The sequence below is a fragment of the Sorex araneus genome, chromosome 4, assembly GCF_027595985.1.
Source record: "Sorex araneus isolate mSorAra2 chromosome 4, mSorAra2.pri, whole genome shotgun sequence".
Taxonomy (NCBI): Eukaryota; Metazoa; Chordata; class Mammalia; order Eulipotyphla; family Soricidae; genus Sorex; species Sorex araneus.
The window spans coordinates 218422807-218493546 of NC_073305.1; the positions used below are offsets into that span (position 1 = coordinate 218422807).

The 70740-nt window shown below is 55.0% G+C and overlaps 1 protein-coding gene across 1 annotated transcript; it reads right to left on the minus strand.

Moving 5' to 3' along the window:
• Nucleotides 1–25780: 25780 nt before the first annotated feature.
• On the minus strand, nt 25781–54551 carry HAPSTR1 (HUWE1 associated protein modifying stress responses). Its single transcript, XM_055134064.1, has 4 exons — nt 54255–54551; nt 53595–53675; nt 40858–41133; nt 25781–28093 (listed from the first exon to the last, which is right to left on the minus strand). The coding sequence occupies exons 1-4, from the start codon at nt 54478–54480 to the stop codon at nt 27849–27851; spliced, it is 828 nt and encodes a 275-aa protein (XP_054990039.1). The 5' UTR covers nt 54481–54551; the 3' UTR covers nt 25781–27848.
• Between the last annotated feature and the right edge of the window lie 16189 nt (nt 54552–70740).

Below are 70740 nucleotides of genomic sequence, written 5' to 3' on the forward strand. Positions count from 1 at the left end.
GGCGACGATGCTCCCGCCTGCGACCCTTTGATGCAGCGCAATTGGACCACTTGAAAGGACGCAGGTCGCAGGCTGCTGGAGAGGCGCCCTTTCATCTTCCCCCGCCCGCTCCCTCCCGGCTGCCCCGCTCCAGGCAGAGTGTCACCGCGCAATTCTGGCTTGTTTCTCTACGCGGCCTTAATGATGCCAGGGATGCAGTGTGCTTGTTTTATGTGCAAACAAGTAAAAAAATAAAATAAAATAAAATAAAACCTTTCCAAGCTTGAAGGGTTTCGACGATACTGGGTGCCAGGGAGAAGGCAGCACTGTGCAGTGTGGATACGGGCTGCACGGGGGCCGGAGGGACAGCACAGCGGGGACGGCGTTTGCCTTGCACGCGGCTGACTTGGGTTCGATTCCCAGCATCCCATAGGGTCCCCCCCACCCCGAGCATCACCAAGCATGATCTCTGTGTCAGAGACAGGAGAGAAGTCTGAGCACCGCAGGGTGTGGTGGAAGGAAGGAGGAAGGAAGGAAGGAAGGAAGGAAGGAAGGAAGGAAGGAAGGAAGGAAGGAAGGAAGGAAGGAAGGAAGGAAGGAAGGAAGGAAGGAAGGAAGGAAGGAAGGAAGGAAGGAGGGAAGGAGGGAGGGAGGGAGGGAGGGAGGGAGGGAGGGAGGAGGAAGGAAGGAAGGAAGGAAGGAAGGAAGGAAGGAGGGAGGGAGGGAGGGAGGGAGGGAGGGAGGGGAGGGAGGGAGGGAGGAAGGAAGGGAGGGAGGAGGGAGGGAGGGAGGGAGGAAGTAGGGAGGGTGGGAGGAAGTAGGGAGGGAGGGAAGAAGTAGGGAGGGAGGGAGGAGGGAGGGAGTCGAGAGGGAGGGAAGGAAGGAAGGAAGGAAGGAAGGAAGGAAGGAAGGAAGGAAGGAAGGAAGGAAGGAAGAAGGAAGGAAGGAAGGAAGGAAGGAAGGAAGGAAGGGAGGGAGGAAGGGAGGGATGAAGGGAAGGAGGGAGGGAGGGAGGGAGGGAGGATAGCATGGCTGAGCACTCTCTCACCAGCCCTTTCCACACTTCTTGCAACCTCTCAATGGCCCATTTTGCAGATGCAGAAGCTGAGGCTGCGGAGGGACGGCTCCTGTCCAGGCTGTGAGTCGGGGGAGCCCAGGCAGTCGCTCTGCAGGTGGCTGGGCAGACCCAGGGCCCGGTCAGCTGGTCACAGCAGCTGGTCACCGCGCTGGCCGGTGCTACGGTGCAGATTCTGCTTCTCTGCGCCCTCCCTGGGTCGTGGCCCGGGACGCACAATGACGCGAGCCTCCGTGGGTCTCTGCAGCGACTGCGCGGCCCCGGCCGTCCCCCCCACCCCCGCCCGCTGCCCCTCACACCGGCCCTTCCTCCAGCCCTTCCCGCCGCCCACGCGCCTTCCCGCGGTCACCGCAAAGGCAAACACTGCACGCCCCGGCCCCGCAGTGCCCCTTCCCGGTGCTCGCGTCTCGGCTGAGGGAAATGTTTTGACGTCTCTCCTAACGCTGCGACACTCTCCGGAATGTGAAAATGAGACACGAGCCGTGGGCCTGCCGGGCGGAGGGACGGCGGGGGGCGGCTCAGCCCGCGCCCGGACCACCCCTCGGCCCGTCTCCGCGGCCTGACCTCCCACGAGCGACTTCGCCCCTTGTGCCTCCGTTTCCCCAGCGGACACCAGGGCCAGGCGGGGATCGGGTCCCGGTGAGGATTCTCGGGCGGGAGCGGGCGGGGCCCAGTCCATTGGCGTCACCGACGGGCCCTGGCGTGTGGGGGCTGCGATTTGCTGTGCCTCGACGAGCTGGGTGACTTTTTTTTTCTTTTTTTTTTTCCTTTTTTGGGTCCCACCCAGCGATGTACAGGTTCCTCCTGGCTCTGCACTCAGGAACCACTCCTGGCAGTGCTCAGGGGACCCTATGGGATGCTGGGAATCGAACCCAGGTTGGCTGCGTGCAAGGCAAACACCCTCCCCGCTGTGCTCTCGCTCCAGCCCCGAGCTGTGTGACTTGAGGCAAGTTATGTCCCTCTCTGATCCCGAGCTCACTCCTGGGGAAGCTGGTACCTAGCGTCAAACCTACTTCCCGAGGAGAAGCAGAGGCCCACGGGCGACAGTCGGCCAGGCCCTGACCGCTCACAGGCGCTGTTCCTTTCCCAACATCCCCCGGCGCCAGCCCGGCTGGGCCCGGGGCCCGGGGCCACCCCCCTTGCCCGTCCCCTCTCTGGGGAGACTCTGCCTCCCCACCTCCCCAGAGGCACCTTGAACACGGGGGCGCACCAGGTGCCGGAGACCCCAGCGCCCGCGGTGTCCGAGAGAAGGAAGACAAGGAGCACTGCGGCTGGAGCCGCTCCCCCGTGCCCCGAGCGGAGAAACAGCGTCTCTCCCTGGGCCCAGGCGGGTCACTGGCCAGGGGGCTGCCGACATGCTGGGGACATCACCCACCTAGTCAGCCCAACTGGCACAGGGTTGCTCTAGGCGGCTGGAGAGCCGAGAGGGAGGAGGGAGGGGAGGAGGGAGAGGAGGAAAGGGGGAAAGTAAGAATCACACACACACACACACACACACACACACACACAGATGTTGCGAAGAGACCGGGGCCAGCGTACCAGCTCCCCCAAGCCAAGGAGGGGGGTGATTCCCTCTTCCTCTCCTTTACCCGTTTCTCCTGCTGATCCCTGATTCCTGCAGTGTGGAACTCCCACAAAAGTGCTCAGTGAGGGGCTGGAGTGATAGCAAGCGGGTAGGGCGTTTGCCTTGCACATGGCCGACCAGGGTTCGATTCCCAGCATCCCATATGGTACCAGCTTCCCCAAGGCCTTGGCGTGGAGACACTTGGCCACCTGCTCTCCCATCCAGTGACGCGGTTGGTTGGGTTTCCGGCCTCCGTCCCTCTCGCCTTCACTGCCTCAGAGCACCGTGAGTGCGGCCTGATCTGAACTCTCTGTCCTAGGGCTGGAGCGACAGCACAGCGGGGAGGGCGTTTGCCTTGCACACGGCCAACCCGGGTTCGATTCCCAGCATCCCATAGGGTCCCCTGAGCACCGCCAGGAGTCATTCCTGAGTGCAGAGCCAGGAGGAACCCCTGAGCATTGCCGGGTGTGACCCAAAAACCAAAAAGAAAAAAAGTGCTCAGTGGGTCCCCGGGGGGCAGCGTGCCAGGTCCCAGAGCACAGAGTGACGGGCACTCCGCCAGCCGCGCCCCCACCTTCCCGAGGCAGCCGAGCCCTCATGCGTCACCCCAATGCCAGGAGATTTCTGCGGCTAATTTCCATTAGGACTAATGGAAGCCAAAAGAACCATTTTTCTTATCATTAGCAGGGAACCCAACCCTCGCGGGTGGCGAGGCTGATCCGCTACTTGTGTAACAGAGAGAGGTGCGGGGGTGGTCACGAGGGTGGCCGCCGGACAGGTCCAGCTCTGAGACCCTCATGGTCAGTCAGCGCCCGTCCTCAGCCACCTGCTCCCCCCACCACCCCACCCCCCGCAGCCCTCCCGAGGACTCAGCCCCAGGGTCCCGAGAGGCCACGGGCCCTGCTGACCTTCCAAAATGCACCCCCAGGCTTATTCCAGAGGCTTCAGTAGGGTCCATGCCCCCCCCCCCACTCAGCACCCTGGATCAGACCGAGTCTCGGATTAGGTCCCAACCCCGTGGCACCTTATACAGTCCCTTAAGCACCGTCAGGAATAAGCTCTGAACACGGAGACGGAAATTAGCCCTGAGCACCTCTGGCTGGGGCCCCCCAAAAAATTAGCATACAAGGACTGAAGAGACAGCATAGCTAGGAGGGGGCGTGACTTGCACGTGATCAAACCGGGTTTGATCCCCCGGCACCCCAAACGGCCCCCCTGAGCACCACCAGGAGTGATCCCTGAGCACAGAGCTGGGAGCCAGCCCTGACACTGCCAGGTGTGGGCAAGACAAGACCCAACATGAGTTAGCATGCTCAGTTGTTAGGAGAGATGGAGTCATGGAATTTGCTTATCAATGGATGGACACGAGCAGTATCACGCGCAGTGAAGTGAGTCAGAAAGAGAGGGACAGGGGGCCGGAGCGATAGCACAGCGGGGAGGGTGTTTGCCTTGCATGCGGCCGACCCAGGTTAGATCCCCGGCATCCCATAGGGTCCCCCCAAGCACCACCAGGAGTAATTCCTGAGTGCAAAGCCAGGAGTAACCCCTGAGCATCGCTGGGTGTGACCCAAAAAGCAAAAAAAAAAAAAAACAGAAAGAAAGAAAGAAAGAGAGGGACAGACAGAGAAGGACTGCACTCTTTTGTGGAGTATAAAATAACATACTGTGAGATGGACACCCAAGGACAGTAGAAACAGGGCCAGGAAGATTGCCCCATAGTTGGCAGCCTGTCTTGTGAGCTGGGGGAGAAGGCAGCTGGGATGGAGAAGGGGCATCACTAAAGTCAATGATGGTTGGAGGGATCGTTCAGGATGGGAGGTGTGTGCTGAAAGCAGATCAAGGACCAAACGTGATGGCCTCTCAGTGTCTGTATTGCAAACCATAATGCCCCAAAGTAGAGAGAGTCTGGGGGAGACTGTCTGCCATGGGGGGCAGGGGGAGGGCTGGAAAGGGGGGCAGATACTGGGGACATTGGTGGTAGAGAATGTGCACTGGTGGAGGGATGGGTGTTTGATCATACGCCAAAACCAGTAACAACAAGTCTCACAATGAACACGTTACTGGTGCCCACTCGAGCAAACCGATGAGCAACAGGATGACAGTGACAGTGATATAGTAATGACTGAAACTCAAACATGAACAGCTTGTGACTGTATCTCACGGTGATTCAGTTAAAGTAATAATAATAATTAAAAAAAGGGGGGCTGGAGTAATAGCACAGCAGGTAAGGATTCACTTGGCAGGCGCCTGGCCCAGGCTCGGTCCCCTGCACCCCATACTGCCCCCCCAAGTAGCACAGAGCCAGGAGTAACCCCTGCGCACAGAGGGTGTGCCCCCACAGAGAAACAAAATCAAAAAGGAAAAAGAATAAATAGGGGAACTGGAGCAATAGCACAGCGGGGAGGGCATTTGCCTTGCATGAGGCCCGACCTGGGTTTGATTCCCAGCATCCCATATGGTCCCCTGAGCACCGACAGGAGCAATTCCTGAGTGCAGAGCCAGGAATAACCCCTGAGCATTGCTGGGTGTGACCCAAAAAGAAGCAAATAAATAAATAAGTAAATAAATAAATGGGTTTTCTATGCCAAAGCTTATACCATTGATTTTTAATTTAGTATATTCATAGGTCAGCTTCACTTTCAAATGAATTATCTTTACATGAATAAAAATCATAACAGGGGCCGGAGCCATAGCACAGCGGGGAGGGCGTTTGCCTTGCACGCGGAGGGCCCGGGTTCGATCCCCAGCATCCCATAGGGTCCCCCGAGCACCGCCAGGAGTAATTCCTGAGTGCAGAGCCAGAAGTCACCCCTGAGCATCGCCGGGTGTGACCCAAAAAGCAAAAGAAAAAAGAAAAAAGAAAGATCATGACAGGCCAAGAGCGGGTGTCTGCGAGCCCCAGCCGAGTTGGGGTTCTTCGATTCCGCTCACGCTGGGCTTGCTGAGTCTGGGCTCGGGGCCGGGGGCCGGGGGGCGCGAGGCGCAGCTGGCGCACGTGACCGGGCGGTGGGGGCCCGGGGGCGCGTGCCTGCGGCGCCTGCGCGGTGGAGCGGGCAGCGTTTCAAGGGGGCGGTTTCCGAGCGGCGGTTTGAATTGAGACCCTTTTAATGTCTTTTTTGTTTTCCACCGACCGTCAGAGAAATTGCCACAAGTGATGTGTTAATTCTGCTCCCTAGCGGGTCTCCGAGATGGCGAAGGATGAATTCTAAATTGTTTGATCAGAATTAGCAACATTAGTCACTGCAAATAGCCTTTTAATTTCCACGGAGCTGCCAAGGGGAGCGAAAAATAGAATTGGCGCGGAAGGTTCCAGTCTCGGAGGTGTGGGGGGAGCAGGGGGCCACGTGACGGAGGCGGGCGGGGGTCCCCACACGCGGCCTCCTCCCCCTCCTCCCGCTCTGCCGTCTTCCACCAGGTGACCCCCATGGCTCCCCCTACTGCCACATCCCCCCCTAGAAATCTCCAAATACGTCTTGTTTTTATTTTTATTTTTCCCCGGCTTGGGGGGGACACACCCAGCAGTGCTCACGGCTTACTCCTGGCTCTGTGCTCAGGGGTCCCGCCTGGCGGTGTTTGAAGGACCCTCGGCAGTGCTGAGGATCAAAGCAGGGTCGACACAGCGAGACCACCCACCGCTTGTCATCCATTCTCAAAACACAAACACATGAGGGGCCAGAGCGCTGGCACAGCGGGGAGGGTGTTTGCCTGGCACGTGGCCGACCTGGGTTCAATCCCCGGCATCCCAGAGGGTCCCCTGAGCACCACCAGGAGTCATTCCTGAGTGCAGAGCCAGGAGGAACCCCTGAGCATCACTGGGTGTGATGCAAAAAAAAATAAATAAAAAAGATTCAACGTGCACCCAGGCACATCCCGCCTTTAGTACAACAGCCAAAAACCAACTCAAGGGCCCCGCTACGATGAATCAATGAAGAAGTTGTGGTATAGTTACACATGCGGGGGGGGGGTTGGGGAGGTGGGGGAGATGGGGGGAGGTATACCGTGATTCTTGGTGGTGGAATACATGCACTGGTGAAGGGATGGGTGTTTGAGCATTGTATAACTGAGACTTAAACCTGAAAGCTTTGTAACTTTCCACATGGTGATTCAATAAAAGAATAAGAAAAAAAAGTCATCAAAAATAAAAAAACTAAAAAAAAAAAGAAAGAAGTTGTGGTATGTATGTCACAAATGCACAGACACAGTGGCATACCGCATCTCTCTGAGAAAGAACAAAATGAACTCCAGTTTTTTTCCTTAAGTAAATGTCTCCTGGTTGTGACAATGAAGAATTTTAGTCCCCCCAGACTCCCCAAGATGGGGGAAAACAAGGTCTTGGGGAGAGAAGCCCACCCAAACAAGACTCTAGTGATCTGCGTCTGTGGCACCCCGCCGAGCTGCACCCCCAAACCAGGAACCCTGACCTCACTGTTTCAGCCAGGGGCCGACCCAGGGGAGGGACACGGCCATTAGGACGAGCAAGCAGGCCCCCGAGAGACACCTGAGTCCCCTTCTGGCCACCTGCCGGACCCTCTGACAAAGCCACTGATCTGTTCCGCCGAGGAAGAGAAAGGCAAGATCACCCAGATGTTTGGAAACGAGACATCAACCCGAGGCAAGGGGCGATGCCTTGGAAAGGTTCGGGGCGTCCCCACATTGGACCGTATCCCACAGGGAGCTGGGGACTCACATTCCAAACTCACCCTTTCGCCAATCAGCCACCTCTGGCAAAACAAAATTACCTTGTGGGGTCGAATTTACCTTTTTACACATCAGATTCACGCTTTTCCAGATCAAATGTTTCTACCAAAAGTATTTTGCCTCGGGACTGGAGCAATAGCACAGCAGCACAGCAGGGAGGGCATTTGCTTGCACACTGCGACCCGGGTTCGATCCTCAGCATCCCATATGGTCCCCCAAGCACCGCTAGGAGTAATTCCTGAGTGCAGAGCCAGAGGAACCCCTGAGCATAGCTGGGTGTGGCCCAAAAAACAAACAAACAAAAGATAGTATTTCTCGTATCAGAGCCAGGGAGATAGTCCGTAGGGCTATGCAACCAACGTGGGTTTGATCCCCAGAGCCCCATGGTATCCCCTGAGCCCCACCAGGAGTGATTCCTGAAATGCAGGTCCAGGAATAAGCCCTGAGCATCACCGGGCATGGCAAAAAAAAAAAAAAAGGTTTTTTGAGGTTTTTTGCCCATCAAGCACTAGACAGTACAAATCACATAGCACTGTAGCACTGTCGTCCCGTTGTTCATCGATTTGCTCAAGCGGGCACCAGTAACATCTTCATTGAGACTTCTTGTTACTGTTTTTGGCATATTGATTATGCCACGGTAGCTTGCCAGGCTCTGCCGTGCGGGCGGGATACTCTCGGTAGCTTGCCGGGCTCTCCAAGAGGGACGGAAGAATCAAACCCAGATCGGCCGCGTGCAAGGCAAGCGCCCTACCTGCTGTGTTATTGCTCCAGTCCGCAAATCACATAAGTAACCATGAAATAAAATCACATTATTGAGTTATTTCACTCTCTTGTTCCCCAAGGTAAATTTTATTTGCAAACGGGTGGATTTTATTTGCATATAGATAAATTTGATTTGGAAAAGGGTGAATTTTAGGGCCTGAGCGATCGTTACAGCGGTGAGGGCGTTTACCTTGCATGTGGCACACCCGTCCGACCCCTGGCATCTTATGTGGTCCCCTGAGCCCTGCCAGGAGTGACCTCTGAGCACAGAGACACGAGTCAGCCCTGAGCACAGCCAGATGCACCCCCCACCCACCAACAGAAGGAAAAAGGGTGAATTTGGGGTGCAAAACTGTCACTGATACACCGGCACTCAAGGTTGCCAGACGTTCCTGTCCCCTGGAGTGAGAGACGTCTTTAGTTTGGCGTCGACTGCTTTGTACCCACAGGGACTCCACCCACGGGAGCTCACGGCCGCCCGCGGGGGCTGCAAGCAAGGAGTCCGGGGCCTGAGCCACAGCACAGCGGGAGGGCGTTTGCCTTGCACACTGCGACCCGGGTTCGATCCCCGGCATCCCATAGCTGCCTGCTCGCAGTCCCACAGCCAGCAAGGAGAGCCCCAGCCGTTCTCGAGACCCAAGAGCCCAGGTGCCCTCCCCCCACACCCCTGCCCCTGCCCTCCCCCCACGCCCCTGCCCCTGCCCTCCCCCCACACCCCTTCCCCTGCCCTCCCCCAACCCCTCCAAATGCCCTCCCCTCCCCCCGACCCTGCCCTCCCCCATGCCCCTGCCCCTGCCCTCCCCCAACCCCTCCACCTGCCCTCCCCTCCCCCCGACCCTGCCCTCCCCCCACGCCCCTGCCCTCCCCCCACGCCCCTGCCCCTGCCCTCCCCCCACACCCCTTCCCCTGCCCTCCCCCAACCCCTCCAAATGCCCTCCCCTCCCCCCGACCCTGCCCTCCCCCCACGCCCCTGCCCCTGCCCTCCCCCCACGCCCCTGCCCCTGCCCTCCCCCCACACCCCTTCCCCTGCCCTCCCCCAACCCCTCCAAATGCCCTCCCCTCCCCCGACCCTGCCCTCCCCCCACGCCCCTGCCCCTGCCCTCCCCAACCCCTCCATCTGCCCTCCCCTCCCCCGACCCTGCCCTCCCCCCACGCCCCTGCCCCTGCCCTCCCCCCACACCCCTTCCCCTGCCCTCCCCCAACCCCTCCACCTGCCCTCCCCTCCCACCTCTGCCCCTGCCCTCCCCCAACGCCCCTGCCCCTGCCCTCCCCCATGCCCCTGCCCCTGCCCTCCCCCCACACCCCTTCCCCTGCCCTCCCCCACCCATCCACCTGCCTTCTCCTCCCACCCCTGCCCCTGCCCTCCCCACCTGCCCCTGCCCTCCCCCCACGCCCCTGCCCTGCCTTCCCCCCATGCCCCTGCCCCTGCCCTCCCCCCACGCCCCTGCCCCTGCCCTCCCCCAACCCCTCCACCTGCCCTCCCCTCCCCCCGACCCTGCCCTCCCCCCACGACCCTGCCCCTGCCCTCCCCCCATGCCCCTGCCCCTGCCCTCCCCCCACACCCCTTCCCCTGCCCTCCCCCAACCCCTCCACCTGCCCTCCCCTCCCACCTCTGCCCCTGCCCTCCCCCCCACCCTGCCCTCCCCCCACGCCCCTGCCCCTGCCCTCCCCCCACGCCCCTGCCCCTGCCCTCCCCCCACGCCCCTGCCCCTGCCCACCCCCCACACCCCTTCCCCTGCCCTCCCCCCACACCCCTTCCCCTGCCCTCCCCCCACCCATCCACCTGCCTTCTCCTCCCACCCCTGCCCCTGCCCTCTCCCCACGCCCTGCGGCTGCCCCAGATGTGCCAGGGCGCGCTCCTGCAAAGGGGGCCCCCCGCGGAGAGGCCACGCAGGCCTCAGCGTAGCTGAAAGATTAAGGGTGAGAATCCTGCCGAGAACCAGAGCCTCGGCCATCACAAGGTCCTGGGGACAGATGAGCTACCTAACGGCGGAAGCTGGCTCCTCGCGGCCCCTCCGACATTTCACTGAAGGTGGCCGTGACGTCTCCATGGGGTCCCAGGCCGGCTGGGAAGGCCATTAGGCTCATCAGAAGCCGGGGACAGCTCACATCTGCTCGGAATCAACAAATTAACACCCGCTGCTGACTCAGCAAAATGGTGCCAGGCGGTGACCCCTGGGGGCGGGCGGCTGCTGTGCCTCCCTCCTGCCCCCCCCCCCCCCCGCAATCCTGGCGCCCACCAGGGCTTCCCGGAGGAGGATGGACGCAGGTGCCGGGGCGGGAGGGGGACTGTCCCCGGACAGCGCTGTCGCCACTGAAATGATAGCAGGTGGCGCTAAACTTGTTTATCTGCTGCCTCAGGGCCCGAGGGGACCCCGTCCTCAGCGCACAGACACGAGACCGTCTAGGAAGCTCGGGAAACGCCACCACCGCTCGCTGGCACAACGCCAAAGTGTGCAGGAACCCCACAACCAGCAAGTGACCCCGAGTCACTGCAGCACCCCAATGTAGGGAGGCAGGGGGAATGGACGAAAGAAGAAATGAATGAATGAAAATATACGAAGGGCTGAATAGAGGAATGAGCAGATGAACCTGTGAATAAACACATGAATGACAGGATGGAAATAATGAATGAACATGAAAACCTGAATGAATCAGTGAATGAACGAGCTTCCCCTCTCCCATCCCGCCAGGCAACCAATGAGAACGCCCTTACCCATGTGCACAGCTGCACATGTACACGTACACACACATGCGCACACACACACATGTGCACGCATGCACACACACGCATACACACACACACACACACACACACACCACTGGAATCTCTTGTTCCTCAAAAGGAAAAAGTAAATCAGATTCCAAGTATGAACCAGCAATTATTTTTTGTTGCTATTTGGGGTCACACTCAGCCATGCTCAGGGCTCACTCCTGGCCCTGCACTCGAGGTGGGGCGTGAGGGGGCCCCTAAGGGATGCCGGGGAACAAACCCAGGCCAGTTTGCAAGGCAGCCACCCTGCCCGCTCCGGCCCCTTCCCTGATTCTTTTTAATGGCGAGTGGCGTTTCCAGACAGGACCAGGGACCGTAGCTTGGTTTACGCTGTCATTCACCCCTGGGGAACGTCCTACTTCCACTTTGCACCAGGGCAAACCACACACGCACTGACAAATATCTCTGCACCTGCCCATCTAAGCCGCCTTCAGGGCTGGTCAGAGGGGCCGAGGAAGGTGACCCTCTGAGCTCCCACCCCCCCCCCCCCCCCCCCCGCAAGACTCGGCCGCCCTCTCCCCTGCTCCGTCCCAGGGGGAAGTGCTTCCCGCGCCGATTAGTCCCGGCTCTGCAGAGACTAGATGCCGGGTCCCCTGGGGGAAGAGGGAGGGAGGGGGAAGGAGACCCACCGCAGGGTCATCCCCGCAGGGCGCCTGATCTGTTCTGGGCCCTTCCCGGGCAGGGAGCTCCCGTGCTCCTTCCCTCTCATCAGTAACCGGCCCTGCAGGGAAAGGAGAGGACACCTGGACTGGACGGAGGAGGACGATGGCTGGGAGGCAGGGGTCAGAGCCGACAGTGAGAAGGCCGGGAACGCTCGGAGACGGAGACGCTCCAGCCCTGATCTGAGGGCGCCTGGGAGCGCCCGGAGAAAAGCTAAGAGGAGCCAGGAAGAGCAGAGCAGGTCAAACTCCTGCCCGCATGCAGCCAACCCTGACTCCATCCCCGCAGCCCCTGGGGGCCTGAGCACAGAGCCAGGAGTAAGCCCCGAGCACAGCCCGGTGTGACCTTGGGGTTGAGAGAACATGCGGGGCTGGAGCGACGGCACAGCGGGGAGGGCGTTTGCCTTGCACTCGCCCAACCCAGGTTCGAATCTCAGCATCCCATAGGGTCCCCTGAGCAAGGCCAAGGGTCATTCCTGAGTGCAGAGCCAGGAGTAACCCCTGTGCATTGCTGGGTGTGACCCAAAAAGAAAAAGAGAGAGAGAGGGAGAGAGAGAGAGAGAGAGAGAGAGAGAGAGAGAGAGAGAGAGAGAGAGAGAGAGAGAGAACATGCTGGTCTAGATCACAGTGACGTGGGGAGCCGTGGAAGCACGCAGGTGCCCGTATCCCGCCTGGAGAACCTAATAGAATGGGGCGAGAGTCGACCACACACTCACAACACACACACACACACACTCACAGACACATTCACAGACACACACACATTCATACACACACACATAGATATACACAGATACAGACACATACACATGCACACGCACACTCACACAGACACACCCATTCATACACACACATAGATACACACACAGACACACGCGCACACACACTCACATATGCACTCACACACACACTCACAGACACAAACTCTCAGACACATTCACAGACACACACAGACACACACACATTCATACACACACAGATACACCAGATACACAGACACATACACATGCACACGCACACTCACACACAGACACACCCATTCATACACACACATAGATACACACACAGACACACAGACACACGCACACATACACTCACATATGCACTCACACACACTCACATACACAAACTCACAGACACATTCACAGACACACAGACACACACACATTCATACACACACATAGATACACACAGATACACAGACACATACACATGCACACACACAGACACACCCATTCATACACACACAGATACACAGACACATAGACACACACGCACACATATACTCACATATGCACTCACACACACTCACACACACACACACACACACACACACACCAAGGTTTACAAACTCCTGGTGAGGCTCAGTGGGGGGCACCCGGGTTCCAGCACTGTGAGAATCTGGTAAAACCCCCAGGTGGGGGCTGGAGAGATGAGGCGTCAGGGGAGGAGCTTGCCTTGCACGCGTCCAACCCAGGTTGGATCCCCAGTACCCCGTAGGGTCCCCCAAGCCCCGCCAGGAGCGAAGGGATCCCTGAACGCAGAGCCAGGAGTCAGCCCCGAGCACAGACAGCCATGGCCGCCGTCATCAGCACCAGCACAGCAGCAGCGAAAAGCAAAGAAAAACAGGAGAGGGCTGGAGCCATAGCACAGCGTTTGCCTTGCATGTGGCCAACCCGGGTTCGATTCCCAGCATCCCGTAGGGTCCCCTGAGCACCGCCAGGGGTGAGTCCTGAGTGCAGAGCCAGGAGTAACCCCTGAGCATCGCCAGGTGTGACTCAAAAAGAAACAAATAGGGCCGGAGTGATAGCACAGCGGGGAGGGCATTTGCCTTGCACGCGGCCGGCCCAGGTTCGATCCCCGGCATCCCATAGGGTCCCCTGAGCATTTCCAGGGGTGATTCCTGAGTGCAAAGCCAGGAGGAACCCCTGTGCATCGCTGGGTGTGACCCAAAATGCAAAAAAAAAAGAAACAAATAAAAATAAAAAATAAAAAGCAGATGATTCCTAGATACTGACACAGCTGTAGACCCCCAAGGTCTGGGAAGCTTGTTGGGGACCAGCAGTGCCCCCCCCGCCCCGTGGCTGCCTGTCGGGGTCTAGAGTTGTGGCCCTAGCATGGTCATTTCCAGACATCCCTCCGAAGCGGATGCCGCGGTGTGGGGTGATGCGTTGGCAGCCTGGCACCAGGGACCCGTCTGTGGTCTTCTCTGCCCATTTTATTTTTTTTTTATAATTTTTTTTATTTTTCAAGTGAGTCACCGTGAGAACAGTTACAGGGCTTTTAGGATCGAGTCTCAGTCATACTATGCTCAAACCCCCATCCCTTCACCAGTGCACATGCTCCACCACCAAGAACCCCAGCCCATCCCCTTCCCACTCCCCCTCTGCCTGCGTGGCAGATGATTTTCACTTTACTCTTTCCTTACTTTGATGACATTCAATTTTCGACAGGAAACTCACTACCATTATTTGGAGTTTTTCCCCAACAGTCAGACCTGTCGGAATGGCATCATTAGATTGTATGTTTTCTATTGTTGGTAACAAAGAGCATATGATGTTGCAGGTCTCAAAAGCGGCCGCCCGGATTTGGAATTCTGGTATTAGGTCCAGAGGTATTTCTGCCAGCAGCCAATGCATTCCGAGATTGGTTTCTGTGGCGCTGGGATCATGGCTGTTCAGGAGCAGAGGAGCTGTCCATGGGCGACCGCTCGGGGTCTCATTTGGGCAGGAGGCAGGGCCAGTTCTGCCTCCCCCATCGCGAGATTCCCCATGCATCCCGTCCCATCACTGCAAACTCCTACCTCTCTGTCCAACTGGTTCTGAACGGTGGTGGTCGCCCTGCTGTCCAGGGGGGAAAAGACCAAGGGACAGAAACCCTTCCCCTCCCGGGGCTGCACGGGGCCATAGCCTAGTTCAGAGTCCAGGATTGTATCCGCCAGCAGCCGCTGCGTTTCTGACATTGGTTTCTGTGCCTCTGGATAATGGACACTCAGGGGTGGCAGAGCCATTCCTGAGCATATTTTTTGTATATTAGGAAATACAAATTAGGCCGCATAAGCGGCCGTGCAGTTGGAGATGTCCCAGTCCCGCATACCGGAGCCGTGTTAGTAGAAGCTCAGTGTCGCCGGGGCTCCATCTGGAGAAGGCGTGCCGGCTGTACCTTCTCCGTCTGGCACCCCGATGTTGCTGGCCCAGTCTGGGGTCCGGAGCGATCTCCAGCCTGCGGTGCTGCCGGAGCATTCTCTGCCCATTTTAGAGGTGGGGACCAGAATCAACAGGTAGGCAGGTCAAGCACCAGTGCAGTGACAGGGGACACTTTTTATTCAATGTTTTAAAGATCCAAACAATGGCGATTGTGGGTCCGAGGTGCTCAGCCCCATCTCGCCACTCTCTCTGACTCAGATGAAAGCAAGGCCTGGCTCCCTCCCCCTTACCAGTTCCTCCACCTTCCCACACAGGCATCCCAAGGATTGGGGGGGAAAAGCGGGAGGGAGGGCAGGGGGGAGGCTGGGAACTGCCAGGATGTCAATGGGGACGACCAGAGCCATAGAACAGCAGACAGGGCTTGCAGTGGCGACCCGAGTTTGATCCCTGGCACCACACGTGGTCTCCTGAGCATCAGGAGATGCAGAGTGAGTAGTAAGCCTGAGCACTGCCGGGTGTGGACCAAAAAAAAGCAAAACAAAAATTAAAAAAGAGAAACAACAGAATGCAACCACTAGCAGTGTGGGCTGCTTTTCCATGTCCCCCATCTCCAGGCAGCTCGCCCCCCCCCAACCTTCCTCTGTCAATCTGAGCCAAGACCCCCTGCCGGGACCCCCTCTCTCTCCCCTCTGCTGCGGGAGGAGCCTGACGCGCACAGCTCGGGAAAAGACGGTCTCTCGGCGCCCCCTGCTGGCGACGTGGGGAACTGCTGAGGCGCCTGTGCCAAGGAAATTGTAGAAACGTGTCAAGTCCCTCTCTGGTCCGCTCCTCCCTCTCTCCCTGCCTCCTTGTCCAAGACACGAGCCCCTAGGAAGGGGACGAGTCTATCTCAAACGGTCTCGAGTCCCTGCACTATGCCCAGCCTCGACTTGGCGCTGCCAGGACGGGCTCCTGACCCCACACCCCACGCTCACCTGCAATAAACCAGTTGAAAATGAATGAAAAATGGGCCGCAGCGACAGTACAGCGCGCAGGGCGCTTGTCTTGCACCGCGCCCGGCCCGGGCTTGGTCCCCGGGAATCCCAGACGGTCCCCTGAGCACCTCCAGGAGTGGTCCCTGAGGCCAGGACCAGGGGAGCCCTGGGCCCCGCAGGTGTGGCCCAAAGCACCACTGGGTACAGCCCCAGAAAAGGAAGAAATCAACGCGGTCTGTTATTTATTAGAAGCAGGGTTCAATTTCTACTAAGAGAGGTCTGCTTTTCTGAGCATGGGGGGAAATGAAAGGAAAAGTGACCCAAGCTGGTACAGCAAATCTCTGGGTATCAAACAACTTTTATTTTTTTCTTTTTGGGTCACACCCGGCAATGCACAGGGCTTACTCCTGGCTCTGCACTCAGGAATCACTCCTGGCGGTTCTCACGGGACCCTATGGGATGCTGGGACTCGAACCCGAGCAAGGCAAACGCCCTCCCCGCTGTGCTATCGCCCCAGCCCACAGCTTGTCATCTGTTGCCCCATTTATCAAGCTCTCCTTTCTCCTCTCCTGCAATGACTGCAGGTTCCGGGTGGCTGCTCCAGCCCCAGCCATCACACCTGCAATCCCACCTCCACAAACGCCGCAGGAGGGCTGAAGGGAAGCACGCCCCCAGGATTACCCCGCCTGCTCCTGCCTTCACCTCATTGGCCAGGACGTGATCAGATGACGACACTTAGTTGCAAGGGAGGCTGGGAAATGTAGTCACCGTGCGTGGTCCATGACCGCTAACATGCAGCGTCTCGTGGGCACGAAGCATGGGCTGTCATTCAGTTCACATCCCCTGGCCCTGACGTTTTTGGAACCTCGTCGACCAACGTCACTGAAAGTGCAGAAGTGAAGTCTGGCCGAGGAGGCTCTACCGTCTATTCTCTCTACAGGATGAGCACTTCAAGTTGGGCCCAAATGATCTCCGGGCTATTCTAAGGAGGAGGGGGGTGAAAATCAGGCGAAAATCACATAAATGGGTCCGCAGGAAGGAGACAAGGTCGAAGGGAGCCACAGTCAAGAAGAGAAACATTGGGGCTGGAGCGATGGCACAGTGGGTAGGGCGTTTGCTTTGCAACCCGGGTTCGAATCCCAACATCCTATATGGTCCCCCCCGAGCACTACCAGGAGTAATTCCTGAGTGCAGTAATAACCCCTGTGCATCTCCGGGTGTGACCCAAAAAGCAGAAGAAGAAGAAGAGGAGGAAGAGGAGGAGGAGGAGGAGGAGGAGGAAGAAGAGGAAGGAGAAGGAGGAGGAGGAGGAGGAGAAGGAGAAGAAGAAGGAAGAAGAGGAGGAGGAGAAGAAAGAGAAGAAGGAGGAGGAGGAGGAGGAAGAGGAGGAGGAGGAAGAGGAAAAGGAGAAGAAGAAGGTGAAGGAGAAGAAGGAGGAGGAGGAGGAGAAGAAGGTGAAGGAGGAGAAGGAGGAGAAGGAGGAAGAAGAGGAGGAGGAGAAAGAGGAGAAGGAGAAGAAGGAGGAGGAGGAGGAAGAGGAGAGGAGGAGGGGAAAAGGAGAAGGAGGAGGAGGAGGAGGAGAAAGAAGAGGAGGAGGAGGAGGAGGAGGAGGAGGAGGAGGAGGAGGAGGAGGAGAAGAGGAGGAGGAGGAGGAGAGGAGGAGGAGGAGAGGAGGAGGAGGAGGAGGAGGAGGAGGAGGAGGAGGAGGAGGAGAGAAACATTGTCTCCAGTCTGCTTTATGTGGGCCTGTGCATAGAGCAGGATCCTTGTGCATGACCGACCCTGGCTGGCTCCTTGGTACTGAGGAGAGTCAGGGACTATAGATCCTGAGCATCACTAAGGGTGACTCAAAGAGAAAAAAAAGTTTATGGCTGTTGGAGGCTGGAAGGATAGGACAGTGGGTGGGGAGCTCTCCTGGCTCCCGTGGGACCAGGTTCCACCCGTAGCACCACACACAGGCCCCAGAGCCCTGAGCAGTGCTCCCTGAGCATGAGGGAGTAACCCCTGAGCACAGCCAGGTGTGACCCAAATATTAGAGATAGCCGGCAGGTGAGGTGAGAGCTTATGAATTTCTGCCTTATGAAACCGACATGGTGAGTCAGCCTCCTGCCGTCTCTGTCTTCTACTCCAAATACTCTCTCATCCCTCCCCTCCTGGCTAGCATGTGAGACGTGTGCATGTGGTGGCACTCTAACCATGTTCCCCCCGACAGGAAGTTTTCCTGACACTCCATGTTGACTAGTTCACCCCTTCCCTGTCGTTTTGTGCTCTTTCCTGATGGAATATCAAGCCTGCACATAAACCAGGGTATTTTCTGGAGTACCTCTCCTGTTTCACTGTTTGGACTAGTACCTAATTCTAATTGGTTTTTTTTTTTGTTTGTTTTCTTTTCTTTTCTTTTCTTTTCTTTTTGGGTCACACCCGGCTATGCTCAGGGGTTACTCCTGGCTTTTGCACTCAGGAATTACTCCTGGCGGTGCTCAGGGGACCATATGGGATGCTGGGAATCGAACCCGGGTCAGCCGCGTGCAAGACAAACGCCCTACCCGCTGTGCTATCACTCCAGCCCCCCTAACTTGTTACTATCTTACAAGTCATCATTATTTCTAAATGTCCTTAGCTGTTCTCTGATGTGACTTTTTCCAGAACTTTAATATTTCTGACCTCTTCCAAAAATCCCTTCGAGGGCCAGAGAGAAAGTACAGTGGAGTGGGTAGTGCTCCTGCCTTCCAGGAGTAAGCACACAGAGCTGAAAGTAAGAACCTGAGCAATGCTGGGTGTGGCGCAAAAACAATTAAAATCCTTTTGGGATATTATTATTAGAATGACAAATTCACAAATAAATTAATTTGGAAGGAATCTACACTCAGTTGGGGGGGGCAGTTGTTGGGGGTAGTATAAGTTGACCTTTGAGGAAAAGATAGACTCTATAAAACTTTTACAGAGCAGGAGAGATAGTTCAGTGGGTAAGGTGCTTCCCTTGCACGTGGTCGACCCCATTTCGGCTCCAGGCACCCTATACGGCCCCCCAAGTCCTGCCAGGAGTGATCCCTGAGCACACCTGGGTATGGCCAATAATAATAATAATTTTTTTAATCAAAGCACACTTTAAGGGGCTGGAGTGATAGCACAGCAGCGGGGAGGGCATTTGCTTTGCACATGGCCGACCTGGGTTCAATCCCGGCATCCCATTGGGTCCCCTGAGCACTGACAGGAGTAATTACTGAGTGCTGAGTGGAGAGAAACCCCTGAGCACTGCAGGGTGTGACCCAAAATGGAAGGAAGGAAGGAAGGAAGGAAGGAAGGAAGGAAGGAAGGAAGGAAGGAAGGAAAAGAAAGAAAGAAAGAAAGAAAGAAAGAAAGAAAGAAAGAAAGAAAGAAAGAAAGAAAGAAAGAAAGAAAGAAAGAAAGAAAGAAAGAGGGAAAAAGGGAAAGAGGGAAAAAGGGAACGAGAGAAAGAAAGAAAGAAAGAAAGAAAGAAAGAAAGAAAGAAAGAAAGAAAGAAAGAAAGAAAGAAAGAAAGAAAGAAAGAAAGAAAGAAAGAAAGAAAGAAAGAAAGAAAGAAGTTAGGGAAAAAGGAGGGCGGTACAGATAGTAAGGAAGTAAGGGCTGAGACTTGCAGGATCTCTTCGTCTGCCTTAGTCCCCGAGCCCCAGGAGTCACTCCTGAGCACGGGGGCTGGAGAGAACCAGGTGGGGTTACCGGGCAGCAGTTCGGAGTCTGTCCCGAAGAGGATCCTCCCAAAGCGTGTTTACTCCGTCCTGTTGCATAAACCCGGCCCGGCGCGTCCGAACCGCCCCTAAAGCTGCGACGGGAGGCCTGCAGGGGGCGCGCTCGCACCCCCGCTCCAGCCCTTGTCGGTCAGCGCCCACAGGAAGGAGCGTCACGAGTGACGCCGGGCAAACAGACCACCTGGCACCGAAACAGGAAGTGCAAGGACTTCCCCTCGCCACCCGAAGGAAGAAACCTCAGTTGCCTAGCAACAAGCTCGACCAATAGGAAACGTTGACGCTTGGCCAATGGGAAGCCGTGCTCCTACTTTCCTCCAACCGGGACTCCCCGGTCCCCTCGTCCCCCGCCTTGAGGCGTTTCTGGTGCAAAGAGTGCCCGCCTCACTGGTCCCGGGCCCCCCAGCTGGGGGCCCTGCAGCGCGGCCGTCAGGGGCACGCGAGTGTGCGATCTCCCTGCGGCTGGGCCCCGAACCGGGATTAGCCCCTAAGCGGCTTTGGATAGGACCAACCCTCAGCTGTTACTCCTAGGAGCTGGGGAGAGGGCAGCGGGGAGGGCGCTGGCCCTGCACGCAGCATCCCCTGGGGCCCTCTGCCCGCCAGGAGTGGCTCCTGAGTGCAGAGCCAGGGGTAGCCCCTGAGCATCGCCAGGTGTGCCCCCCACCCCGCGACTTCCAGAAAAAAGCAGAAAGCCATCTCTGCACAGGAGTAAAAGCATGCCGCAGGGGCTGGGAACGGAGGGGGTTTTTCTGCTGCACACACACACACACACACACACACACCACCTCACAACCAGCTCCATTGTTTACATTTATTTTTATTTATTTGTGCATTTATTTTTTTTATTTTAATTGTTTGCGAGGGTTACAGTGTAAGGCTGGGCCCGGAGCAACAGTCCGGGAGGGGCAAGGAACTTGCCTCGCACAGGGCAGGCGCGGGTTCAGTGCCCGGCTCGGCTACGGTTCTCCGAGCCCCGCCAGGAGTAAATTGCCGAGTGCAGGGTCAGAAGTAAGCCCTGGGCACCGCCGGCTGTGACCCCAAACCATAAAATAATTTAAAACTAAATAATTAAGGGACTGGAGCGATAGCACAGGGGGTAGGGCGTTTGCCTTGCACGCGCCCAATCCGGGTTCGATTCCCAGCATCTCATATGCTCCCCTGAGCACCGCCAGGGGTAATTCCTGAGTGCAGAGCCAGGAGTGACCCCTGGCATCGCCGGTTGTGAGACCCCAAAAGCAAATTTAAAAAATAAATAAAATAAAAATAAATAATTAAATTAAAAATACAAAGTGTAGGGCTGCGGGAAGGGGCTAACCGAGGGGGGGAGGGGAGCGTCCTGGGGCTGCGTCCCCGCCCCGCCCACCGCTGAGTTAGGGACCCGGCGGCGGACCCGCTGGGCGCCCCCACCCCCACCCCGGCCCTGCCAGGGCGGCCTGGCCCTTTAAGGCTGCGGGGGGCGGGCCTGTTTCCCGGGAGCCGCCGCCTTCCGGCTCCCAGACCCAAACAGGAAGTGAGTCACCGGGGGAGAATGCGGGGCTCCCCGCCGGGGCCGGGGGGTCCCTGGCTCCGTGTGCGCGCGCGTGCGGGGACCAGGTCGCGGCGCCCGCCCGCGTGTGTCCGGCCGGAGCGCAGGGGCCAGCCAGGGTCGCGGCGGACTGCCCACCCCCACCCCTCCCGGGCCAGCGGGGCGCCGGGCCCCTCCCCCACGCCCTGCATTCCAGAGGGGGGCGTCTCCGGGAGGGGGCGGGGTTCTGGGCTAGGGCGTGTCCCTGCGGCGGGGTCACTCCCGGGGGCTTGAGCCCGGGTCCGTCCTTTGCTGTGTTCGCAGCCCCGGGACGTGGCTCCGCCGAGCAGGCCTCCGCACGGGGCGGAGGGTCCGAGAGGCACCGGGATCGGGGTTCGGGTCCTGCTCCGACACCCCAGCCCCATCCAGAGCTTCTGTGGGAAACGGGGGCTCCCTGGGCCAGAGCGATTGCACAGCGGGGAGGGCGTTTGCCTTGCACGAGGGCGACCCGGGTTCGAGTCCTAGCATCCCATAGGGTCCCCCGAGCACCGCCGGGAGTGAGTCCTGAGTGCAGAGCCAGGAGGAACCCCTGAGCCTCGCCGGTGTGACCCAAAAAGCAAAACAATAAATAAAGTGGGGGGCTCACTCCTTTGTCCTTTATGTCTGCTGGGGCTGGCCAGGCAGGTGGCAGGTGCAAGGGAGGTCGCCCGTCAGCACCCAGCCAGGGCAGGAAGACAGAACCAGAAGCCCGGGGCGCTCGGGAGATTTAGGAATGAGGCCTCCGGGAGGGGTGGACCTGCTGGGTCAGGCCAGGAAGGGAAATAAATGCGCCCATCTGCTCCCTGCGGGTCCCCCTCAGAATCATCCTGGACCCACCCAACACCCCCCCACACACATGGTGAGCAGCCATGGACTGGCCGCCTCTGGCATCCCCACCCTGGCCTCAGTGCAGATCTCAGGGTGGGTTTCCCAGGACCCCAATTGCTGTGTGTGGGTAAGAACTGGCAGGGGACACGCAGTTCCTGGCCTGTAGCCCGACAAAGGTCAAGTCACCGCTGACTGCCCGTTCCCTAAGCGGCCCGGGACACTTTCCCACCCCAGGGCCACCCCAATAGGAACTGAGCATCCAGCTCAGAAGCACCTTCCCATCCCGCTGACCCGGGTTCGGTTCCCAGCATCCTATAGGGTGCCCCGAGCACTGCCAGGAGTGATTCCTGAGTGCAGAGCCAGGAGGAACCCCTGAGCATCTCCGTTTGCGACCCAAAAAAGCAAAAATGAATTTAAAAAATAACGTTTTCGCGCGCAGGAAAACAACTGCTTGGAGCTCCACGCTCAGCCAGGGGTTGGAGCATGCGCAGGTGACGCGCCCTGATGCCGGGATGCTGTGGTCCAGGCCCCACAGCTGCTGGGTCACTGTGGGCAAACTCTGATTCACAGTCCGGGGGCCTGCGGGTGCCATTTCCTCCCGCCCGGCCCAGAGGGACCCTGCCCCCTGCCCCCAAGGAATGCACCGCTCACGCCCACGCTTCCTCAGAGCTCCAAGGCTGCTGAGGGCTGGTCCCCTGGCGTCCAGTCAGGCACGAGCCCTAGCAGAGGAGCCTGAAAACTGCAGGCCCCGGGCCCTGCCTGGGGCGTCTCGTGGAGTTTGGGGGGCCACAGGGTGTGCTGCCCAGAGACTGAACCAGGAATGCTGCTGTGCCTTACCCCCGTACTCTCTGCTTTTTCTTTTGTTTTTTTGGTCACACCCGGTGATCAGGGGTTCCTCCTGGCTCTGCACTCAGGGATTTCTCCTGGCAGGTGCTCAGGGGACCCTATGGGATGCTGGGAATCGAACCTGGGTCGGCCGCGTGCAAGGCAAACGCCCTCCCCGCTGTGCTAGTGCTCCAGCCCCACGTTTGTTTTTTAATATATTGCCCTACCCCATCCCCAACCACTGGCAGCACATTTTACACACACACAGACAGACAGACACACACACACAAACACACAGTCTCCAGGGATTCTCCACACCCATGTCCGAGGATCCTGTAAAAGACTAAGCTTCCCTCCCTTCCAATTGGTCGCACAGGGGCGGGGAATGAGCCCCGGGAACCTACCATGGCGGCTGAGCCAACACCTGACTTCAGAGCCTCCTTGTAGACGAAGATGCAAAGAGCAAATGGATTCAGGCCGCTTCTGCCTTGGCGCGGGTCCGGCATAAGGGCGGGCAGGGGCGAGGGCGGGGCTCTGCCTTTACTCTGAGGAGGGAGGACCGAGCCCCTTGCTGGCATCACTTCGGCACCCACGACTCACAGGTGCATTTCCTCGGGCCACTGACTTCCCCTGCACACACCAGAGCGTCTGCCGCCACGCACCCACCGTGCACCAGAAGCGCCACGCGCACCGTACAACGCTCGTCACGACGTCCCTCCACCGCCGTGAGACGGTCTGTGGAGAGCCGAGGAGTGCAGCCAAAGCTGCCGGGCCGCAAGCCCACCGTCTTCTTGGCAGACCTGGACCAAGCCCAAAGGAAACTTGGAAGAACCACCAGTAAGACCACCCACTGGGCCTGGAGGACAGTCCAGCGGGGAGGGCGTTTGCCTTGCAGGCGGCCGACCCGGGTTCAATCCCTGGCATCCCATAGGGTCCCCTGAGCACTGCCAGGTGTGATTCTTGAGCACAGAGCCCGGAGGAACCCCTGAGCATTGCCGGGTGTGACCCAAGAAAGCAAACAAACACTTTTCTAAGGAACCAAAAACGCTGTGCTGGGGCTGCAGTGATAGCACAGCGGGGAGGGCGTTTGCCTTGCACGCGGCCGACCCAGGTTCAAATCCCAGCATCCCATAGGGTCCCCTGAGCACGGCCAGGGGTGATTCCTGAGTGCATGAGCCAGGAGTGACCCCTGTGCATTGCTGGGTGTGACCCAAAAAGAAAAAAACAAACGCTGTGCTGTACTCTTCCGCCTTCCTCTGTCACAGGGAAGGTGCCAAGAGCACTGGACAGGAGTGGGAGGCCTGAGGGGGGTATCGCTGTGGTGTCACACACAAGCCAACCTGCACCTCCCCGACCAGCACACACCTCTAGCCGGGTCCGGGGCTTAGCCGGGAGGGACTCAGGGAACCATCACCTCTGAACCAAGAGGCGGCACCTCAGGTTGCTTCCAGTGTTTCAATAAGAGGGGTCTTGGGGCAACACCTTTCAAGTCCTGGACCTCTCTCAAAGGTCCCCAACCTCAGACTGGACACCCACGTTTCAATCTGAAGGATGAGACAACCCTGGAAAGAAAACTAGGAACCACCCTGGATCATGAACCTGGCCGCCCCGGGCCGTATTTCCAGGCCATCTTTTGCCACCTCGAGTCTTTCCTGGCTCCAGAGGGTGGAGCCTCCGCCTCCCCCCCACCCACCCACCCACCAACCACCCTCCTGCCCCCTCCTGCCACCAGCATGGCTAGCCCAGCCCCCAAGGCCCATGGCTCAGTGTCAAGGGCGAGATCTTAAACGTGGTTAGGGAATTGAGAGATACTTAGTTTCTGTTCTTTTCGAGGGGGGTGACTGCTGGCGGGCTCTGGGACGACATGGGACCCCGGATCCAACCCAGGTCAGCCACAGGCGAGGCAACAGCCCTCCCGGTTGGAGTATCCCTCCAGCCCTCTAGTTTTTCGTGAGAGCCTGAACTTCGGGCTAGAGTGACAGCACAGCGGGGAGGGCGTTTGCCTCGCACATGGCCCACCCGGGTTCGATTCCCAGCATCCCAGAGGGTCCCCTGAGCACCGCCAGGAGTGACCCAAAAAGGAAAAAAAAAAAAGAGCCTGAACTTCCTTAGTCTGTAGTCAAGTTACTCAAGGCCAGCAAGACAGCACCAAGGCCCGGGGGCTTGCCTGGCACGGTGGCCGTGTGCCACAGGACCACTGCAGCGGCGACCCACGAGCACCACCAGGTGTGTTCTCCAGAGGGGAGGAGCCCCAGGTGGGTTTCGGTTCCTGACCCTTCCTTCCCCGAGTGGTTCCGGGATGCCGCCGTGAAGCGCAGGGCTCAGGTCTCCGTTCTCCTCTGAAGTACCAACATTAGGGTGAAGTCTGGAGGGGCTGACAGAGGGGGGACACTGCAGGGCACTCGCTCCGCACAAGGCCGCCTGGCTCAATCCCCAGAACCTCAGGTAGTCCCAAACCCGGCCAGGAGTAAACCCTGACACCAAAGGGTGTGGTGCACGAGACACACACACACTCACATACACACACATCTCTTGAGTGCTTCAGCCGTGCAGTGGCCGGCACACACACACACACACACACACACACACACACACACACACACACACACACACACACACACACGTCGAGTGCTTCGGCCGTGCAGTGGCCGGTACACACAAACACACACACACACACACACACACACACACACGTCTTGAGTGCTTCGGCCGTGCAGTGGCTGGTACACACACACACACACACACACACACGTCTTGAGTGCTTCGGCCGTGCAGTGGCTGGTACACACACACACACACACACGTCTTGAGTGCTTCAGCCGACGCGCACACGCACGCGCGCGCACACACACACACACACAGAGCGGTGTGAGAGGGACCCAACACACGCGTGCCAGAGGCTGCCATGCAGAGTGCGGGTTCTGTTCCCCACGAAGAACACGGGCGAGCTGCAAGATGCAGCGTGTCCCGGCCCCTCGAGGGCTTTCAGGAGTACCGCACAGACCTCACTGCGCCACCGCGTTTCCCGTCCTGAACCGCACAGCGAGAAGCGCTTCAGCAGCCCAGTCGGAACGGAGCGGCCTGGAGCGCGCCTCTCGCTCCCACGCCCCGGGCCTGCTCGTCCCGGCCCCGCGGGGCAGCGGCAGGAGAGAACCGGGAGGAACCCAGGCGGGAGTGACAGAACGCATTCGAGATGAAATGCGGTGGGAAAAAAAGGAACAGATGCTAAAGTTTTTGAAAAGTTTAATGGAGCCAATAAGGCATATAAATCACGTTCTGGCAGACATGAAGACCTGCTTTGCTCTTACCAAAGAAAATGGCACGTTTTATCAAATTTGACAATCGCGTTCAAGGGTACTGAGGTTATGCTCAGAGCACCAGCCGAAACGAAACCAAGAGGAAGAATGTTACTCAACTCGGAGAAAGGAACTAGAACCAAGGCGTAGAGGGGCGGCTAAGAGGCGTTCCTCGGTCTCGACTCCTGGGCCAGCTGGGAGCTGCGCTTCCCACCGCCAAGCCCCGACTCCAAATTTAAATTTACAGTGACGTGGAAAACAAGCCTAGCCTCAAAGGCGAAGTTTCCCGGGATATTCCAGAAGGAAGCTGCAAAGTATTCATAATACACAGGCTGTCTGTTTCGGACGGCTATAATTTTTCCTGCTATTATATTCAAACCAAGAAACTGATCCGCTCTTGCAAAAATTTAGAAATATCTTTCATTGCTAGATTTAGTATGGAACTGGCTTTTTAAATAAGGGCTCTATCTATAATGGATACAGAACTTCAGTTCACACGTTTCTAACATTCCGTTCACACCCCCACCCTGTCCGTGAGTGTTAAGATGAACTCAGCCAAGTTTCTTCACAGAAAGGTATTATTAAATGAATGGCGGAAGAAATCGCAAACTTAACAAAGTGCTGTAATTACTGGAAAAAACCCTTACACTGATTTGCAATGGCCTTTTAAAAAACAGGAAATAACTGATACTGGACTACAAGTTTGCAAGGAAACATTTTTCACTGTCCTACTGGATATAGAATATGATAAATTACAGTACCTGGCAGGCTGACATCAGTTTATCTAAAAAAGACTATCATTGAGTTTGAGATAGTAAAAATGAAGGTGAAACATGCTCTAAAACATTGTAGCTACTACAAGAGGTCTTATATTTACTCAAAAGAAGACTCTATTGAGAACTTTTATTTAGGTCTACCTAAAATCTAGAGAACCTCCATGCGGCTCCGTCTTTCCCAGAGTGCGCTTCGGGGGAGGGGCGGGGAAGTGGGTTTTGCGATGGATGCATCACCCCGGCAGGAGATCAAAAGACCCTCTTCTCCCTCCCGTTCCGGAGGAAACTGCATGAAGCGGGGCCCCTGGGGGTACTGGGGAAACAGGATCTGAAAGGCTCCAGTGCCCACCACCCTCCCACCAGCCCCCTCTCCCTCCTCGCTGCCCCTGGGCCCAAAGGGAAGTCCGCATACGCGCCTGCATCTACCACCAGGTGACCTCCCTGCAGCGGAGCAGCATGGGTCGAAGACGTGAGTCTCTCGGGCCTACAGGGATTCCCGGGGCCGCTTCAGAGTATCTGCTAACTTTTTAGAGCACTGACACACACACAGTGAATCCGACAGAGTTCCGTGTACTGACTCCACAGCGTGAGTTGCATGACCATCATAGCACCTCTTGACATCACAATCGCCAGCAGGAGGAACCGCCTGGGAACCTAGACACAGGGACAGCGGAGTGACCGGGACCCGGGCGTGCGCGGCAGCGCTGCGCCAGATGGAGCCTGCAGAGTTGATGGGGAAGCCGAATCGTGGGTCTGAGACAATGTTTAGATACCTGGCAATACTGTTGAAGCAAAATACTCAACACAGCAGGAAATGGACCAAAAAAAAAAAAAAAAAAAGGAAAAAAAGGGGAGAGGGGGGAAAAAAAAAAGCGCGTTTCTATAACCAAATAAACATCTGATATTTCCTTTCCCTTTGAGAATAAATACAGTTAAGGTCACTTTTTAGCCTTGGAACGGATATATGTTTGCCTATGATGATCTTGCTAACGACACTACACGAGATCTGATGTCCTCTGCTAGGGTTAGAGTTTAAGAAAGCCAGCGTCTATAAGAGGCATCCACTGCCAATACCTAGGACCTCCTCGGGTGGCCGCCACTAGAGAATTCGCGTGTCTCAAACAGTGAACGGGGAAGATGGCCTCGTGTTTCCTTTGCAATAATAGTATATGTTGAGGATCAAGTGGCTTTCAAGCAGCATGGTGGGGGTGCGAATGTCTGCAGTTTAGATCATTCTGTTGCGTTTATGGGTTGGTGAGTCTGTAACGACATCCCCACACTGGGCTGAGGTACGCTTTCTAGTTCCACCATTGTCCAAGTGGAGTGCCATTTCTTCTGATATGAAAGTGTTCAAATCGACATCATGGAGTCCATTTCTCCTTCGACTAGCATTCGATCCACTGCTTACATGGGTAGGAGAGCCCGGGGTGCTCGAACGCACGCTTATACTAGCCATTGCACCACTAAGACCTAGGAAGAAGAAAACAGGGTTTAGAGTTGCTCGATTAGTGAACCCTCTTGAAAGCAACCCACTTTACTTGCAATGATGTCACCGCGTCAAAGGGCACTGGCCTGCTTGCTCTGGAAGGGATCACCGGGGAGCGCTGAAGTTTGCTTTGGGACAGTGGAGTCATCTGACTCTGACGTGACGTGCCACTGATCGCACCACCGATGTTAACAACCCTGGTAATTACCAATTATTGGCCACTCTCGCAGCGGCAAGCACCGTGCTAGTGTACAATGAACCAGGAGGGGCCACGCTTGTCTGAAGGACAATAAGCTGCAGCTGGGGGGCAGGTGGGCTCGGAGCACGGGACATTACTTTCTGGCTATCCAAAGCCGCCGTATTTCAGGCTCTCCTTTCTTGCAGGATTCTGGCAGGATCCCTGTGTTTGTGTATGCACACGGGGGAAGTAAGGACTCGTTCCCAGGCCCGATCTCACCATCCTGTAGATACGGTGACCTTGTGGTTTATCATCCCGGGCGGGACATACAGGTCACTGTTAAAAAGCGTGCCGCTCACCAAGCACAAAGCGTGTCAGCCAAGGCCTGTACTCTGTCCACAGCCTCCCTGAAGGACTGCCTGGCCAGTCCCATCGACAGTCCTCTGGGAGAGAGGACAGGGCACGGACTGGCCTGGCTGCTTTATTTGCAAGGATACAAGTGATTAATTCCAAAATAAACCCAACGTGTAAAAGCAACCTTTACTCCTTTGGCAGTTACGGGAGCAAATCTGTGCAATTAGATGTTGAGGGTTCATCTGTGAGAAGCAGAAGGGAAAACAAGAACACAAGAAAAGAAAAAAAAAAAAAAACACAAGAATAGAGCTGGATAAAAACTACTTAACCTCAGGGCCAGGTGAGGGCACTTCCCGTGTGGAGTTCCTGCTCGGACCCAGCACCACCAGGAGTAACAGGCAGGGGTGCAACAAAATTAAGAACAAAAAAGCAAAACCACCAACCGGAGGCCAGGTGATGGTGCCGTGGATAAGGCATCTGCCGTGCATGCGGGTAACCCGGGTTCAATCCCCAGCTATCAATATGGTCCCGAGCACTGCCAGGGGTGACCCACGGGCAGAGCCAGGAGTAAACCATGAGCACCATCGGGTGTGGCCCCCAAACAAAGACACACACACACACACACACACACACACTCCCTCTCACTGACAGCTGATTTCCCTAACACGCACACACACTCTCTCTCTCTCTCTCTCCCATTCACTAACAGCTGATTTCCCTATTAATTTCCCTTTAAGCTACTCTAGCCTCACAGACTCCTTCACTGACTAATTTACATAATACGAGGTAGGGGTAGGGGGACGCGTCCAATGAACAGAGCTTAGCCCTTACAAGCTTACATGGCGGTTTGGTCGGAGCCTATGCTTTGTCCCCCATAAACGTAATGTAGCTGAAAAAGGAGTCCTTCCTTTAGGAGACCTGCCACAAAAATCTACTGCACACTGACGCTCTCTCCTCAAAAAGTGCTGGCAACGCTCTCCATGCCTCTCGCTCAAACTCTCTACACCCCAAACTCAGGTGCCCATCAGCACTCCCTCCCTGTCTCCCTTAGGAAGGAAGATGCACCCTCCTTCCCCCAAAGGTGACCCCAGGAAACCTCTTCCGCTCTAAAGCTTCCTAAGATTGTACCCACTTTAAAATAGCAGGGGCGGGGCCGGAGCGATAGCACAGCGGGTAGGGCGTTTGCCTTGCACGCGGCCGACCCGGGTTTGATCTCTGGCATCCCATATGGTCCCCCAAGCACTGCCAGGAGTAATTCCTGAGTGCAGAGCCAGGAGTAACCCCTGAGCATCGCTGGGTGTGACCTAAAAAGCAAAAAAAAATAAAAAAAAAATAATAAAATAGCAGGGGCTAGGGAGACAGCACCGAGGCGAGGTGGGGGCCTTGCACGGAGCGGCCCGGCTTCTGTCCCCGGCACCCCCTATGGTCCGGGAGCCCCACCAGGGTGTGAGCCCTGAGCACAGGCAGGCGTGGCTCTCAAAGAAAGGGAAATGGAAGACTGAAAGCACTAATCCTACTTACTGTATCAGCCACCTTACTTGACAATTCTCAAAATAGCTCTACGGCATCTGTTCCAGCTCCATTTTTCAGTTGAGAAGGTCAGAAGGTCGAACAAGTCACCAAGGTGACCCGGCTAAGCAAGCAAGAGCCCAGCGAGACCCATGCCCGCTCGAGCCCCTGCTTCTGTTCTCTGCTCTGGCTGCAGGGTCTGGGGCCTGGTCTCCCTGAACTCTGGCCCCTCCGGCCCCGGCTATCAGATGACCGGCAGTCCCTGGAGAAGGCGGCCCTGCCAACACCTGCTGGGTGGGTGCCCCCCCCCCCCCCGCCTCCCCCAGCCGCCTCTCTGCTCGGGCCTCTCGCTGGCTCTCCTCCCTCCTGCCTGAAATACCCCGCCCCGCCCTGCGCCAGCCCTTTCTCCTCTGTGGCCTCCAAGGCTTCTCTCCTGCCCATTAACAGGTCGGGGTCACCTCAGGTGACAGCCTTTCATCTGATACCTTTTTCCAAATTGGTGCCGCAGGCAGTCTCTGCTCCTGAGGTTCAAGGGTGCCCGCAGATTTCTAAGTGCAAGCGCCTGCGGGCTGGTCAACCCCACTGGCAGGAAGCAGAACTGCACAGCCCTATCGAATTCTCCAGAATTAAACGTAACCGGCTCAGAGGGAAGAAGTAGCTCGGGCTGATTTTACGGAGCCCAGCAAGTGGCCCGTCACTCCCTACAGACCGTGTCTTCTCCGCTCTAATGGCTGCAACGTGGTTTCAGAACAAGAGATAAAACCTCAACGCCCTGTCCCTCATTGTGAATCCACTGAAATCGCAAAAAAATAAAATAAAATAAAATAAACAACTTAGCAATTTCAGAGGATTTTTGTATTTCCTCTCCAAAATCAGGAAATAAACTCAGGGGACTGTTGCTTCACTCTGCCATCAAAGTTAGATGAGTATTTCCAAATTTTTAACATTTTTTTAAAAGTTCTCCATTAAAACTGCAAGCTCCTTGGCGATGAGAGGAATGCTTTCTTTTCTAGTATCAAAGCATTAAAAGTCCTACTTTCAGAGCCACAGCAAGAGTGCGGGTGGGTGTGGCCCCCGACCCCACCAGGAGCGATCCCTGAGCAGAGTCAGGAGTAAGTCCTGAGCAGGCTGGGTGTGATCCAAAAACAAAACTAAGAAAAAGAATAACTACTACTTTAAACATTAACCTTTCCAAACCTGTTTTCTAATTCAGGAGCTTCTAGGGCCATTTTACTGCAAAATCTGGGCCTGGAGCAATGAACTGGATTACTCAAGATCTTTCTTACCCACCTGAAACCAGAAAGAACTCAACACCCACCCAGGTCCCTCCTTCGAGCACAGGGGTCAGCTGCAGCCAGTGACAGGTGTGTCACAGGCGGGCTCAGACTCCCAGCTGAAGCCTTTCCCACCGCTCCAACTGCCCTTCTCCGAGAGCACACAAACACCAATTCTGCCCACTGGAAATTACACAATAACTTCAGGAAACCCACCAGCTTTTTGCTGGATGTATGGCCTAGGGTTCAGTTTGACAACTAAAAATAGTTGCAACATTACCTATTTTTTTTTTATCTAACACTCAAATGAAAATCTTTTAAGGTTTTATTCTAATTTTCCTCCAAAAGACTCCCAAGTGTCAAAAAGAAAAATTTGAGATTAACAACCAAAAACTGTATTTTAAACAGCCCAAATTTTATTTTATAAACCAGTAACAGCCACTAAAAGATGCTTCAGAAAACCTTAGCTAAGCCACATAAACAATTAGGCCTATACAAGTACAGAGAATCTAAACATGCTTCAAAACTAAAAACTTCGCTGTACAGCCTGAAGGCATACAACTTAATTTCTACCAAAAACACACTCTTTCAAAAGGACTATGGAAACATCAATTGACAAAAGTAGAACAAAGTGATGTTCATTAGACAAAGTCTCAGTTGCTTAATACAAGATAAAAAGCAGCTTCAAAGTTTCTGAGTCCATTTTAAGTGATTAGTGCGGGAGGGGGTGGGGAGAGGAGAGGAAGATTAGGATGCTTTTATCCTACTTTGAAAAAAAAGCTCCCACCGGAGCTGAAACAAAGTTACAGCGCAGGTTGTAGGAATTTCAGTTACATGGCAAATTGTTAGAAGTAGCGCGTGACTACTGTGTGGATACCAAGTGAGTGCTCAGGACACTAAGGAAAATCCTGTTTCCACAATTAATTACATGTCACTCGTCTCCTGGCACATCACTAGCACACATGAACGCACGGGGCGAGCCAGTGCAAAGCCCAGGGCACCTCCCCTCCTCGGCAGTGCCCGCACCCGCCTCCCCACAGTAAGCATGCGGAGGGCGGAGGGCGGAGGGCAGAGGGCATAGGGTAGGTCAGGGCGGGGCAGGGCGAGACTAGCAGCACTGTCACCTGTTCCAGAGAGGACCTGAAATCCTCACCTCTCCACCCAAAGGAGCCATCAGCATCCTGACCCCGCTAAGGAACTGCGCTCCGCACTTCCAAGGCAGCGCCTACTCAGCCTCCCTCTTGGCAGGAAGGGCCTCTGGGGTTGGAAGGAGCAAGCTGGGGTGTGGAAATGCGTGCTTAAATGTACTGAGGGAGGAGGAGTTCGATTACTGAAAATCCAAGAAACTCTCCGGGAAGATTTTGGCAATTTTAAGTAGATAAGCACTCCCCACCCCGATCTGTAAATTGTAATGCTGAATTTTTATTGAAGTAAAGCACACTAAATAAAACCAATTACAAAGATACATGTGTCACACCAGGAAAACAGTTTTCAGTTATGCTGACAGCCCAAAATGTATTCCATTTCTCAAAGACAGTTTTAATGCCATGGGGAAAAATGCTCACGACGTTAAAATGAGAAAAAGCAAAATACAGTACCATATATGCAGTATGATCTCACTACGAAATAATTTTAATATTTATACATTCAAGAAAAGACTGGAAGTGCACCAAACATTTTAACTTCAGTTATCTCTGTATTAGTGGGATAACAAGATACTTAGATTAATCTGTTAATCTTAGTTATTTTTCCAAGAAAATAGTATTTACAAAGCTAGTAAAAAATATTGAATTCCCATGTTAAACTGCTTCATAACTACCAAGAGATTATTAAGTAAGCAAACTGTCCAGAGGCATGACTACATGGCCTCCTAACACAGCTCAGTTTAAAAAAAAAAAAAAAAAGTCCAACACAATTTTATAAAAACTGCAAAGTGAAGACAATATTGCATCATTTTTATCAATTTTTGTTTGAAAGTTTGAGTCAAGTACTATGTCCAGAAACTTCAGTAGCAGCTAGCAGCTAACATCTAACTTTACAGAAAAAAAAAAAAAAGTTTCTCATTTAAAATTTTAATGCCATCTTTTTTTTTTTTTTTTTTTTCTTTTTGGGTCACACCCAGCGATGCTCAGGGGTTACTCCTGGCTTTGCACTCAGGAACTACTCCTGGCGGTGCTTGGGGGACCATATGGGATGCCGGGGATCGAACCCGGGTCGGCCGCGTGCAAGGCAAACGCCCTACCCGCTGTGCTATCGCTCCGGCCCCTTAATGCCATCTTAATTGCATTAACTGTTCTTATTCTCTGGTGGATTTGAACAAAGACTATAATGGAGAAATTCCAGACTTCGGAGAAGTTTAATTAAAGAGGGATTCTTTGAAATCATCCATTTTAAGCAATTAAGAGATGTGATCGCCTTGGTGCATTAATCTCTTGCATTTCCATTTCCACGTTAAGTTTTAACATTTTACTGTAAAATCGCTATGAACAATTCTGGCACTTCAGAAGATGCAGGCTGGCAGCATTCAGACTGTGCTCGAACCCCCGCCCCAGGCCCGTGCTGAGTGAGCAAGGAGGTAAGGGGTCGGCAGAGCCAAGGGACAGGAACCCCTGCAAGTCAGATGCGATTAGTCCTCTGAAAGAAAAGCTTCGAAGTCTCTTTGTACAACCCAATTCAAAGAAGTACATGACCTAAATACCTGCTAGCCATCAAAATCTTGTTTCTAAGTATTGGGCTGCTACGGTAAGAGACTGACGGAAGAGCAGAGCGCGAGAACCAAGCACAAACCCTTCATTCTCCTGCCTCGCTCTACTAGATCTCATCGCTCGCCAAAGGGACCGGGAAGATCTGTCCTCCCGAAAACTTGGTGATTTTCTCAGGCACCATCTCCCCCATGTGGGCCAAGGAATATTTAAAAACTATACAAACACCACAAAAACTAAGCTCAGAGGGAAAAGCATCTAATTTGGATTAGGCTGCCTAGAATCACAGTTTTCCAGAAACTCAGAAATCAGTTTTTTGGGTTGACACATTAGTCAAACAAAATTAGGGTTTGCCTTAGATGGGTTGGTTTTTTTCCTAGGTGAAAATTCCTCTCTGATTTTGTACTTCTAAAATAGAAAGACGGTCCTCTGTGTGCATCCGGACGGAGAATCCTGGGAACTTCACGAGGACCGCGCCATAACCAAGGAGAAACCGATCGTGGAGCAAAACCCCAAGCTGCCTCAGCCTGATCCGGCCTGCATTTCCGCACTCCTGCCACCATCCCTTCGACTAGAAACTCCTCACAGCCACTTGGTTCAGCTTTGTGTCACTTCCCCTCCCCCCAGAGTGCTTTGGGACTTGCCCCCTTCAGCACCAAGGATCCCGAATGACAAGAGAGGTATTTTCTCTACAGTGACCCACTGCACCCTCAAGGATTCTAATTACCCAATTAGAGCTCTCCAGGCCACATCCACAAACTGTTTCAAACCACCACAAAAGGCTTTAAATTCCGACACTGAAGAGCTGCTTCCACCACTCCTGCTCAATGACTTATCTTTAAAAGAAGAAAGAAAAAAGAGCAAAAAAAGGAGGTGGGGAGGGGCGGGGAAGGGCCTGAGTGATGACACAGTGAGCAGGGCGCTCGCCTTGCAAGCAGATGACCTGGATTCCATCCCCGCTGCCCCATAAGGTCACCGGGGCCGGCCAGGAGTGACCCCCAAGTAGTTAGGATTAAGCCCAGGACACCGCTGAGTGTGGCCCAAAAACTGGGGGGAGGGGGGAATTTAATGAAAAGGAAAAAAAAAAAACCCTCTTAAAACTATCTGGGGGTTAGGGGTATACAACAGAAATGGTTCAATCCAGGGCATCCCGTATGGTCCCCTAAGCCCTGCCAGGTGTAATTCCTGAATGCAGAGCCAGGAGTAAGCCCTGACCACCGCCAGGTGTGGCCCCAGAACAAAAAATCCTATCACATTCAAGGTCAGACGGCTTGTGTTTACCTAATTTCCTTTTAGAATCTGGACACAGGAATGCAGACCCAAGCCTCTTGCTTGAACATAAAAATTAAAACTGGACAAAGTGTATCTTAAGTCAAATACCAACGGCATCAACAGCTGGCATCGGAGTCTACATCAGATCCTGCTGGAATTTTTAATTAATTACAGTCGATGAATTTTACAGAGACAATCCGGGCATGTGGCAAACCTCTCAGTGGTGTCAAAAATGTCATCAAAATAGGACCGGGGAAGGAGTTTGTCTTACATGTGGCAAGACCCACGTGAGATCCCTGGAACCCCACAGGGCCCCCCAAGCCCTGCCAGGAGTGATTCCTGAGAACAGAGGAACAGCGCCAGGAGTACTAGTTTGCAATAAATGAAATAAAGTTTCTCCTCCTCCGAGGGGAAACTGAAAAGGCCTGCAAAGGCAGGAAGGGCCCGGAGGCAGGCCGGGAGAGCATGCAACAGTGGGCTAGACACGGGCAACCATATTGAGGTAGGGCTGTTTGTTCCTCTGTTAACAAAGCAACTTCCGAGTAAGTCGCCTTTCACGAAGAAGACCGCCTCAAGAAGTCCTCATCTTGCCCCCAAAATAGAGGGGCTGCAGCAGTGAGGCAGAAACAGCAGCTCACGACACAGACTCACGGGTGGGGAAAACTCCTGTGCTGAAGTGGGAAGTGGCGCAGTGGCCGCTCTCATCAGACCTGAGGATCCATTCTACTACTGCTCTGTTCAATCAGAGCCGAAGACGCCTTTGTTAAAACGATCCAAGCTAAGGCCCGTCGTCTAAAGGACTGGGTGGGAGCATTCGAACTGGGATACATGACACCGAGTTAACACCAAACTACAAGCTCTTCCCCAGGCCCAGCGACGCCCATGTGAGCAGTGACCTGCAAGTGCCCGTTCCTTCTCCCTGATCTCAGGTACCTGGGGGTCTACAATCTGCCCCAAGGTGCCCTGCTCCCACTGGGCTGTGGCCCTCTACTAACAGGACACTCAACCTGGGGTACTCAAACCACCTCCTAACACCAGGTTCTTGGATAGGTTCAGTTCAAGTCAGAAATCTTTTGTTTTGTTCTTTTTTTTTTTTTTTTTTTGCTTTTTGGGTCACACCCGGCGACACTCAGGGGTTACTCCTGGCGGTGCTCAGGGGACCGTCTGGGAATTGAACCTGGTCAGCCGGGTGCAAGACAAACGCCCTCCCTGCTGTGCTATTGCTCCAGCCCCTCAAGTCAGAAGTCTTCAGGCAAGGCCCTGCCCTAATGCAGCCCCGGCCCCAACAGGGTGTTGTTCAGGCACACGAAGAGCAGAGAGAAACAGTAGAGTAACTCTTAGAAAGCTCCAGGAGGGGCTGGCGCACTAGTACAGGGGAGGACGCCTGCCTTGCGTGCTGGCATGAGGCCCACCTGGGTTTAATCCCGGGCATCTCCTCTGCTCCCGGAGCCGCCAGGAGTGATCCCTGCGCACAGAACCGGGAGGAACCGCTGAGCAAGGCTGGGTGGGTGCAAACAGCTCAGGGAGGGAAGCAACACTGAACAGCAAGGCCCGAGAGTTCCTAGTAGAGCTCTTGGCCCTACAGCCCCAGGAAAACCAAACTCTTTCCTTCTTTTTGGTTTCTGGGCTCGGCCTGGCTCTGCGCTCAGGGACCACTCCTGGTGGTGCTCAGAGGACCACGTGCAACGCTGGGCACTGAACCCCAGTTGGCCCTGTACAAGGTTAAGCGCCTTAACCCTTGGATGATTTTTCCAGACCAAAGGCTATTTTTCAATGAAAAGATTTCTTTCCCTGTCTTAGATAGACTGTTGAATGGGTCAACTCAGAACCGGAAGGGAAGAGCAGCAAGTTATTACAAGAGCCCGAGTCCCACCTGTCAGGGAACCTTTCCTGAATCCATGGCAGCCGGTGGCGGCCGGTCTTATGAAATGTCTCTCTGACCCCAGAGCCTCTTACACACACAGTGTTCGTGACATTGAAATAAACTATCCACTTGCTTATGTGTTGGCCTCAACAGAACAAGAAGTCTTCTACTCGCTTACATACTCCCAGAGATTGGCCAGAATCTGATTTTACAGACACACCACACACACACACACAAACACACACCCCCACCCTCATCTGTTGAGTTGCTCCAGAGGAGACACACATCTACTGCCACTGGGTGAGTTCACTTTGAAACTCTAAGACAAAGGCCTTTGGGACAGCCTGATAGAACAGCCTGAGGCCAACACCCTTCGAAAAGCTGAGTCAGTGAATCTGCGAAAAGCCAGAGGAGTCCGGTCAGTGAATCTGCGAAAAGCCAGAGGAGTCCGAGTAAGAGAAGCAAAGCACTCTCAAAGAAAAAGCATGACTAGCAGAGGGAGACTCGGAAAGGTAGACAGAACCACAAATGGTTCCGATGACTAGACGACTACCGGTGTAACTGAAGAAGTCTCTTGCCATCAAAACATCAGTTATTAATTCAGTTCTTAGGACTTAAAAAAAGACTTAAGGACTAACAAGAACAGAATTCAACTGAGCACATGCTTCTGTGTGTCTGTGATTTTGTGGTAAGTGCAACAGTCAGATGACTAACCTATGGTACAGAAAATGAGCAATCTATGCAGGGAGCAAGTATCAAACAAAACGCTGGGTCCTGCTCATTAAGCCTCCGTAATCACGGGCAGTTCTGACCCCGGTGTGTGCTTATTAAAGTCTCCGGCTAGAGGGACGGGCTTCTCTTACTCATTATCACACCTCGCCTGCCCGCAACAAATCATCAAGTATCTCGTGTCTGTCATTTTTCGGCAAATAAAGCACATCTTTTAGGTGTATTTTCAGAGCTTACGGTGCAGGTGAGCATTTATTCAAAGAGCTGATAAAATGCTGCAATGGGAACTGTCCTCCATGAAAGGTAAGGAGGGCTGTGAAAAATCAATTAACACAACCTCCCTCATTCCTTGGCCTAATTCTCTGCACTCCAGAATTTCATAAATTTAAAATCTCCTGTGTAGAATTCCAAGAACTTAAATTTGACTTGACTTATATTCTACAGATCATAGATCTGGCTAAGCAAACTGTATGTAAAACTGGACTTTGCAAAGTTAGCTACCCTAAAAAGCTATTCCCAAATACTTTTTCTTTTTGTGTTTTGGAAACACCCAGAGGCGTTCAGGGCTTACTCCAGGCTCTGCACTCAGAGATCACTCCTGGTAGTGCTGGGGGACCGATCACAGGCGGTGCCAGGGATTGAACCCAGGTCAGCCACAAGCAAGGCAAATGCCCTACCCACAGTGTATCACAGTCCCCAGATACATTTTAAAAGGGCATCTGAACAGTTTCACTTCTATATCACATATTCAATAGAGCCAACTGTAAGGACAACTGGTTGCAAAAAGTCGTTAAAGTCCATTTTAGTCAGATCAACACTGCCCTATTAAGTAGCACACAGTTCATTTTAAATGATCAAATCAGATGAGTGTTCTTCTCCCAATTCCCTCAGCTTCTCCACAAACAAAAAGAAACAAACCCTGTATAAGAGTTTTCCAAGTACTTTTACTAAGAGAAGGAAGGTTCCTGTAACTTCACCATACCTTCAATTTCAGGAATTTAGTGTGTAAACCCTAGAAATGAGTACACTGAGTCTCCAATAGATTCTAAAATTATTGCTACTTTAAGTTTATTGAAGGGAAGGACGACTTTGCTAACAGAGCTGTGTAAGTAAACTTTTTCAAACCCTTTCTTAAACTAAATCAAAAATTACAAAGTCTCTTCCTAGAAACTCATAAGGTATGAAAAATAACAAATCATGTTAAACAAATTCAGTTTAGCAAATGTAACAAAATTGGAGCATAGAAAAGCTGTTGGAGGGGAGCTGGCTTAGGCTTTTTTACAATGTATACAACTACATTACTGAGAGTGCCTTTCGTGTTTCTTAAATCTCCTAGGATGAAGGACATAACATAGAAAAGACAGTGGAGCAAGAAGTCTGGAATGAATCATAAACCCACAGTATAAAGGAAGAAACTCAGGGTGTTTAAAGGAGACAGCCATACCGGCTATCATGCACTAAGAACCTGACAAACTGTACACTTCTATTTTTCCAGAAGATGTGAAACTCGTTAATTACAAATTAAAGTACTACATCCATCCATATCGTCATGAACTTTCCTGCAGCAGATGTTTCTTCCCCCACCTATCCAAAAACACTCACAGTGTGTGTGTTTGTGTGGGGGTGTGGGGGTGTGTTTGCAGTTTGCAGTGAGTACAGTGGATAGGGCCTTGTAATAGCCAGCATAGGCTCAACCCTGATCACCCGATATGGTTCCCCAAAACCCCACCAGGAGTGATCCGGTAGCTCAGAGCCAGGAGAAAGCCCTGAGCACCACCAGGTGTGACCCCAGAAATTTAAAAAACACAATGAAATGAAATACCAGTGGCTGTAGTTAGCTCTTGATCCTGCCTTTTGTGTTCTTTGGTTTTGTTTTTTGGCTTTTTGGGTCACGCCCAGCACTGCTCATGAGTTACTCCGGGTTCTACACCGCCTACGCTCGGGAGTTACTCTTGGCAATGCCTGCACTATCACTGCGGCCCTGGGCCTGCCTTTTAAGAAAAACTAAAGAGCCCAGTTTTGTCCAGCCTCACTGTTCTCACGGTGGTTCTCAGTATCAAGATCTGACAAGAAGCGTTCACTTCAATGATACAAAAGCCCTTTCTGTCTCATTATTTTAGTTTTAAAACCCCAGACTAGGGCCCGAAACAGGCTGACAGGACTGCTGACCTAAGTCACTAACCCTACTTCCATCTGCTTAGTCATCTGCACAGCCCGCACCCTCCAGCCTTATTTTCAGCCGGGTCTAGACCAACCAGCCGCGCACTGACTCACTCCATCGGCCAGGCTGCTCGGGAATCACTAGGGTCGCTCTTTTGGGCAGGTCTTGCCTGGGGGTGGGCGAGAAGCCTGTTCTCCGGCCGCCCTGACCAGCGAAGAGAGGGGCTCAGAGACACAGGCTAAGCCAGGCTGACTGCTCTCCGGCCGCCCGCTCCCCGGGCACTCTCAGATGAACCGAGGGCCCCGAGCTGAGTCCCGTAGAAGAACCAGCCTTAATCACCAGCCCAACTAGGCTCTCAGGCGATCGGAGTGTAACAATTAAGACAGATCCTCCTCTTTGACTCAGAGAAAATAAGAAAACACATAAAGTGTAAAGCAAATTCGTATGTTGCAAAAGGTTGTGTTATGTGGTAACACCAATTAGCTCCGCTACCGCTCCGGAAGCATCTTTTAGAATCGGCTGGCCGGCATTCCAGCTGCCCCCGAGGCTCTCAGCTAACGTTCTATCTGGACATGTCTAGATCAAGCGTCACTGCTGCCATAGACACAAAGCAAACAATGCATCTGGACCTCGAGCTAAACGTGAAAATGGGCCCACGGGCACACCCTTAACCATTTTGCCAAAGAAATGTTTAAACGGCTTTACCATGCAGAGCTATGGCTTCCCGGAAGGGTTGCAAATCAGTCTCTACAGATGAGCTAGTTTCCGTTGAAGTAGCTCTGTTAGGGGACACTACAGTCAGTCTTGGGGGAGCTCTAGAGTTTCGTGGTGGAGGAACTTTTCCACACAGGAAGCTGATCAAATCTTCTCTGCGAATAGTTCTTCTGCGCTTTTTAACCCAAGCCAACACATCCTTATTGCGTCGCTGATAGCCAATCTGAATTCCAATATCAAAACTCCGCTGATGCGTATCCACGCTTTCTGTTAGGGGAAAAAAAGACAACAAGCAATCAGCAGTCATCTAGAGAAAACAGATTTACAAGTTACCTGAAATGAGTATCGTGAAGCCTAGAGGTTCTCTAGGCCTACCACTGTATCTATTAAAGAGCACCGGATTTCACAGTTAAGTTCAACGCATCGTAGTCCCAGAACCTCTGCCGTTTTTTAAGGGGGGGGGAGCGGAGAGATAAGACAGCGCAGCAAGAAAGGTGCCCGCCAGTGGGCAGCTGGCCTGAATTCAATCCCTGGCACTGCCCCTTTCCCAAATCCCACCAAGAGGGATTCCTGAGCACAGTTGGGTGTGGCCCAGTTCCCCACTCCTCCCCCCACCCAACACACACGCGCGCACGTGCGTCCATGGTTCCTTGGGTATTTTGGGGGGGTTTGTTTAGGGCAGAGTCATAGCCAGCACTGCACAGGAGACCATATGCTTGCTGGGGACAGAATTCGGATCTTCTATGTAGAAAACATGCAGCCCACCCACCGCTCTCCAGTCCAGGCCTACTGTTAATTCAATCACTATTGTTAAATGTTATTCAAAAAAAAAAAAAAAAACTTACTATACCTTATCTGTTAGCTTTTGCTAACACTAAGTCACTTAGTTTAAATTAAATTTTATGTTGGCACTACACAAAATTTCATTCAATTAAGAGGAAAAGGCATAGAAATCTTACTGAGTGCTATCTACAAGACTAGTACTTCACTCCGAAAATCTTTGGTTCTTAACCACCAGGCAAAACTCGCCCCTACTTTTCAGAAAGAATGAAATCTGACCTGAGTCTGACCCTGAACCTTCAAGAGTGAACCCTGAGCACAGAAGCAGGAATAAGCCCGGAGTCCTGCCAGATGTGGCCAGAAGGAAGGGAAGGAAAGGGACAGAAAGGGAAGGAGGGAGGGAGGGAAGGAAGGAAGGAAGGAAGGAAGGAGGGAGGGAGGGAAGGAAGGAAGGAAGGAAGGAAGGAAGGAAGGAAGGAAGGAAGGAAGGAAGGAAGGAAGGAAGGGAGGAAGTAGGGAGGGTGGGAGGAAGTAGGGAGGGAGGGAGGGAGGGAGGAGGGAGGGAGTCGAGAGGGAGGGAGGGAAGGAAGGAAGGAAGGAAGGAAGGAAGGGAGGGAGGGAGGGAGGGAGGGAGGGAGGGTGGGAGGAAGTAGGGAGGGTGGGAGGAAGTAGGGAGGGAGGGAGGGAGGGAGGGAGGAGGGAGGGAGTCGAGAGGGAGGGAAGGAAGGAAGGAAGGAAGGAAGGAAGGAAGGAAGGAAGGAAGGAAGGAAGGAAGGAAGGAAGGAAGGAAGGAAAGAAGGAAGGAAGGAAGGAGAGGAAGGGAGGGAGGGAGGGGAGTGACATCCTGTGAAGCCTGAGCACCGTCTCATTGACACAGGACTCCTCCACCAGGCTGGCCTGTGTCTATCAGGTCATTCCAGGTAGACTCCCCTTCATGACAAAGTCAGTGCCAAAACCACAAACCCAGCTGGGGAGGAAGCTGACGGGCTGGACACTCTCGGCGTGCAGGAGCCCGGGTTTGAGCACTGGCACCGCACGGTCCTGGAGCACTGCCAAACAGCCCAGGAGCTGCCACCACCCCCACTTTGGTCCCCCACACCCAAAAGGAAAAAAAATTGGTACCTCACTAAAGACAGCAGCATTTTGGAAATGAGGGAAAATTAAATGACTGATGACCACACGCAATCAAAACCGAACAGTGGAGAAAAAAAAAAAGGCTTCAAATACTTCCTGAGTACATTTTCATCCTGCTTCCAGCTCCATAAACATAACCACCCCAAGACTTTACCCCAGCATCTCCCAGACCCAGTAGACACTGTAACCTCTACGTATGGAGCACATGTCTAGTAAAATGACCCGTCATTCAGTGGTTTTATCAAGTGAAAAAAGTATGTATGTTAACGGGGCCAAAGCAATAGCACAGAGGGTAAGGCGCCATGCACGCAGCAGACCTGGGTTCAATCTCCAGCATCCCACATGGCTCCCGAGCCCTCCAGGAATTATTCCTGAGTGAAGAACCAGGACTAATCCCTAAGCACTGCTGGGTGTGGACCAGCACCACCAAAAAAACTGGCTGCGTTACACTCGTACAGTTCATTCTCATCTGCACAATCATACTAGCAAAAACTCACTGTTCTATCTTTAAGAACATGAAGGATAGGTCCCTTTATCCCTGGATCGGTCATAAAAGCAGCAATTCTTATTTAATATAAAGAAGCATTCCTCTATTACTTTTCTGAATCACGCTTGTAATTCCTTGTATGTTACACTTAAAGCTGACTCGCAATGAAAGAACAATCAACAAGTGAAGACTTGTGTCTTAGGAAGAAAAATAATCCAAACTCAGCCCCCCACGCTAAATCAATGTGCATTAAGTGACAAGTCAGCAAAAGACAAGCATAAGCAGAATTTTCTAATGAGGCAGTTCAGACGTTCTACTGCTGAGAAATTAAAAAATGGGAAGGGGCAGGGAACAACAGGAATACACGGAAGCCCTCACAGAGGTACCTTAGAAGAAGAGAAGGCTGGAGAGAACACACCAGGGTAAGGTGCTTGCCCATCCTCGGCACCACACATGGACCCAAATATGGCTGCAGAGTGACCCCCTGAACAGAGCCAGTAGTAACCCGAGGTTCTGGGTGTGGCCCCAGGACAAAACAAAAATGGGAGAGCCAGACTACTCAACATCCACTGAAAAACCTTTTATAAAGACTGTACGGGGCTGGAGCGACAGCACAGTGGGGAGGGAGTTTGCCTTGCACGCGGCCAACCCGGGTTCGATTCCCAGCATCCCATATGGTCCCCCAAGCACCCCCAGGAGTAATTCCTCATTGTAGAGCCAGGAGCAAGCCTTAAGCATCTACCGAGTGTGACCCAAAAACCCAAAAAAAAAAAAAAAAATTTGTATGTTAAGCACATTCATCACAACTTTAAGAAAACTGTTAATTCTATTTTACTGATTAAAAAATCATAAGACTAATTTTCCCCATCATTCCATAAGTAGAATGAATGTGAATCACTGCATAGCTCATTACATCATAAACAAAGCAAGCATCAACGCATCCTGAAAGTATAAACAGCTTAACAGGATATAAATGGCTTTTCCTCTGAGTCTGAAGAACTTAGATAAAGCCAATATTACAGGCATAGATAAACTCTTATACAACTTCCTAGACCATTTTTAGGCTGAACGATTCTAAAGAAACTGGGAGGGGCATTTCCCTTGCATATGGCGGCCCAGGCTGGAGCCCCAGCACCGCACATGGTACCCTGAATAATCACTGCCAAGCGTGGCCCCCAAGCACAAAACCAGAATGAAACCCTGAACAACACCAGGTATGGCCCAAGATACAGATTTGGAAACATTTTCAAATCAAGCAAGCTGTGCCTATTCCGCAGAACAGGACGAGCAGGAAGCACAGAGACATAACGCTGGTGAGCCCAGAACCTCCGGCCCCACCTGAGAGAACTTAAGCTTGGAACTGAGGTTTCTGTTTCAAAGATAACGAAAGAAAAAGGACATTTTATTTAAGAAAAAGAGAAAGGTTCAAAACAGATTTTCCAGAGGGGAAATGTTGGAGTCCTGAAAGGGAAATAAGAAACAAGTCAGAAGCAGTCTCGCATAGTGCAGAGAAAGATGAAGCAACGTTCACAGGACAAACCAGGTAGCAAAGAAGAGGACAATTCACAGCAAAAAGTTAAAACCAAACAGCCATGGAGAAGGGCAATTTATCAATCAAAAAAGACATTCCCGGGGCTGGAGTGATAGCACAGCGGGGAGGCGTTTGCCTTGCACGCAGCTGACCCAGGTTCAATTCCCAGCATCCCATAGGGTCCCCTGAGCACCGCCAGGAGTCATTCCTGAGTGTAGAGCCAGGAGGAACCCCTGTGCATCACAGGGTGTGACCCAAAAAGCAAAAAAATAAAAAATAAAAAAATAAAAAAGACATTCCCAAGGAACCAGAGAATAAACCAGAGTTCTGCGATCAAGGCGCTGGCCTCCCATGCTGCAGCAGGCTGACAGCCGTCCGTCCGTCTGTCCCTCTCTGGCTCTCCTGCGTGTGCTCTCCCTCTCTCCCACACAGAGCACTTCTACAGAACTGCATGTGATCTCTGAGCATCGCCGGGCTCCCGAGCAGAGAGCCAGGAACAGGCCCTGTGCACTGTTGGGTGGGCCCCAAAGCAAAACAAGCCAAAAATTAAAACAACATCCTGGGGAAAGAACCGGTAACATCTTACTTTGTTTTAATTGAGGGCTGAAATTCCAGGAGTCAGACTGTGTGTGTGCCTGCGCGTGTGCACTTATTCTACCGGGCATTAAACAGTCTTTACACACACACACACACACACACACAATCTGCAAAGGACTGACCCTTTAAAAGCTCAGTTTTGAAAAAGCTGGAAAACTTTCTGCTTAGAAGACAATCCTTAGTTGTAAAACTATCTAAAATTTATGCACCAACAACCATTTCACATTAAAAATCTGAGCACGTAGCTAGAAGCAATAGCACAGCAGGTAGGGGTTTGCCTTGCATGCAGCTGACCCGGTTCAATCCCAGGCACCCCATATGGTCCCCTGCGCCCACCAGGAGTAATCCCTAAACACAGGTAATTGTGGCCCTAGAACAAAGAAAATAATCAGATGTTTTGTAAACTCCAAGATTTACAGACTAGAAGGTACAGAGAAGCAAATAAAATATAATGTTTTGATTATCTGGTACATGATTTTGCACTGTCCAGACAATTTGGTTTTATACCATTAACAACATACCCTGAATAAGAAATCCAATCAGTTTACCTTTATATATCCAATCTGTTACCTAAGTGAAAAAATCCACTATTGCTTCTACCTTTAAAATATAGGCCATATACATTTAGAACCTAGCTATCACATGCCTAACGTACATTTGAATGGAAAGACTGTTTAACGCCCAGTAGAATGTGCACGCACACACACACACACACACACACACACACGAGCAGCCTTCTAGAGACCCTCAGCTGAACACTGCTTTGAACATACTTGAATCCTGATAACCAGGAACTCAAACTCTGTAAGTGTAGAACAACCATCTGTAGATGGTTGTAACCAATCCCACTTTTTATAATAGACAAAGCTGTGGAAAAAAGCCCTAAATTTAAGGTTAAGCAAACCCCAGGAAATCAAATGTCGATTTAACCTTTAATCTAACACATTTATTTCCTTATTTCCTTATTCAACAGCCAGACTGACTCACAATCACAGCAGACATGCCATGTCTCACACAGTTTAAGGAATGTTTTTATGTCAGCAGATGAAAGTGAAATCCTACAGATTTCAGCAATCTCCTCGTCCAAGCACTAGAAAGGAGCAGAGCACAGAATCTTGACGGAATCTGCGAGCAAGATCAGACGCGGAAGCTTCCGACACCCATACAGCATGAAGGAGACTTCCCTCTGTAGCTTAGTACAAGCCCTACAGGAGTCACCCAAGGCAGCTGTCTCGGTTTCATAAACAAGGAACGGAAATTGAGGCTCCAAGGGCCTAAACCCAAAACTTAATAAACAGCAGAGTTCCTTTACCATTCCCTCCGGGGGGGGGGGGGGGTCATTTCCCTTCTCCTTAGAGACCTACAAACCTAAAGATCACCCCAGCAAACTAAAGCAGCACTTCCAAGAACAGGGACAGCTATGAAAGAGAAAACCCTTTCCAAATAAATGCATGCTACCCTAGCGGCTGGGGGGTGGGGGGTGGGGGATGGAGAGGGCTGAGCCCTGCGTGAGACACAGAGCCGGGGGGGGGGGGGGGGGGGAGCCAGAGAGACAGCACAGTGGGTAAGGCGCGAGCCTTACAGGATCCCCATATGGCCCCCCAACGCCCCCTGCCAGGACTCAGGAGTAAGCACTGAACACTGCTGGAGGAAGTTTGGGGCCCAAATGAGTCTCTCCCTGCCGAGGAAGCCACTCCCTGCACCGTGAAGCAGTGTCCAACGCCAGCGCTAGCTTGGCGCCACTTCCGCAGTCCCCACTAGCGCACAAAACCAAGCACAGGCGCGAGGAAGAATCCCGGAAACCATGGTTACCTGGCATCCACAGCGTCTGGACCGCTCTGGGAGAAGCCTCTTCTCCATTGCTCCAGGGGTGAAGAACGGGCTTCAGGCCTAATCTGCATAACCCCAAACCATGGCTACAACACGGGCAACATGTAACGATTCTGGCCTCAACTGGGGAAGCTGCTGGCCGGGGGCCGAGAGAGCAGTCTCGCTTCACCTGCTGGGCCCCTCAGACGCCAGGAGCCAGGCTCCACAGCTCGCCCTCCAGGGCTCTGAGCCCCTGGGGTCGGTTTGCTTTGTGTTTGGTTGGGCCCGCAGTGCTCAGGAGGGCACTGAGATGCGTCCCCTAGCCCAGGCCCGTGTGCAAAGCTCGCTCTCCAGTCCAGTTCTGAGTAGGATTTGCCAACACACCACAACTAGCCTGGAGACAACGCTTCTGTGTATACACGTGCCAGGGCACACGCCGGAGGCCAGGAGAGAGGGAGACAAGCCTCTGCATTTGCAAGATTTAACCTTGGCCTACACGGCAGGGGAACCAATCCATGCCTATTAACAGTGAAGCCTGAAGCCAGATTTTTATTTTATTTGCAGTCAAAACGCCCTCACTTAGGTAGGTTTTAAGTTTGAAAAAAAAAAAAAACCTATATATAAAAATGTTGACATTGGGGCTGGAGTGATAGCACAGCGGGGAGGGCGTTTGCCTTGCACGAGGCCGACCCGGGTTCGATTCCCAGCATCCCATAGGGTCCCCCAGCACCGCCAGGAGTAATTCCTGAGTGCAGAGCCAGGAATAAGCCCTGTGCATCGCGGGGTGTGACCCAAAAAGCAAAAAAAAAAAAAAAAAATTGTCGACATTATGTACAAAAATAAAAGATGATTGAGGTCTGGGAGGGAGTGGAGCGGACAGGATGCCTGCCTCGCACACAGACACGCAGGCTCAATCCCAGCACCCCAGTAGTTCCCCGAGTCCACCAGGAGTGACCCAAACAGAGCCAGGAGTAAGCTCTGAGCACCGCTGGGTGTGGCCCAGAAACAAACAGAAGAGAATGAGTGTGGCCACTGCTCACTGTGATTAAGTCTGAACTAAAATTCCGTGGCCAGAGACAGTGCAAGAGCCATCTGCGGCTGGGGCTATTGGGCTCAACTACTAGCTCAAACCCTTGCACCAGATGGTCCAGTGCCGCCAGGGGTGGCCCCCGAGTACCACTGGGCATGCCCTCTGCCCACAGAGAAATTAAAATTCAGGAACCCAGATCAGTACAGCCTTGAAAACAGCTGACTTGGGGCCGGAGCGTAGTATAGTGGGGAGGGCGTTTGCCTTGCATGCAGCCAACCCGAGTTCAATCCCCGCCATCCCGTACGATCCCCCGAGCACCGCCAGGAGTAATCCCTGAATGCAGAGTCAGAGGTCACCCCTGAGCATTGCTGGGTGCAACCCAAAACAAACAAACAAACAACAGCAGACCCAGATTAGATCCCCAGCACCTCATGTAACATCCCAAATCACCTGGGGGGGGGTCCCTGAGTAAAGCCAAGCCCCAAGCACAACCAGGTGTGTCCCCAAAACCAAAAATAACGAAACAAAATTTAGGAGTCCCTAACTGTCCATCAGCCATGCTAGTTCTATGTGGGTTTGGTCGTGCCGGTTTCCGAGCCACACCAAGCCCAGCGCTATGGGCCACTCCTGGAGATGTCCAAGGGACCGAGGGACCGTGTGACGCGAGGACAGCATCTGGCCCTCCTACACTCAAATCACACTCTGTCCTCTGAGCCATCTCTCCAACCCAAACGGGTTTTTAAACAAAGTCTCAAAGTTCAGAAATAGTTTTCGGGAGCAAGGACAGTCACAAACCAACTCCAAAGTCACAATATAGGGTGACTGAATTCCAATTTTTTGTACCCAAGTAAAATAAGCTTTCTTTACCCTTTTCTTTCATCACTCTCCTCCACTTAACCCACAAATTCTCAGTTGTGCCCAGTTCGCTTTCAGTTCAGACAGGTTCAGAACAGCCAACGTGAAGACCACACAGCGTAGAGGATGAGTGGGCAGCAGAGAGCACAAAAGGCTAGGGCACTGGGTGGACCCGGGCTGGGAGCCCTGGCACCTGAGCACCGTCCGGGGCCCCTCTGAGATAAGGCAGACCCTCTGAGTACTGCCAGGTCACGTCCCAACCACCCCACCAAGAGGTTTGACATCAAAAACATAATTAACTTCATATTTATTGTTACCTGCCAAGTTTTACTGGAGGGAGGAACAAGGAAAATAAATTTCAACACATATAAAGTGAAGGAAAACAATTAATTCAAATTTCTTTCAGCTTAAGCACCGCCCAAAGCCGCGAATCACTGGGCGATTGGGGCCCCCTCAGCAACAAAGCGGCACCCAGTCAGCCCTGCTCCGGACCCAGGGCCGGCCGCGAAGCCAAGGGACCTTCTCCTCCCTCGAGAGGCGGAAGGGCACCGTCTGGAAACGCTCGCCAACATCTGCCTCTGGGTCACTGCCTAAAACCCTTAACTAGGGGCCGGAGAGAAGGGGAGCAGAGAGCTTGCCTTGCACATAAGCATAGCTGACCCGTATCTAATCCCCGGCACCACATATGGTCCCGAGCCCTGTCAGGAAGTGATCTCTGAGCACAGGGCAAGGAGTAAGCCCTGACACTGCCAGGTGTGGCTCAAACACCAAAAAATCTGAACACGGACACTCGGCAGCGGGCCAGACGCCGCCTCCTGCAGCCTCAGAGCTAGAGGTCAGAAGTGCCTTGGGACAAGCGTTCAAGGAGAGAATGCGAAACATCTTTAACATAAGTATCAAAAAACAGCTCTCCACGTGTGGTACCACCAAAGCGGAGGCTCAGGAAATGAGAGACTGGGACCATAAAGCAGGTAAGCTGCTTGCCTTGCATGCAGCTGACCTGGGTTCAATTCTCAACAACATATATGGTCCCCAGAGCCACGAGTAAGCCCTGAGCACAGCTGGGTGAGATCCAAAACCAAAACCAAGATAGAAAATAAAGAAATGGAGCTTAACCTAGAACAAACAGCAAGAAAAAAACAAACAGCAGGTGAGAAGAACAAATGCAAAGTGGTGAGCGAAAGCACGAGGAGGGGTAAGGAGGCTCACAGAGGATGCGGGAAACCAGCTCCACGGCTGACACGTGACTCCTGGAAGAACAAGGCTACCCTCTTGGCTGACCAAGTAGCCCTAGTAGAAAGAGCCTGAAATAGTGAACACTTTCCTAGTGAGGAGTCAGAAGCCGTCTGTGAAACCTGCTCAAGGAAATGAGGGCGGGACGGGGGAGGGGCTTGAAGGAGTAAACAGACAGGAGCACGACTTTGCCTCCGGGGAAGCATCAACTTAAAGCAGAACGAAAGGACTTCAGCAGATCTCTCCAGTTTGAAACTGCAGATATCAAAATTTACCAAGTCACAGACACTACACCACTAAGCACCGAACAAACATCACCCAATTTGTACTGATGTCAAGATAAAAACAAGGAGGGGCCAGGGCAGCGCACATGGCCGTCCCAGGCTCAACCCCTGGCACCCCACGTGGCATGGGGTCACCAGGAGTGACTGTTGTATGTAGAAGTGAATCCCTGAGCACTTGTGTGCGACCCAAAGGAAAGCAAAAACAAAGGAGAAAGAAAAAAAAGGAAAAAGGAAAAACGAAGGATCAGCAGCAAATATTTGTATTTCTCATTCCATCGAGCGGGTGCTGGTCTGGCCCTCGTGTGTGGAACAGAAGGTACAGGAGTGGCCATGCATGACACTCTGCAAGCATTCCTCTCACCGAGTCCCTCTCAGTCCCTCTCCACACATTCCAACAGAAGCGGCCAGAGACTCAGCTCTCCAAGCCCAGGGACCCCCCAAAGGGCGCTCTGCTCCTCTACCTCAGTTCGCACCTATGTGCTCAGCTGAAAAGTTCCCAAGAAGGTGATAAAAGTGTCAACCTCTCCCAGACTGCAAAATGAGCCATTTTAGCTTGCCATGTGAAATGCCTCATCATACGAAACATAAAAGCACTGCCCACCAGAGAGGATCCCCCTGCCCCCCGCCCCCTCCCTGTAAGTTCCACTTAAGTACTTAATCAGCACTGTGCACACTCACTCTGATTGCAGTTGCCACCACTCAATGCCGGCGAGCTGCCGACACAACCTCGCTAATTGTCCTGGCTCTCCTGAAGTGCCCGATTACTCCTCCAGCTGCCTGTGCGCGCCGAAGACCACACACCCAGGAGAACCTGGGGACTCCCGAGTACTCGCCACATTCTCCTGAATCAGCTAAAAATGTTGCCATGCTAAATATCCCGGACTCTAGCTTTCAATTCCTACCAGCTGAAAAGGGGGTGTACTTCATTTGACAGAAATAGGATAAAGGGGCCGGAGAGACCGTACAGTGGAGAGGGCGCATGCCTTGAAGTCCGATCCCCGGCTTCCCATAGGGTCCCCAAGCCCACCAGGAGTAATGTCAGAGTGCAGGGCCAGGAGTAACCCCTGAGCACCACTGGGTGTGGTCCAAAACAAGAAATAGGATACAAAAGTAACAAACCAAGAAGCCCGCATGCTAAAAAGTTTCACTAGATTCTCTAACAAAGAACCCCCAGTGAATAAACCATTTTAACCAAATAAAGAATTATTTTTATTAGAGTTTAGCACTATCTTACTTATAGCCAGCCTCAAAGAAAACTACCAGCTGTGAAGTGTCCTAATGGGGGCTGGAGTGGGGGGTACAGTGGGGAAGGCGCTTGCCTTGCATGCAGTGGACCCCGGTTCAATCCCCACATGGAAAGCCAGGTGCAGCCCAAAGACAAAAGGAGTGCCATGATGGGGCCCGAGAGCACAGCAGCAGGGGTGCAGGGGGCACGGTCCTGAGGACCCGGGGAGGGATTCCTGAGCCAGAGGTGTGGCCCAAACAACAAAAGGGCATACAACAGCACCAAAAACTGAAAAGCCAGGAGAAATTCTTATTTCTCATGCAGCCTAGGTGAAGAGTCTGGAACACGACAGGGGCTAACGACGCGTGGCCTTCCCTGCAGGCAGTGCTCAATGCACGCGGGCAGGAGCATGTGCTTCTGCTTAGAAACCCAGGGGGCCACACAGGGCGCTCGCCTTGCTCTCAGCCAACCAGGGTTCGATGACACATGGTCCCCCAGAGCAGCACCAGGACTGATCCCTGAGCCCAGGGTCAGGAGTAAACCCTGAGCAGCCAGAGGTGGACCCACCCCCGACCCCGCAAAAATAACTGCAACCAGCAAATGGGAAACAGGACCCCACCAGAGCTAGGCACAGGACCGACCTCCCGGTCTCTGTCTGGCACGGCGCTCCCCAACACACAGCAGCGCCGAGGCACTCTCTAAAGCAGCACCACACGCCCACTCCTCAGGGTCAATTCATGGCGCTGTGGAATGGGGGTAACCACCGCCAGACCAACAGGGGCTCAAGTCCGGGTGAAAACACAGTGCACAGTCTAAACAGCGACTCCTTATACAGCAAGTCAGAATTCGACTTCGGTGATTTTACTGGAAAACCATATTCCAAGGAATTCGTTTTCAAAAAACTCAAGTAGCACTTCAAAGTTCTTCCTGACCGAGGCCAACAACCAACCCCAGAGAAATGATTCAAGACTCTCCAGCACTGAAGGATCTCAATTTACCCAAGATTTAAGGAACTCAGCTACTGAGAGAGAAACACCATGAATCACCGGGCACCATTTGTTCCTCCCTGCCCGGTTGGGCCCGGACCGTCAGTTCCTCATTCCCCAGGACGAACCTGCTGCTCCCCAGCCCCGGCTGACGCGCCCCGGTTCCCGTGCCCCCTCCCCAAGGCCCCCCACCCCGTGCACCTCTACCCAGTAACTCTCACAACGCGGGGCCCACGTTCGCAAAACTGAGACCCTCCAGGTCCAGCGCTCAGTGGACTGTGCCCACCCTCGGACCCGTCTGGAAGGCAAAGCGCGCCGAGAGGGCCCGAGGCGGTTCCAGCCCGCCGGTCCTCATCCGACTCGGGCCCTTTTCCAGGGGAACGAGGCCAGACACGGACCCCAGGGGTCCCTAACCTCAAGAGGGAGGCATGTGGCACCGACTGAGGCCGTGGTCACCCGGAGGACACGACAGGACTGCGCTGCCGGGGGAGGGGCCGGGGGAGCCGGCCAAGCTTGGGGGGGGTCGCCGAGAAGGGGACGGACACCGCACACCAGCCCCCAGCCCCGCCCCCGCCCCTCTGCGGGGGTCCCGCTGTCCAGCCCGCCTGGCGGGCCAATGGGAAGGGAGGGGGGGCGCTGTCAAGCGAGCAGGGCCCGGTGGGCCGTGACAGCGCAGAGCCCCGTCCCCCCGGCCCTGCCCAGGGCACCCGCGGCGCCCCCCACCCCACCCACCCCGAGCCCCCCGGGGCGGGATCGCGGAGGAGGGGGCGGCGTTACCTTTGTAGAGGTTGGTGACGGCGGTGGCTGCGTTTTGGAAAGGGACCCAGAGCGACAGTCCTGGCTGCTGGCACACTCGGTCTGGCGGCGGGGGCGCGGGGGGCGCCGGGCGGAGACAAAGAGGCGCGGGGAGACGGACAGAAGGACAGAAGGACGGACGGACGGACGGGGGGAGAGAGAGACACCGAGTTACTGGGCGGCCCGAACCGGCCATGTTAGGTTTCGCCATTTTGTTCCCGGGGTTTCGGGGCGCCCCGGCGGCGGGGGGCGGGGAGCGGGCGCCGGGCAGGGGCGGGGGGGCAGCGGGGGGCCGGGGGGACCCAGGCCGGGCCGGGCCAGGCCGGGCCGGGGGGCGGGCGGGGGGCGGCCCCGCGCAGTCCCCGCCCCGGGCCACAAAGGGGCCGCCCCGCCGCCGCCCTTCGCCATTTTGTGACCGGGGGCTCCTCCCCGGGCCGCCGCGGGGCCGGGGCCGGCGGGGGGCGGGCGGCGGGGGCGCGCCGGGACCCCCGGGGGTCGCCCCCCGCCGCCGCCGCCGCCGGCCCCCGCCCGCGCCCCGCGTCCCCGCCCGCCCGCGCCGCCATCTTGCGGGGAGGGGGCCGGGCGGGGGCCGGGGCCGGGCGGGGGGCGGCGGGGCGGGGGCCGGGCCGGGGGCGGCCTCACCTTTGTAGAGCTGCGCCACGGCCGTGGCCGAGTTCTGGAAGAGGTGCCACAGCTTCTGCTGCTTGTGCTCGGGCTGCGCGGCCGCCGCCGCCTCCTCCTGCAGCTCGGGGGGCAGCTGCTCGTCCTGCTCGGCCTCGGCCAGGCACTGGCGCTCCCACTTGGAGAACCAGTGCTCGGGCCCGTGCTCCTGGATCTCCGCCTCGCCCTCCTCCTTGCGCTCCTCCATGGCCCGCGGCCCCCCGCGGCCGCGCCGCCGCCGCCGCCGCGTCCTCCTCGGGCGGGGCCCCCGCGGCGGCGTCCTCGGCCGGCGGCCCCGGCGGCGGCGGCGGCGGCGGCGGCCGCGGCCGCGGCCCGGCCCGGCCCGGCCCGGCCTGGCCCGGCCCGACGCGCCTAGGCCCGCCGCCCCGCGCCGCCCCGCACGCCCCCCGCCCCCGGCCCGGCCCCGGCGGGCCGCGCCGCGCCTGCCCTCCGCGCCCGGCCGGCCCGAGCCCGCCTAGCGCCGCGCCATGGCGCCGCGGCCTCCCGAGGGCCGCCGCCGCCGCTGCCCGCCGCGCGCCCGCCCCGCCCGGCCTGCGCCGCCGAGCCCTCCGCGGAGACTGAGGCGCGTCGTCGGCGCCGCCGCCGTCGACGCCTCTGCGGCTGCCGGCCCCCGCCCGCCCCCGCCCACATGCTGACTACGAAGCGCCGCCCCCCGCCCCCCCGCCCGGCCCCGGGGCCCCGGCCCGGCCGGGGCGCGCCCGCTCCGCGCGCCCCCATTGGTCCGCGCCCGCCGCTTCCGCGTGCCGGCCTCGGGCTGGCCGCGCCGCCATTGGCCCGCCGGCCGGGCCGCGTGACGTCATCAATGGGGCGGGGGCCGGCCGTGAATGTCAGGAAGGGTGAGGACGGGGAGGGCGGGGGAGGCGGAGGGGGCGGAGCTGACGCCGCGGCGTCCGAGCCAACCCAGGAAGGGGAAAAAAAAAAAAAACAACAGGCGAGTTGGAGCGGTGCGCATGCGCGCTCGCCCGCAGGGCCCCCCAGCCGCCGGGAGGCCGGCGGGGTCACGTGACGCGGCGCCGCGACCGCGCCCCGCGGGGCCTTTTCGGCCGTTTTTTTCAGGGCTTCGGGAGTGCCGGTGTAGTCGCTGCTGCCCAGCGTCCCGGGGACCGCTGGGTGGGCTGGGTGGGCTGGGTGGTCGCCTCCCTACCCCCGCCTCTGGCAGGTCCCGGAGGGAGCAGGAGGGAAGTGGAAGGGTGGGGGGAAGGGGAGCAAACACCCAACTTGTTTCCAAGTTCGCGACGCGCTTTATTCCAGTGGCCCATTTCCCCGACTTGCAAACCGAGCCTGAGACACCCGAGGCAACGCTTGCGGCTTGCGAGGCCAGCGGCTGTCCCCCGTCTCTTTCCACCACCCACCCTCCACCCCTACCCACCCCACCCCCGGGGCCAGGGACCCTGGAAGGACAGCGCGGCGGGCCCCGCACCTGTCCCCAGCAGGCACGCGCCGGGGCCACGCGCGGCTCCGCCTCCCCGCGTGGCCTTCCCCGGCCAGGGCCCGACGGCGTCCAGGGCGCGGGCGGTGCGGGTCGTCCCCGCGGGGCTCCCTCGGCATCTGCGGCCCCGTCAGCGGGGATGAGCGCACCGACGCTCACCTGGGCCCAGGTGGAGCCGCAAGGGCCGGGGCGCATCCCCCCACCCCTGCGCCCCTGCGGCCGCCAGACCGTCCCGCCCCGCCCCTCCTCCCGCGAGCCCACGGACGGTGTCCCCGCCCGGCCAGAGGCAGAGCGAGCGCTTTCCCCTCGGGAGCCTCGCGCCAGGGGTGCACGCGGAGTCCGAGCTCCAAAAAGTGAGTTCTGGGCGGGCAAGGTCTCCCCAAGCACCCCGTTCCTGGCCCAACGCGAGGATCATCAGTATTAGGATGCACAAGCCCTGCAAAAACACGACTTGTTGATTCTCCAGTATTTTAACACACACACACACACACACACGAGCGTGCAGGTGTTAACCCGCTTGCTTGGTATGTGGTGGCACGGGGGTTATCCCCTAGCACCGAGAAACCCCAAACACTACCCCCTAGAGGGAACATGACAGTTACACACCTCCCCCAGCCTGCCCCCCAAACACCACCCCCTAGAGGGAACAGGACAGTTACACACCTCCCCCAGCACTGCCGGGGGTGTCCTCCAAAAGCCTCAATAAATAAAATTTAATTAAATGATGATTGCAAATATGAAACATGAAAATCTTGAATTTTTTTGTACAGCCTAAAAGGAAAATAAAAGTAACAAATGTGCCATCCATAAAAGAAGGTGCCTTCAGAAAAAGAAAATATGTTTTAAAAGAAGAAAAACAATGTATCGTGATGCGTACCCTTTGTATTATCTCCCCGCCTCCCTTTTTGAAAAACATATCTGACCAGATAGTACAGGCGTGAGGGCACTCGCCTCGCACGTGACTCACCCTGGTAAAATCCCTGGCGTCACATCGGGTCCCTGAGTACTGCCAGGGGTCAGTCACACCTGAGCCTGGAATTAGACCCTGAACACTGCTGGGTGTGGCCAACTTCCCCCACACCAAGGCACAGCAGGATAACTAAGGAAAACTGAATTAGGGGATGGAGCGATAGCACAGCGGGGAGGTTTCCCTTGCATGCAGCCAACCCGGGTTCGATTCCCAGCATCTCATAGGGTTCCCCGAGCATCTCCAGGAGTGATTCCTGAGTGCAGAGCCAGGAGTAACCCCTGGGCATCGCTGGGTGTGACCCCAAAAAAGCCAGAAAAAAAAAAGAAAGAAAAATGGATTGTGGGGGCTGGAGCAATAGCACAGCGGGGAGGGTGTTTGCCTTGCATGCAGCCAACCCAGGTTCGATTCCCAGCATCCCATAGGGTCCCCAGAGCACCGCCAGGAGTGATTCCTGAGTGCAGTGCCAGGAGTAACCCCTGTGCATCGCCAGGTGTGACCCAAAAAGCAAAAAAAAAAATTGGATTGTGTGTGTGCATGCATTCCTGCATGCATTCGTGCAAGAGAGAGAGAGAGAGACAAAGAGAGAGTGTTTTAAATAAATCCAGAAAGGATAGACTATAGTTACCGATAACAGACTCTGAACCTGCCTAGAGAACTGAGTGGGGACAGTGGGCAATGAGAAGGGCCCAAGATGGAGTGGGGGGCGTTGGCACTCTGGTGGCAGGGCTGGTGTAATGACGCTATATTTCCAAAACATTACTAACACTATTGTTATATCATGGCGCCTCGATTTGTTTTTTAATTATAACTTTACGCAGATCTTGATTTCTAACATCTTTGATTGTCAAACATGCAAATGTAACTTTAATACGCATACGCAAACACTTTTGTTGTTACTTGGGTTACTGCTGGCTCTGTGCTCAATAATTACTTCTCCTGGGGCTGGAGCAACAGCACAGCGGGGAGGGCGTCTACCTTGCACGTGGCTGACCCAGGTTCAATCCCCAGCATCCCATAGGGTCCCCCAAGCACCACCAGGAGTGATTCCTGAGCACAGAGCCAGGAGTAACACTTGAATATCGCTGGGTGTGACCCAAAAAGCAAAAAAAAAAAAAAAATGACTCCTCCCTTTAGCCCTCCAGCCAATGTCAAGGTATTTTGTGCAGTGTGTTGATACCTATTATCTTCCATATGATGACTTTTTTCTTTTTGTAAGTAAGCCCTAACACCAGGGCTTACTCCAGATGATGTTTGGGGACCATACGGGATGCTGGACATCGAACACTGGTTGGCCGCATGCAAGGGAAGGGCCTTGCCCACTCTGCTGTACTGTCTCTCCAGCCCCTAGTGATGACTTAACTTTGTTGAGGGGAGTGGGGGGTGCACACCCAGGGGTGCTCAGGGGTTATTCCTAGCTCTGCGCTTAAGAATTACTCCTGGCAGTTTGGGGGGGGGGGGCTGTGTGGGATGCCAGGAATTGAACCCATGGGGCTGTATACAAGGCAAACGCCCTCCCCATGTGCTATTGCTCTGCTCCCCCCCTCAAAAAAAAAAATAAGTGAAAAGCAAGTCACTACTAAAATCATTTCAGACCCTTTTAGATTCTATTGCCAGGAAACAGCGTGTACAGTTTGAAAATTGCGTTCACAAATCTTCTATTCTATCTCTGTGTACATCTATCCGTGAGCATGTACATGTAAGATCTGTATTCTCTGCATGTGAAACGAGTCACGTCTCAAGTTACCCGACTACCTGTCATCACCAGAGAAGGGGGCAGCAGCAACAAGGCAGCCGGGGGCGCTTGCCTTGCACGTGGTTGGGCAGGTTTTTTGTTTGTTTATTTGTTTGTTTGGCTTTTGGGGTCACACTCGAGATGCTCAGGGCTTACTCCTGGCTTTGCACTCAGGAATGACTCCTGGCGGTGCTGGGGGGACCCTACGGGATGCCGAGGATCGAACCCAGGTCAGCCACGTGCAAGGCGAACGCCCTCCCCGCTGTCCTATCGCTCCTGCCAATGGCTGGGGTTTGATCCCTGGGGCACCTCATAGGCCCCCCTGAGCACCACTAGGAGTAATCCCTGATCGTAGAGCCAGGAGTAAGCCCTGAGTATTCCTGGGTGTGATTCCCCCAAAATAAATCACAATAATGATTTTTAAGATGCTGAGACACTCAAACTTGTACCGTAAAGTGTCCTGGACGCTCAGATCTCCCGGGAGAAAATGAAGGCGTTTCCTACGAGCCTCTCAGACGTGTACTAAACAGAGCTAGCCCAATACCCAGCCCACAACTGCTCTTTCCAAACTGAGCCCACAGTTCGCTTACATGGGCAAAAATGTCAGTTTGAGGACTACGTTTCCCAGACACTCATGGAGGCTGGACTACATTTCCCAATATTCCATGGAGGCAAAGCTGATGAAATAATAAGAGGAAGTGACTGGGTGGGGCTTCCCGGAAAGTTATTCCAAGGGAAGTGACATCGTGTGCTTGCTTTTGCTCTTTTGCTCTTGTTTCTTCCTACCGACTGCCACCTGGAACACACGGGAGGCGTCCTGGGCTGCAGCAGCCTTCTTGGCCCATGAGGAAGTCTGCCTGGAGGAAGCCAAGCAGAAGCTCTGATGGCATTACAGAAAGGAAGGAAAGCCCCATGAGTCTGGCCATCCCGAAGCCACTGCCAGACCTTTTGGGGGAAAGGCAGGGAGGACAAGGGGGAGATGGAGCCTCCCACGTGCTGCCCCGGAGACCCCCCAGGCTCGCGTCCTGGGCATTTTCTAGTGACTCAGTCAGTACCAGGGCTAGGGAATGCAATGCTTTGCCAGGGGTTCCCGGGACCATCCCCGCGGTGCTTGAGGGTCTCACGATGCAGAACACGGACAGGTGGTAGCAAGGAGCAGGCCGGGTTACAGCAGAGCCTGCGCCCTGGTTCCTGTCCTGCACTCGAGTGGACAAAGGCTCCTGCCTGTTTACGTTTGCACCATGGTCAGACCCTGAACAGCAGCAGAGCACACGCGCCCAGTCCTTGGGGTGTGCGGGGCCCCGGGGAGACTTGAAGTTGTGGGTGTGTCCCCAGGTTTGACTTGAACATTTCGGGATGGTTGTGTTTCTTTGGTTTTTTGGGGTTGTGTGGTTTTTGTTTTTTGGTTTTTTTTTTTTGCTTTGCTTTTGGGTCACACCTGGCGATGCTCAGGGGTTACTCCTGGCTCTGCATTCAGGAGTTACTCCTGGCGGTGCTCAGGGGACCCTATGGGATGCTGGGAATTGGACCCAGGTTGGCCACGTGCAAGGCAAATGCCCTCCCCGCTGTGCTATCGCTCCATCGCTCCAGCCCCATGGGATTGTTGTTTAATTTTTTTTTTTTTTGCCACTTGCCCCCTGGCAAACAGGGGGCTCTGGTCTCCCAATTATCACTTGATGCTTAGTGAGGAAGGTGATCTTCACACAGTCACTGGAAGGAGTAACCCAGCCCCAGGCCCACCCCTGCCTAGTGGGGGTGTCCTGTTGGGAGAACACACACACACACACACACACACACACACACACACACACACACACTCTTAAGGCCAGAGAGATAGTACAGCAGGTAGGGCACTGGCCCTGCACTCAGCCAACCCGGGTTCGATCCCTGGCACCCCATATAGACCCCTGAGCACCGCCAAGAGCAATTCCTGAGCGCAGAGCAAGAGGAACCCCTGAGCACGCCAGGTGTGACCCCAAACCAAAGAAAGAACATGGGGACTGAGAACACTGTGGGTAGGGCGATGCCTTGCACGCAGCTGACCAGGATTCAACCCTCTGCACTGCCTCTGGTCCCCAGAAGCCCACCAGGAGTGACCCCTCACTGCAGAGCAAGGGGGTAGCCCTGAGCACCACCAGGTGTGGCCCCAAAACCAAGAAAAAAAGTAAAACGACCAATACAAGCTTCCGGGGGTGGAGAGCTTTAGCGTGTGCCCCCCCGAACCATCAGAGGCAGCATCGAGGAAAGAGCCAGAAACATCCTCCAGTGCCTCTCCCCAAATCAGGGTCTTGGGGCCACAGCGGGGAGGGCGTTTGCCTTGCACATGGCCCACCTGGGTTCGATCCCTGGTATCCCATAGGGTCCCCGAGCACCGCCAGGAGTAATTCCTGAGTGCAGAGCCAGGAGTAACCCCTGAGCATCGCCAGGTGTGACTCAAAAAGAAACAAATAGGGCCGGAGTGATAGCACAGCGGGGAGGGCGTTTGCCTTGCACGCGGCCGACCCGGGTTCGAATCCCAGCATCCCATATGGTCCCCTGAGCATGGCCAGGGGTAATTCCTGAGTGCAGAGCCAGGAGTAACCCCTGAGCATCGCTGGGTGTGACCCAAAAAGCAAAAAAAAAAAAAAAAAAGAAAGAAAAGAGGGACTGGAGCAATAGCACAGCGGGGAGGGCGTTTGCCTTGCACACGGCAGACCCAGGTTCGATTCCCAGCATCCCATAGGGTCCCCTGAGCACCGCCAGGAGTAATTCCTGAGTGCAGAGCCAGGAATAACCCCTGTGCATCACCGGGTGTGACCCAAAAAGCAAAAAAAAAAAAAAACCAATCAGGGTCTCTCGGGCACACGCCCACCCTGGCAGCACCTGGAGCAGGTCGGGGCCGTGGCGTGGAGGCTCCAGGAGGGAGAAGCCGCTGCTGTGGGGTGGGCCGCGTGGCCGCAAGGCGTGGCTGCGGTCTGTCGCTTCCCTGCCAAGTCCGGGCGTGGCTGGTGTGGGTGATTAGTGCAAATTAGCCGAGTTCAGGTGTCCTTCTGACTTAAGTAGCACCTTTCAGCTCGGGATTACCAAACACCACTTACTGTTCCCCCCAGGGATTCTGGGAGGCTCCCGGGAGAAAGTTCAGGCTGGAAAGCGAGTGAATCCTCGCTCCAGCTGCTCCGGGCCACGGGGGGAGAAACCTGCTTCCGGGCCTTTCCAGAAACGGAAGAATCAGGGATTGCGGAGCCAGAGCCGACAGATGGGGCCTCGAGTCTCGGGCCGGCCTGCTGGGCGCTCGCTCAGAGAGGTGGGCTCGAGGGGTGGCTCCCGCAAGGGACTCGCTGGCTGCTGAGAGCAGGGCCCCTGTTTTCCCGGCGTTCCAAGTGCCAGTCCTGTCCACACAGGAGGTTGGGTGTGGGCAGGGAGGTGCAGAGGGAGGGGGTGCCGGTGCATCACGGGGGCGCTGATGCTGAGTGGCTGCCAAGGTGCTCAGACTCCCTGACAAGTGCTCATGGGAATTGTAAATGGCATAAATCCCTGGAAAAAGGACTCGTGGGGATTGGAGCGACAGCACAGCAGGGACGGCATTTGCGTCAAATGTGGCCGACCTAAGTTAGATCCCCGGCATCCCATAGGGTCCCCCGAACACCACCAGGAGTAATTCCTGAGTGCAGGGCCAGGAGGAACCCCTGAGCATTGCTTTCTTTTTTTTTCCTTTTTGGGGTCACACCCGGCGATGCTCAGGGGTTCCTCCTGGCTCTGCACTCAGGGATTACTCCTGGCGGTGCTCAGGGGACTATAGGGCATGCTGGGAATCGAACCTGGGTCGGCCGCATGCAAGGCAAATGCCCTACCCTCTGTGCTATCGCTCCAGCCCCAAACATCGATTTTTTGTGTGACCCCAAAAAGCAAAAAAAAAGAATTCTCGGGCAGGAGCCGTAGGTACAGCGAGCAGGATGGTCTCTGCTTTTCATGCAGCAGATCTTGGTATGATCCCTGACACCCCAGACGGTCCCCGGAGCACTGTCAGGAGTAAGCCCTGAGCATTGCTGGGAATGGCCAAAAATGAAAAAAAGGAAGGAAGGAAGGAAGGAAGGAAGGAAGGAAGGAAGGAAGGAAGGAAGGAAGGAAGGAAGGAAGGAAGGATGAAGGAAGGAAGGAAAAGAGGAGACTGGAGATTTTCTGCCCAAAATTTCTCTCATAGTGACAAGAAACAGAACCGGCTGTTCCTCTCCCAGGCGCTGGACTATCCACCAGCACCTGGGCAGGCTGATTTATGGACACATCCCCGGGGTCAGTGCCGAGGGCTTTGCAGTAAGTCACGGCCCGGGTGCTGGGTGTGGGTCCCCAGCAGGGGCTTAGATGCGCAGGCATGAGGCCTGGGTTCCACCCCCCTGACCTGGCCGGCTCTCCCCACCCTGTGTGGGGGCGGGGGGGGGGGGGACCAGAAGCACCTGGGTACGGGCACAAGGATCTGATACTTCTACGAAGACCACAGGGGCGGCAAAGCGAGCAGGGCCCCAGACCGCGGAGATCTCGGTTCCGTACCGGCCCCTGCCACAGACAGCCTGGGCTTTCGCCCGGCCCTTTGTGGGAATGAAGCCCCCGCCAACCCCTCCCGCCGGGAGGGGACCCTTCTTTCCCAGTGTCAAAAATGGGAAGTCGCAGCGCCGAGAGCATCCTCACATCCATCCTGACCCCATTTTTGCCTTGGACCATCAGGCCAGCTGGCCAACTATCTCCAGGAATGATGGGGGGTGGGACCCTCCCCCCCACCCTCCCCACAAGCCCCCTAGCCTCCTTGGAACAAGAATTGATGACAAGAAGGGGCCGGGGGGTGGCAGAGCAAGGAGAGCATTCGCCCTGCACGCATTCGATCCCAGTTTGATCCCTGGCCCCACGTAGCCTGGTCTTGGGTGGGGGTCCCCCAGGGGTCACTCCTGGGGGAGCTTGGGGACCAGATGTGGTGCCAGCGACCCCAGGTTGGCCACATGCAAGGCGAGTGCCCTCTCCCATCTCCCTACTCTACCTGCTGTACTTCCACTCTGGCCCCTTTCTTTTTCCTTCCTTCCTTCCTTCTCTTTTCCTCCCTGTCCCCCTCTCTCTTCCCTTTCGCATGGGAGTCACTCTGGCCACTGCTCAGAGGACCGGGTGATCAAACCCAGGCCTGGCTCTCGCCGCTGACCTGTCTCTCCATCCCAAAAGCTTTCAAAAGCCCAACGCAAGGGCCGGAGTGAGAACACAGATACTGCACATGGGCACTTGCCTTGCACGTGGACAGCCCAGGCTTGATGCCCAGCATTCCATAGGCTCCCCTGAGCACTGTTGGGCGTGATCCCTGAGCTCGGAGCCAGAAATAATCCCTGAGCACTGCTGGATGTGGCCCCACAAAAATAAAAATAATAGGGGCTGGAGCAATAGCACAGCGGGGAGGGCGTTTGCCTTGCACGTGGCTGACCCAGGTTCGATTCCCAGCATTCCATATGGTCCTCTGAGCACCGCCAGGGGTGATTCCTAGTGCAGAGCCAGGAGTAACCCATGAGCATTGCCGGGTGTGACCCAAAAAGCAAAAAAATAAAAAATAAAAATAATATACAGATGTGGGCTGGAGTGATAGTACAGTGGGGAGGGCATTTGACTTACACACCAACAACCCACGGTCGAACCCAGGCACCCCGTATGGTCCCCAGAGCACCACCAGGAGTGATCCCTGCGTGCAGAGCTGAGAGTGAGCGCTGAGCACCACTGGGTGTGACCCCCTAAAACAAGCAACAACAACAAAACCCACCCGGCTGCGGGCTGGAGTGGCAGCTCAGCAGGTTGGGCGTTTGCCTTGCACACAGCGTGTCCAGGTCTGATCCCAGGCCCCCCTCGTGGCCCCCCTGAGCACCACCAGGAGTGATTCCTCAGCGCAAGCCGAGAGTCAGCCCTGAGCATCACCAGGTGTGGCCCCCCCAAAAAAAACAAAACTCACAGATGCTCCGGGAGGCTGAGCACAGACGCGAGAAATGTGAGCTAGCGTTTCTTTCTCTTTCTGTTCTTTCTTTTGGTTTCGGACCATAGCCTGGCAGTGCTCAGGGCTCACCCCTGGTTCTGCACTCAGGGATCTCTCCTGGCGGGGCTCGGGGGACTCTAGGGGGTGCCGGGGATCGAACCCAGGGCAGCTGCGTGCAAGGCAAACGCTTTCCCCGCTGGACGATAGCGCTGGCTCCATGAGGAAGCTTTTTGACTTTCCTTAAATGTAAATCTTTTTTTTTTCTTTTTGGGTCACACTGCCAATGCACTGTGGTTACTCCTGGCTCTGCACTCAGGAATTCCTCCTGGCGGTGCTGGGGGACCCTATGGGATGCTGGGATTCGAACCCAGGTCGGCCGTGTGCAAGGCAAACGCCCTCCCCGCTGTGCTATCGCTCCAGCCCCTCTAAATGTAAATCTTTCCTGAAATAAGAACACCCCGAAAGTCGACTCAGGAACTGTCCATCGGCTAGCGGCCGTCCTGAGGCCAGTGAGGACGCCGGTGGTCCCCGCTGGACGCACACTGTGTACAGCGGCCTGGGGTCTGTCCTCGGGAAAATCACCCATTTGGAGGGTGAGCCCAGGTGCGAGCCGGGCCCCTGGGAGGCGGTGGCTGAGCGGAGATAAACAGGCTCCGCCATCCCCCGAGGGCCCGTATCCCAGCCGGATCCAAATTTTCCCGCCTGGCTGAGTTGCCCTGCTGGGAGTTTCCATCAACCCTTGGGAGACTTCAGTGGTTTTGCGTGAAAGTAAAATCTCAATCTCTCACCTTCTGGTTTGGTTGTTTGGGGCCACACCTGGCAGTGCTCAGGGCTGACTCAGACCTACTCCTGGCTCTCAGCTCAGGGATTATTCCAGGTGGGGCTGAAGGGACCAGCTGAGGCGCCCAGGATTGAGATCCTCTGCCCGCCGTACTATCACTCTGGCCCTCAAGTACCTAAATCTTTTGTTTTGTTGTTTTGTTTATGCGTCACAGCTGGCAGTGCGCAGGGCTTACCCCTGGTTCTGTGCTCAGGAATTACCCTTGGCAGTTCTCAGAGGGATGGCGATCAAACCCGGGTCGGCCGCGTGCCAGGGAAGAGCCCCGCCCCCAGCCCATGCCTAAACCTTTACGCTGTTCCCTCCAGCTCCAACGTCAGAGAATTTAAAGACCTTTTCTATTATTATTATTATTACTATTTTTTATTTTGGCTTTTTGGGTCACACCCAGCGATGCTCAGGGGTTCCTCCTGGCCCTGCACTCAGGAATCACTCCTGGCAGTGCTTGGGGGACCCTATGCCATATGGAACGCTGGGGATTGAACCTGGGTCAGCCACGTGCAAGGCAAAAGCCCTCCCCGCTGTGCTATCCCTCCCAGTCCCAATGTCAGAGAATTTAAAGACCTTTTGGACAATCTAAAATTCTGTCTAGGGGCTGGAGCGATAGCACAGCGGGTAGGGCGTTTGCCTTGCACGCGGCCGACCCGAGTTCGAATCCCAGCATCCCATAGGGTCCCCTGAGCACCGCCAGGAGTAATTCCTGAGTGCAGAACCAGGAGTAACCCCTGTGCATCGCCGGGTGTGACCCAAAAAGCAAAAAATAAAAGTAAAAAATAATTCAAAAAAATAAAATAAAATTCTGTCTACACAGTGGGCGAGTGCTCAGAGTCTGGTGCTCACTCCCGGGGTTCAGATCCTGCTACCCCATCGCCCAGCTCCCGGGTATGGGATCTGCAGCAAACCCAGGCAACCCTGCAACGACCTCCCTTTCCTCCCCCGTAAGATGGGGAGATCAGATCCCAGAGACTCCCCGGCCCCCTGCCCTGGGCCTGCTTTGGAGGTGACTCGAGTAAGCTCATGAGCCACGATGCCTCGGGCTGAGAATGAGTCGGAAAATACCCGGCAGGGAAAGGGCCAGAACAGCGCAGACCTCCCCCGCCCCGCCCCGCCCCCGCCCTGCCCAGGCACCCCCCACCCACACAGCTGTCCCCCAGAGAGGGAAGCAGAGCTCCCGGGAGGGCACGCCACACACTTGAGGCCACAAACGAAAGAGCCCAGAAGGGACATCCGGGTGGATCCAGAACACGCCTCTAAGAACAGCCCCAACCCCAAATACAAAGAACCGGCCGGAGCAAACACTCGCACCAGTTGGAGGATGCTTCCAGAATGCGACTATGATTCAATCAGATGCGATTTTTTTTTTTGGCTTTTTGAGTCACACCAGTGATGCTCAGGGGTTACTCCTGGCTCTGCACTCAGGAATGACTCCAGGTAGTGCTCGGGGGACCCTATGGGATGCTGGGGATCGAACCCAGGTCGGCCGCGTGCAAAGCAAACACCCTCCCTGCTGTACTATTGCTCCAGCCCCCAGGTGTGAAATTTTTTTCTTTTTGGGTCACACCCAGCGATACTCAGGGGTTACTCCTGACTCTGCACTCAGGAATTACTCCTGGCGGTGTTCAGGGGATCCTATGAGATGCTGGGAATTGAACCCAGGTCGGCCACGTGCAAGGCAAACGCCCTCCCCACTGTGCTATCGCTCCAGTCCCCCAGATGTGATTTTTCTTGAGAAAATTGTGTTTGGAGAAAAAGGTGGGCTTGCTCAGAAACAAGGAAAATGGGCCTGGGGGTCTGGCGCGCCCCAACAAAGACTCATAAAAACAAATCGACGACAGGTCTGAAATTCCAGAAGTTACCAAACAGCCCGGCTGAGGTCACCGATGCCTAATGATTCTGCCTAATAATTACCTTGACTAATTAGAGCAAAGGTTCTGGAGTGCGTGTCTATTCCCAGACACTGAGTCAGCGGAGACCCAGAATAAATCATTTTGCTCTATTTCTGTCTTGGATCGCCCACGGGGAAGCACCCTCGGCCAAGCCCTCGGGGACATTCCTAAGGCTTCATTAGTTAATATTTGGAAAACAGGATAATTTGTATCTATGTCAGGTGGACAAGAAACATGACCTCAGTGTGTTTTGTATGTTGGGTTCATTGACTTCATTAGTCAACTGTGCTCCAGGCACTTCCTGCTCATCTAGTGTGGGTCAGTTCCTGAGCTGGGCCCCGGGGTGGCCAGAGAGAACAGAATCGGGGGTCCCTGTCCGCATGGGGCTCGCTCTCCAATTGTGGGGGCAGAACATAAGGAAAAGGGCATCAAACCTTTACACACCGGTGAGTGCTAGTAGGAAACTTCTAGAAACGAGTAGGAGGGCCCGGCCATCCTCGCTCAGAGTGGTCCAAGGCTTCTTAGAGGAATTGCCACCCCAGGGGGCCGGAGCAATAGCACAGCTGGGAGGGCGTTTGCCTTGGACATGGCCGACCGGGTTCGATTCCCGGGGTCCCCTGAATAGCGATTAGGAGTGATTCCTGAGCGCAGAGCCAGGAGTGAGTCCTGAGCATCACTGGGTGTGACTCACAAAGACAGAAAAATAAGAAGAGTCGACACCCCAGCTGGCCTGGAAGATGGACGAAGAGCCAGGCGGGAGGGGAGGAGGGGAAGGGCCGTCCCGGGTCTCAAGAGTAACTAGGTGAGGCTGGAGCGATAAGGGCGTTTGCCTTGCACTCGGCCAACCCGGGTTCAATTCCCAGCATCCCATAGGGTCCCCCAAGCACCGCCAGGAGTAATTCCTGAGTGCAGAGTCAGGAGTAACCCCTGTGCATCGCTGGGTGTGACCCAAGAAGCAAAAAAAAAAAAAAAAAGTGACTAGGTGATGGTTGCACGGACCCGGAGTGTGCTGAGGAGGATGAGGAGGGTAGTTTAAGGATGCGCTAGATCCTCAGGGTCCAGGGGAAGTTTATTTATTGGGTCCCACTGACCGTCCTCAGGGATCGCTCCCAGCTCTGCACTCAGGGGTCCCATCCTGGGGCTTGGGGGACCATATCAAGTGCCGGGGATCCCACCCAGGTTGGCCGACTGCGAAGCGTGTGCCTTACCCGCCATATTATCTCTCGGACCCCAATAACCCCATTATTTTCTTAGGACACACTGGTATATCGATTTGCTCGAGCGGGCCCCAGTAACATCTCCATTGTGAGACTTGTTACTGTTCTTGGCATATCAAATACGCCACGGGTAGCTTGCCAGGCTCTGCCGTGCGGGCGGGATACTCTCGGTGGCTTGCCGGGCTCACCGAGAGGGATTGAGGAATGGAACCCGGGTCGGCCTTCTGCAAGGCAAATGACTGAAGCGCTAGCACACTTGTCTATCCAATATAATATTTCACTTCTTCTTTAAAAAATCCCCAAGTCATTCTCCAACTTAAGTTACTCATGGCCTCGCTGAAATTCAAATTTAGCTGGGCGTCATTTTTATTTTTATTTGCTATTTTTATCTGCTAACTTGGGGACGGGAGGAACAGCTGAGGACGAGGCTGGGTGCCTGACTGACACCGAGGTCGGGGATGAACCTCACTGACGTGGCCTGCGGCAGAGACCTCGGGGCCAGGTGCTGGCGGGGAGGCGGGGGAATAAGAGGGTCCATTCGCCATGGGTGGGAACGTGCGCTGGGCCAGCCTCTGAGGGGAGTTAGAAGCTTCTCAGAACAACGAAAGTGGAGTGGCCGGAGCATAGGACAGCAGGGAGGGCGTTTGCCTGGCACACGGCCGACCCGGGTTCGATCCCCGGTATCCCACAGGGTCCCCTGAGCACCAGGGGGAACCCCTGAGCATCGCTGGGTGGGACCCCCACCACTCTGAAAAAAAAAAACAAGAATATAGGGATCTCCACCCCACGCACGTGGGGCGGGCTTCGGGTCAGTGGGGGGTCTTTCCGAGCCGGGGACCCACGGGGTCAGCTGCAGGCAAAGCAGGTGCCCTGAGGAGAGCTTTCAGGGGGGACGCTGGACGCACCCAGGCAAGAGAGGGAAGCGTTGGGCGGGTTTTCTGTCTGTTTTGTTCCTGCCTTAGCCCCCATGGCCCGCACAACATAGGTGCTCAGTGCAACTGGCGGGGAGAGGGGCCCGGTAAGGCAGGCGGGTGGGAAAAGGCAGCTGTGAGCTTGTCCCAGGGCACCCCCCCACCCCTGCACACACACACCCCTGCAGGACTTAGCCTTGACTCAAAGGCGGAAAGTGCTGACTCATCCCTGCAGGTGAAACCCGGTGAGGAGCTGAGTCATTGTTGCCTCTTTCTGCTGACTCCTTCCTTCACACGGACGGTTCCTGGGGCCCTCTGTCCCCCACCGCACCCCGACAACTTGTTACTAGTAGGCGGCTGGGGTTTCCCCCGAGCACCGTCTCCTCTCCACTCTGCCTGCTAGGGCTGGGGTGGTCTCAACAGCCACAGCTGGTGGGGGGATGGGCCAGCAGCCCCCTAAGAGCCCTGTGAGCCAGACATGAGAACCCCGGGGGGCAGGTGGGGGGGGCGCTAAGTCTGCAGAGAGCCCCTGACGGGCTGGGTGCAAGCTCCCTGCAGGCGCCCGGATTCCAGCCCCAGGACCAAAAGGTCCCCGAGCACTGAGTTGGGAGTCTCCCCTGAGCACTGCAAGGTGCGGCACTCAGGCTGAGCACTGCTCCTTAGTTGTTCAGACTGTACTAGCGATGGGCCCTGCGCACCCCTTTAAGTTGAAACACAAGCGCCCCCCCTTGCCACCTGGCGAGCAGCAGGGGTGTTCGCTTCTGTTTGTCTGAGGGCCAGTTAGATCCCACACACGGCCTCCTGAGCACTGCCCAGGGCTCACTTCTGAGCACAGAGTCAGGAGTAGCCCCTGAGCAACATCAGGTGTGGCTGAAACCACCCTTTCACTCCCCTCCTCCTCCTCCTCTTCCTCTTCCTCCTCCTCCTTCTCCTCCTCCTCCTCCTCCTCTTCCTCTTCTTCCTCCTCCTCCTCCTCCTCCTCCTCTTCCTCCTCCTCCTGCTCTTCCTCCTCGTTCTCCTCCTCCTCCTCCTCCTCCTCTTCCTCTTCCTCCTCCTCCTTCTCCTCCTCCTCCTCCTCCTCTTCCTCTTCTTCCTCCTCCTCCTCCTCTTCCTCTTCCTCCTCCTCCTCCTCCTCTTCCTCCTCCTCCTGCTCTTCCTCCTCGTTCTCCTCCTCCTCCTCCTCCTCCTCCTCCTCCTCCTCCTCCTCCTCCTCTTCTTCTTCTTCTTCTTCTTCTTCTTCTTCTTCTTCTTCTTCTTCTTCTTCTTCTTCTTCTTCTTCTTCTTCTTCTTCTTCTTCTTCTTCTTCTTCTTCTTCTTTATATTTCTCCTCCTCACACCCAGTGAAACTCAGGGCTTACCCCGGCTCTGTGCTCAGGAATCACACCTGGCAGTGCTCGGGGGACTACAGAGGATAGTGAGAATCAAACAGGAGTCAGCCATATGCAAGGTGAGCGCCCTACTTGCTATACTATCTGCCCCCAAGCCCTCCCTTT

Bases quoted from the DNA above. Each gene is read 5' to 3' on its own strand.
- HAPSTR1 (XM_055134064.1), bottom strand. From the start codon at position 54,480: ATGGAGGAGCGCAAGGAGGAGGGCGAGGCGGAGATCCAGGAGCACGGG. The intron at 53,676-54,254 runs GTGAGGCCGCCC...CCCCGCCGCCAG, and splicing joins CGTGGCGCAGCTCTACAAAG to ACCGAGTGTGCCAGCAGCCA. The intron at 28,094-40,857 runs GTAAAGCCGTTT...TCTTCTTCCTAG, and splicing joins GGAAGCCATAGCTCTGCATG to GTCTTAGTGGTGCAATGGCT.